General features: G+C 37.5%; 1 protein-coding gene across 1 annotated transcript; it reads left to right on the forward strand.

Moving 5' to 3' along the window:
• Positions 1–44,615: 44,615 nt before the first annotated feature.
• Positions 44,616–52,223, forward strand: LOC132007697 (melanoma-associated antigen 10-like). The gene is made up of 4 exons (XM_059385960.1): positions 44,616–44,709; positions 47,220–47,300; positions 48,789–48,852; positions 51,182–52,223. Exons 1-4 carry the CDS (start codon positions 44,616–44,618, stop codon positions 52,221–52,223), a joined length of 1,281 nt encoding a protein of 426 aa, XP_059241943.1.
• The last annotated feature ends 19,866 nt before the right edge of the window (positions 52,224–72,089 follow it).

Raw genomic sequence — 72,089 nt, forward strand, 5'->3', positions numbered from 1 at the left:
CAAACCATTCTGAACACCTACAAACCCAACAGGAGATCGAAGAGAAGAAGAGCAGCAATTCTAGAAACAGAAAGTCGACCACTTCCTAAAAGGTAGGACCTGTGGAGAAGTGAATATGATGTGACGGGAAGATAGACTGTGGGGGGAGAGGCTGGCTCCTGCCAAGCGGTGGAGCAGCAGAGCACAAAATCAGAACTTTTAGAAGTCTTCTCCACTGAGAGACGTCGCTCCAGAGACTAAGCCAGGGTGAAGCCCACACGGAGACAGCGTGATCTCAGGTCCCACGGGTCACAGAAGGATTGGGGGTGTCTGAGTGTAGCAGAGCTTGTGGGTATTAGAGCAGGGAAGCTGGCTACAGAGACAGAGCCGAGGAGTATGCTCTCAGCTTGGGGTTAACTTAAACTGTGATCCATGGCACAGTCAGGCCACAGCTCTTTGAGCAAGGACCCCAAAGTGGCAGATCCTGGGAGAACCCCCTGGAAGAGTGGCAGGGATCTTCTGGGTTTGGCAACTCCAAATGGGACTGTGTGCCAGAGACAGAGACGCTTGGTCACAGGCCTGGTGAGCTCAGAGCATGGCCAGAGACCAGGGAGATGGGAATGATTGAGCACTTTTCTCCAAGGGCACACTGAAGAGAGGGGCCCCAAGCTCTCAGCTCCTCTGGGCTGGAGATCAGGAGGCTACCATTTTCATTCCCATCCTCCAGAGCTCTATGGAAAGCGTTGAGGGAACAAAAGCTCCAGAGAGTGAACCTGAGCAGATTACTTAGCCCAGCCCCTGTCAAGGGTGGTGCAATTCCACCTTGGGCAAAGACAGTTGAGAATCATGGTAATAGGCCCCTCCCCCAGAAGATCAGCAAGAACATCCAGCCAAGGCCAAGCTCATTGACCAAGGACAACAGTGGACCTCCAGAGCTAGGGGAAATCAAGGCGTGGAATTCATGGCTTTCTCCCCATGATTCCTTAGTCTTGCAAAGTTAATTTTTTTTATTTTATTTTTTCTAATTCTAAGCTTTTTTTAACGTTTACTTTTTCCTCTTCTAACATTTTTAAACTAGTTTATCTTAATAATACCTTTCTTTAAAAATCTTTTTGAAACTTCATTATTATAGTCATATTTTATCCTTCATTGTATCTTAACTTTATCTTACATATATACATAGGGTTCTTTCTTCTAAAAAATTTTTGGGATACAACTTCTTCCAATAGATCAAAATATACCCTAAACCCAGCACAGGGTTTGTTCTAGTCTCCAGCCTGGGCAAATTCTCTCCACTTTCTTTTTCTTTCTTTTCTCAACCAACTTATCAACTCCTTTTTAAGAAATTTTTTAAAATTTTATTTACAGTCATATTCCACCCCTTCATCATGTTTACCCTTATTTTGTGTGTGTGTGTGTGTGTGTGTGTGTGTGTGTGTGTGTGTATTTCATTCTATAAAATTTTGGGAGGTAGTTTCTTCTAAGAGATCAAAATACTTCTAAAATCAAGTGGGTGGTTCTGTTTTATTCAATGGTCTAATATATATATTTTATATTTTCTTTTCTTTTTTTTTAAAATTTTTTGAACTTCTTTTTACCCCCTTACTTCTCCCCATGATTTGGGGTCTCTTCTGATTTGGTTAATGCACATTTTTTCTGGGGTCTTTGCCACCTTTTAGTATTTTATTCTCTCATTCATATATTCTTATCTGGATAAAATGACTAAGTGGAAAAACTCAGAACACACACACAAAAAATAACAAGAGGCAGTACTGAAGGCTAGGGACCTAATCAATATGGGTGTTGGCAATATGTCAGATCTAGGGTTCAGAATGACGATTCTCAAGGTGCTAGCCGGGCTTGAAAAAGGCATAGAAGATTTTAGAGAAACCCTGTCTGGAGAAATAAAAGCCTTTTCTGGAGAAGTAAAAGAACTAAAATCTAACTAAGCTAAAATTTAAAAAGCTATTAATGAGGTGCAATAAAAAATGGAGGCTCTTACTGCTAGGATAAATGAGACAGAAGAGAGAATTAGTGATATAGAAGACCAAGTGATGGAGAACAAAGAAGCTGAGAAAAAGAGAGACAAACAACTACTTGACCAGGAGGGGAGAATTCGAGAGATAAGTGACACCATAAGATGAAACAATATTAGAACAATTGGGATTCCAGAAGAAGAAGAAAGAGAGTGGGGCAGAAGGTATATTGGTGCAAAATATTGTCGAGAATTTCCCTAATATGGCAAAGGGAACAAGCATCTAAATCCAGGAGGTGCAGAGAACCCCCCTCAAAATCAATAAGAATAGGTCCACACTCTGTCATCTAATAGTAAAATTTACAAGTCTTAGTGACAAAGAGAAAATCCTGAAAGCAGCCTGGGAGAAGAAGTCTGTAACATACAATGGTAAAAAACATTAAATTGGCAGCAGACTTATCCACAGAGACCTGGCAAGCCAGAAAGAACTGGCATGATATATTCAGAGAACTAAATGAGAAAAACATGCAACCAAGAATACTATATCCAGCTAGGCTATCACTGGAAATAGGAGGAGAGATAAAAAGCTTCCAGGAGAAACAAAAACTAAAAGAATTTGTCAACACCAAACCAGCTCTACAGAAAATACCAAAAGCGGTCCTCTAAGCAAAGAGAGAGCCTGAAAGTAACAGACCAGAAAGGAACAGAGACAACATACAGTAACAGTCACCTTTCAGGCAAAACAATGGCACTAAATTCATATCCTTCAATAGTTACCCTGAATGTAAATGGCCTAAATGCCTGAATCAAAAGACACAGGGTATCAGAATGGATAAAAAAAAATCCAAGGGGCACCTGGGTGGCTCAGTGGATTAAAGCCTCTGCCTTCAGTTCAGGTCATGGTCCTAGGGTCCTGGGATTGAGCCCCGCATCAGGCTCTCTGCTTGGCAGGCAGCCTGCTTTCCCCCACTCTCTCTGTCTGCCTCTCTGCCTACTTGTGATCTCTGTCTGTCAAATAAATTTTAAAAAATTTTTAAAAAATCCAAAACCCATCAATATGTGGTCTACAAGAAACTCATTTTAGACCCAAAGACAACCTGCAGATTTAAAGTGAGGGGGTGGAAAACAAATTACCATGCAAATGGACATCAAAAGCTGGGGTGGCAATCCTTATATCAGATCAATTAGATTTTAAGCCAAAGACTATAATATAATAAGAGATGAGGAAGGACACTATATCACACTGAAAGGGTCTTTCCAACAAGAAGATCTAACAATTTTAAATATCTATGCCCCTAACATGGGAACATGGGAGCAGCCAACTACATAAACCAATTTATAACAAAGTAAAAAAAAAAAAAAAAAAAAAAAAACACATCAGCAATAATAGAATAATAGTAGGGAACTTTAATACCCCCCTCACTGAAATGGACAGATCATCCAAGCAAAAGATCAACAAGGAAATAAAGGCCTTAAATGACAAAGTGGACCAGAAGGACATCACAGATATATTTATTCAGAACATTCCATCCCAAAGCAACAGAATACCCATTCTTCTCTAGTGCACATGGAACATTCTCCAGAATAGATCGCATCCTGGGTCACAAATCAGGTTTCAACTGGTATTAAAAGATTGGGATCATTCCCTGCATATTTCAGACCACAGTGCTCTGAAGCTAGAACTCAATCACAAGAGGAAGTTTGGAAAGAACCCAAATACATGGAGGCTAAAGAGCATCCTACTAAAGAATGAATGGGTCAGCCAGGAAATTAAAGAAGAATTGAAAAAATTCATGGAAACAAATAATAATGAAAACACAATTGTTCAAAATCTGTGGGACACAGCAAAGGCAGTCCTGAGAGGAAAATATATAGTGATACAGGCCTTTCTCAAGAAATAAGAAAGGTTTTAATACACGACCTAACCCTACACCTAAAGGAGCTGGAGAAAGAACAACAAAGAAGGCCTAAACCCAGGTGGAGAAGAGAAATAATAAAGGTCAGAGCAGAAATCAATGAAATAGAAACAAAAATAAATAAATAAATAAATAATAGAACAAATCAATGAAACTAGGACATGGTTCTTTGAAAGAATTAATAAGATTGATAAACCCCTAGCCAGACTTATCCAAAAAGAAAAGAGAAAGGACCCAAATTAATGAAATCATGAATGAAAGAGGAGAGATCACAACCCCAACACCAAAGAAATACAAACAATTATAAGAACATATTATGAGCAACTATACGCCAGCAATTTGACAATCTGGAAGACATGGATTCATTCCTAGAGACATATAAACTACCACAACTGAACCAGGATGAAATAGAAAACCTGAACAGACGCATAACCAGTAAGAGGATTGAAGCAGTTATCAAAAATCTCCAAACAAACAAGAGCCCAGAGCCAGACAGCATCCCAGGGAAATTCTACCAAGAATTTAAAGAAGAATTAATTCCTATTCTCCTGAAACTGTTCCAAAAAATAGAAGTGGAAGGAAAACTTCCAAACTCATTTTATGAGGCCGGCATTACCTTGATCCCAAAACCAGACAAAGACCCCACCAAAAAAGAGAATAACAGGCCAATATCCTTGATGAACACAGATGCAAAAATATCACCAAAATACTAGCCAATAGGATCCAACAGTAAATTAAAGGGATTATTCACCATGACCAGGTGGGATTTACTCCAGGGCTTCAAGGTTGGTTTAACATGTGAAAATCAATCAATGTGATATAATACATTAATAAAAGAAAGAACAAGAATCCATATGATACCCTCAATAGATGCTGATAAAGCATTTGACAAAGTATAGCATCCTTTCTTGATCAAAACTCTTCAAAGTGTAGGGATAGAGGGTACATACCACAGTATCATCAAAGCCATCTATGAAAATCCTACCGTGAATATCATTCTCAATGGACAAAAACAGAGCTTTTCCACTAAGGTCAGGAACACGGCAGGGATGTTCATTCTCAGCACTGCTATTCACCATAGTACTAGAAGTCCTAACCTCAGGATTCAGACAACAGAAAGAAATTAAAGGCATCCAAATCAGCAAAGAAGTCAAACTATCACTCTATGCAGATGATATGATACTTTATCTGGAAAACCCAAAAGACTTCCCTCCAAAACTGCTAGAACTCATACAGTAAAGTGTCAGGATATAAAGTCAATGCACAGTTGCATTTCTCTACACCAACCACAAGACCCACAAGACAGAAGAAAGAGAAATTAAGGAGTCAATCCCATTTACAATTGCACCCAAAACCATAAGATACCTAGGAATAAACCTAACCAAAGAGGCAATGAATCTGTACTCAGGAAACTGAGTAAAGTACTCATGAAAGAAATTGCGGAAGACACAAAGAAATAGAAAAATGTTCCATGCTCCTGGATTGGAAGAATAAATATTGTGAAAATGTCTATGCTACCTAAAGCAATCTACACATTTAATGCAATTCCTATCAAAATGCCATCCATTTTTTTTCAAAGAAATGGAACAAATAATCCTAAAATTTATATGGAACTAGAAAAGACCTCGAATAGCCAAAGGAATATTGAAAAAGAAAGCCAAAGTAGGTGGCATCACAATTCCGGACTTCAAGCTCTAATACAAAGCTGTCATCCTCAAGACAGCATGGTACTGGCACAAAAACAGACACATAGATCAATGGAACAGAATAGAGAGCCCAGAAATAGACCCTCAACTCTATGGTCAACTAATCTTCGACAAAGCAGGAAAGAATGTCCAATGGACAAAAGACAGTCTCTTCAATAAATGTTGTTGGGAAAATTGGACAGCCACATGCAGAAAAATGAAATTGGACCATTTCCTTACACCACACACGAAAATAGACTCAAAATGGATGAAGGACCTCAATGTGAGCAAGGAATCCATCAAAATCCTTGAGGAGAACACAGGCAGCAACTTCTTCGACCTCAGCCACAGCAACATCTTCCTAGGAACATTGCCAAAGGCAAGGGAAGCAAGGGAAAAAATGAACTATTGGGATTTCATCAAGATCAAAAGCTTTTGCACAGCAAAGGAAACAGTTAACAAAACCAAAAGACAACTGACAGAATGGGAGAAGATATTTGCAAACGACATATCAGATAAAGGGCTAGTGTCCAAAATCTATAAAGAACTTATCAAACTCAACACCCAAAGAACAAACAATCCAATCAAGAAATGGGCAGAGGACATGAACAGACATTTCTGCAAAGAAGACATCCAGATGGCCAACAGACACATCAAAAAAATCCTCCACATCACTTGACATCAGGGAAATACAAATCAAAACCACAATGAGGTATCACCTCACACCAGTCAGAATGGCTAGAATTAACAAGTCAGCAACAACAGATGCTGGCGAGGATGTGGAGAAAGGGGAACCCTCATGCACTGTTGGTGGGAATGCAAGCTGGTGCAACCACTCTGGGAAACATTGAAAATAGAGCTATCCTATGACCCAGGAATTGCGCTACTGGGTATTTACCCTAAAGATACAAATGTAGTGATCTGAAGGGGCACATGCACCCGAATGTTTATAGCAGCAATGTCCACAATAGCCAAACTATGGAAGGAACCTAGATGTCCATCACAGATGAATGGATAAAGAAGAGGTGGTATACATACACACACACACACACACACACACACACACACACACACACACTAGAATACTATGCAGCCATCAAAAGAAATGAAATCTTGCCATTTGCGACGGCATGGATGGAACTAGAGGGTATTATGCTGAGCAAAATAAGTCAATAGAGAAAGACAGCTATCATATGATCTCCCTGATATGAGGAAGTTGAGAGGCAACATGGGGGGATTTGGGGGGTGGGGAAGGAAAAATGAGACAAGATGAGATCAGGAGGTAGACAAACGATAAGAAACTCTTAATCTCACAAAACAAACTGAGGGTTGCTGGGGGGAGGGGGGTTGGGAGAAGAGGGGTGGGGTTATGGACATTGGGGAGGGTACGTGCTATGGTGAGTGCTGTGAAGTGTGTAAACCTGGCAATTCACAGACCTGTACCCCTGGGGCTAATAATACATTGTATGTTAATAAAAAAATTTTTAAAAAATTAAAAAAAAATTAACAAAACCCCACCAAACCAATATATATATATATGTGTGTATATACATATATATATATGTACATACACACACACACACACACACACACACATCCATTCAATTTCTATTCTAACCCCAGCAGATAACTCTTCCAATGCCAACACTCAGGGTCACTCAAACTCTGGCTCTCTACTCATTCAACTCTCAAGTGAGGATATAAAATTGATGTAGAACATAGAAAAGTGACCATGGCAATATATAATTAAGTTACTGTCTATATAGGATGCTTTTAATAAGGATGTATTTTGGAAATGTTCTGAGAGTGCTGATTAAAACTGATTGAAAACCACCTTAAAAACACATACCTTTGCATCCTGCCTTTGATACGCTAATATGTGGGCCTCAGTTTAAAAAAAAAAAGTTTTTTTCTCTGGATTACACAAAATACTAATTTGAATTCTGACAATGCAGGCTGGGAAATGAGGTTTCTCTCAGGGCAAGTATGTTTCCTTAGAGCCCAGCAATCTCTAGAGAATGACACCCAATCCTTTGCCAATAACCATGTTCTTAGTATTGTGGTGAAGGTTCATTAGCTCAAACTTTCAATTTTATAGAGTAATATTTTGTATGATATACAATATTTACATAAGCATAATTGCATTGAGGAAATCTACCACTTAAGGGAAAAAAAGAAACACCAAAGGAAACAAGGACCTACACAATAAAAACAAAAATTAGCTGTCTGACAAACTTCCGGGTATAAAATACACAAGTCATGAGCTTTAACATACAGCATGGTAACTACAGTTAATAATATTGTCTTGTATATCTGAAAGCTGCAAAGAGAATTTATCTGAAAAGTTCTCATCACAAGAAAAACAATGTCACTACGTATGGTGATGGATGTTAACCAGACTAACTGTGGTGATCTTTTCACAGAGTATATAAATATCAAATTATGCTGTAACCTGAAACTAGTAAAATGTTATTTGCTAACTATATCTCAACTTAAAAACTGGCAAAACATTATTTAAAAAATTAGCTGTCTGTCCATGATGCAGATACATACAAGGGTCAAATGGGCACCATAAAATAATGTAATTCTTTCTTTGGGATGATTAACACAGCTTATTTATTTACAATCCATTGCCCTGTGATCTCTATTTCCAGTTTCTTCTTCTACAAGAGACTGACTTTCTGTCCTCAGCTTAGTTCACTCCTGGCATGATCCCAAACTCTGATTCTGGGACCTGAAATCCAGTTAGCTGTTAGCAATCAGCAAATCAAAAATATGAAATCTTGGTGAGCTCCAGTCAATTAAGCATCTCAGGACAATTCATTCCTATGAGAAGGGCCCATTTACTTCCATTTGTCCTTCACTCTAGCAGCAGGAGAGCCAGTTGCTAACTTGACGCTGTGGTCACATTCAGCTTCATTTCTGAGCTGGCAAGCACGGCTGAAGTTTAACTATTCAAGAGTATTTGGAAGTGGACACTGCAATAAAGCAGCCATTAGGCTTGGGGCTAGGAAAAAAACCGTGCTGTGAAGAGTGGAACCTGCTGAGGCAGGCAGTCTTATCAAAAGAGCTTACGATGTTAATGAAAGATATTTGTATTTAGGAGAGTCTGTAGGTCACAATTTCATCTGTTGATAAAACCAAGTATAAGTACTGCCTTAGTATTCAAATTCAACAGCGTCATTTGTGGTATTTTCTGAGCTTTATTTACAAAATGCTCACGTTCTCTGTAGCAACATGGGATTTTGCTTATGTGAACATAAAATGTAACGAGTTTCTAACATGCGTTTCAGAACATGGGCCAATACGTGTACACGCACGCATGCCCGCGTACGCATGCACATACACAGATCTGGAGACTGAGAGACAGAAAAGCCCAACAAACTAATTTTTTTGGTGGAAAGATAAAACTGAAATCCAGCAAGGATAATTTCTCATCTCTTGGCATAGGGGAATAAACATCCCATTTCATTTCTGAATTTTGTGTGTGGATAAGCATTATTTCAGTCATGTAAGGAAACTGCCTGGGAAAGTTTTGTAATCCAGCTTTATAAGATGCCAATATATTTCCTATAGGAGATATAGGGGAAAAATAAAAAAGAAGAAAGAAAAATCAGACAGCATTATATATGCTATATTTGATGCCAGGAAATTTTAATGTTATATTTAAGAGAAATAGCATTAATAATATTTAATAGGCAGTGGATAATGTCCTTAGAAAATCTGAATGCCATCAAGTTTCATGGAAACTTAAATAATCTACCACGACAGAGAGCAGAAGCTTATTACGGTAGGAACTTGGCAAAGGTTATGGAAAAGAATTCCCAATTTTCATTATTATCACCCTTCATTTTAATTATTAGGATGATTTGCTTTCAAAAGAAAATACCTTCCTGGTGACTGGAATGCATTCTTGTGCAACTAATAACACATTGTGACTCTTTCACATTTCCTCCTCTATAAGTGTTCAACGACCACCTCCTTGTCCAAAAGAAAAGTGTTACATTTGTTTCATGGTCATTCTTCTAAAATAAAAAGAAACCATCCTTACTTGGAAAGGTTTCAAAGTTGAATAGCAGTGCAAAAATTACAACCTTCTCATCTGGGTTCTGTCTAGAATAAGGTCTCCTAGGCAACTGAGTTAAGTCTAATAATGTTCAAATCATAAAAGCAGGAACCCAATTTTGATCTTCTGATTCCTTTTACTTGGGTAAAAGTTAACTGGAAATGGTTATAATAATGGTGGTAATTTATTTAATGTGGAGAAAAGTATAGCTCTGTACCTAAATTTGCCATGTATCTGCTTCTAAATCATCTGGTTGGAAAGTGTGACCAGTCTAATTTTCCATATACTTCATGTAGATTTACTGCTGTGAAAACAGGGGAAGCTTGTCCATATTTGAGTGTCCCAGATGTAGAAAGGATCATTTTTCATCTCTATGTTTCCATACTGAGAAGGCCAAATTGCTTAAGGTTCTTCTGAAACCCAGCAATGTACAAATGTCATGCACCAAGTGGTTTTATTTTTTAATGTCTTCTCTGTAATGGAAATGAAACAAATTTGCATCATTGAAAATATGGTTATTTGTCACAAACTTCTCATTAGAGACTACTATAGGACTCTAGAATGTGACAATATTGTTATCATAAATGTCCTCAACATGTGATCAAATGTTACATTGAAGTACATTATGAAAAGCAGTCTACTTTATCGAGCCTTGAGGGTTTCCTTAAAAGATTGTTTTAGAGGATAGACATCAAATTAAACTGCTTTAGTTGGAAATTAATGGCTCAGAATTGACCCCATTGCAAAATTAGTTACAAGTCATGGGAACATAAAATTTTCTACATGTTAAGTTAATGTCTCTAGACATTAATTCTACTTGAATTTGGAAGTTTCCAAGATCCTAAGACTGGCCCCACATATTTTGTTCGGTCTGTCATATTTCAAGAGAGAAAGATTAAACTCAAGTAATAAGCCATATTAATGTATTTTGCATATTTATTACTTTGTACCATCCCTAAAACCTGATTTTAGTGAACAAACCAAAGACAATAATTTGTGAGGAGGGATTTTTAGAAGAATGTATGAGCACATGATTTGGAGCAAAAGATTCTGGATTCAAAACATAATTCTGGCTCCAGTATTTACAGACTGTGAAACTGTAACTGATTAACTTCTGAGTTCTCCCAAACAGTATTGACTGAGATAAAACTAATTATTTTGTAAGGATACTTTTTATATCAAAATAATACTATAAATACATTATAATGTATTATAAATACTATAATACATTATCATTTTCATGATACTTTCACGTTTATGACTTTCTTTTGAGCCAGGTAATAACATGCAAGTCCTGTGGAGAACTAGAATTACAACCATTTATAGAAGATGATACTGAGGCTCAGAATGTTTAAGTGATTTATAGATACATCTAATGAATGCTGCTGGGACTTGAAATTCTTGCACTGAACCCAGTCTTTCTTTCGCTATATCAGATCAATGATTTAATGCAATGTCCGTGGGATTTCAGGTATTCTTGATCCCATTACATGGCATCATTATTTTAATAAGACATTGAAACTAGTATGAGCCAAATGGTATATTTGAGTTTAATTCAGCCATACCTATAAGGACACCTCCACAGATCTAAAAGACTAGCCTGAGTCTTTGGTAGCAGCTTTCTCCAAACTTCGGTCAAACATCTCTATCTTCCATGTCTACCAAGAGTCATCTATCTTTTGTTTTGTTTTGTTTTACTGTAACCCTTTCCAAAACTGAAAAGTTCTTTGCAACATTTACCCTAAGTCTCATTCACTGCAACTGAATCCTATTTGTTGTTGCTCAGAAAAAACTGGAAAAAAATTTACTCTAGTATTTTTGCTGAAGAAAAGATATTTGAAAAGACCGGAAGTTTACAGAAGAGGAGTCACTTGGGGAGGAAGGTGCTCATTGATGAGGAAAGAGAAAATTCAGGAGAAGTTGCGTTCCTTCAGGTTCTTGGTCAGAAACTTAAATTTAGATATGTTGATTTATTTTTTGAATCACATTTTGCCCAACTAATAATTCTTATATTACATTTGGACATATGGAATCTTAGACAAATAGCAATAGAATCCTGACCTTACTGACGTAAAGAAGTAATCAATAATAAAAGCACGTTCATATGGCTATTATTAAAGTTTTTCTACCATCTGAATATTTAACTTTTATTTCCAGAGATTTATAAAATATTTTTCTGAGCTGCATACCAAAATCTCAAGACAGCTTTACGTCAGAGTGCTTCATTGGCAAAAACCAAACCAAACCAAAACAAAACAAAGACACTCTACTCTTTTCAGTCTATACTCCTTTCCTCTTCCTTATTGACTTATGATTTATAGCTAATTGGTTTCCTTCTTGAAAGACTTCCAGTTTTCACAACAAATTTTGGAGATCAGTTTGCTAGCAGTGTTTTGATCAGTTAAGGATAAAATCCATTCAACAATTATTTCGAACTGGAGCACAGCTACAGTTATTACCTAGGTCTGTCCATGGTCATAGGATCTACAAGTGTGTATGTATGTATTGGTTTCATTTTGGGGCTGTAATAAGTCACTGCAGTGGTTTATAAGAGTACAAATGTTTTATCTTACTATTCTGAAGGTCAGCATGGGTCTCACTGGACTAAAAATGTTGGCAAAATATCCACATTCCTTAGCTCAAGGAGTCGTTTGTCTATCATCAAAACCAGCAACACTGCACTGCGCTGAGCATGCTTCTGTAGTCACATCACCCTCTGGCTACAGACGCAAAGGTTCTCTAATTTTAAGGATTCCTGTAACTAGACTAGGCCCACTGGAAAAGCCAGGATACTCTCTCCAACTCAAGTTCCTTAATGTAGTCCCATATGCAAAGTCTTTTGTTCCCCATGTTAGGCAATATATTCACATGTTCTTTGGGTCAGGATGTACGCAAATTTGGGAATTTTTTTTTATTATAACTACCACAGTGAAAAAGATGAAATTTGCAGTTAGAACAGTTGCTGTTAATCAGAGTGCTTGTGTCATTGGAGATATTCAATAAATAAGAGATAAATAAATGCAATCAGTGAATTCAAGAACAGTAGTCCTGGAGTCCAAGTGGCATGATAGGGTTAGGGTGGGTGTAGCACAGTGATTGGCTTCAAGGTGGGCATGACTTTAATGATTTAATGATTTGTGATTTTCAGCTATTTATGATGTTCACTTGATTTTCTTTCCTTGAGATCAAATAAGAATATTCAATGTGTGACCTAAGCGTAGGCGATTAACAGAAATTTAAGCCCAAAGCAATGTGTATTTCAACTTGAATAACAAACCACTTTATTGCCATGGAATTATTTCTTCTTCCCAAGGAAGCAAGGTCAGAGAGGCAAACACAACAGCAGTGATTAATTTTTAAAAATCTGATCAACAAAATTAAGGAAAATTTAGAGGAAGACTTTTTAAAAAGTTCTGGGTGATTTGCTACATTTTCTTAAGTTTTTGTTTATTTTTCTTCACCAACATGCTGATTAGAATGGTATTTCAAAAAGTTCCTGAGAATCATTCTGTGTAAGAGGTGCTAATTACCTTCCTTGTTGACTTTTTATAACAGCCTTATTGAAAATTCATTGACATACAATAAAATGAACATACTTGAAATGTGCAATTCGGTAAGTTTTGCTATATGCACACACCTGTGAAACCATCGCCACAATCTAGATAGTGAACATATCCATCATGACTAAAATTTCCTCATGCCTCTTTCTAACCCCTCCCTCCCATCCTGCCCAAACCTCTGCTTTAGGCAACCACTGAGCTATTTTTAGACACATATATTAGTTTGCACTTTCTCAAATTTCATATAAATGGAGACATTTAGTATTCACTCTTTATTATCTGACCTCTTTCTAGCCACATAATTATTTTGAGAGGCATCCATGTTGCTTCTATCAATAGGAACAGAAAACTAAGGGGAGATAAACAGACCTTGGGTAAAGGAGGTAGGATGAGAAAGTTACCAGGCAGTATTCATGAAGCGAGAGTTGCATAAGGAAATTTGTTGAAGGGAAGTGGATGATTCATATCTTTAGTGAAATTTAAATATGATCATATTGGCTTGAAAGATGTGAATATTAGATAATGGTTAACAGTAAGAGATAACAGAATGAACTACTGAATGGGATGGCCACAGGGAACAGCATGGAGGAAACACCCTCTCCCTGCTGTGTATACAACTAGAATTGAATCTGGGGAAATGAGGAGGTGGCCAGTCAGGGGGGAAAGCTCTTTAGCTGATGCTAAATAAAAGCCCCCTTCTCCAACCAGAGAATCTTGGCCTCCAAGCACCAGCCCCTCCCCTGATGTTGTCAGAAATAGTGTTTTCTCATGTCTGAGCCCCCTGAGGACTATCATTGGCTGGGAAAGAACCAGTGGGAAAGAACCACGCTGACCAAACAAAGCTGAGCAGTGCTCCATATATACATATATATATATATATATGTACATATGGAGGAGGGCAGGAGGCCTGTGGTAAACGACTGTTGACTTCAACAAAACTAAGCTTAACAGGAAACCATCAGTGCCCACAATGATTAAGGAACAGCCAATGCCAGATACCACCTGTGAACTCCTTTTCTAGAGTTGGTGGCAATGTGAAATGACTCCGGCCAAGTTCTTCCTCTTTGTGTGTGTGTGTGTGTGTGTGTGTGTGTGTGTGTGTGTACAGAACCCATGCTCAACTCCTACCAGTCCTTCCCTGGCACAAATCTCCTCAGCTAGCACTCCTCATGGAACCACTCCCCCTTCCCGCTCAGTCCCCATCCTCTTTCCTCAAACCAATGCCCTTCTGGGCTTTCCTTATCAGGTACGGAAGAAGATAATGATAACTAATGATGCTATGAAGGCCCCTACAAGGGACTTTAAGAAAAAATTATACTCAAACAACAACCTTTCAAGAAAACCTAATGAGTAATAAGGCCAGTCATATTTTTCTGTTGGATGGCTGAATAAGACATGGAAGTGAAGACATGGAAAAAAGAAATTGGCAGACCAGGTACAAGGGACACTGGAGAATTAATTCCACCATTCCAAGTAATGCCCTGTGCATAGCAAGGCCCAGAGGCCTAGAGCTATCTGCTGTGTCTCCAGAGGCTGTGGAGAAATGGTCAAGTGCATAGGGAACAAATCTTGCCGCAACAGGGTACATCTGTGTTGATGATTAAAATAAAAATCAATGAAAGGTGAAGAGGAGAGGTGTGTGTTTGTGAGCATAAAGACCTGTGAGTCCTCCGGTGGTGGGGAGGGAGAGAAGGAAGGAAAAAGGCAGGTATGTGAGAAGGGGGGATGTGGGGCAGGAGAGGATGCAGAGTTAGAGGCAAGACTTGCAGCTTTACGGATGAGCAGACATCAGGGATGAAGGGGTGGGTGAGGGCTGAGAACTGAAGACGTCTAACCTACAGGAAAGAAGGGAAAGGGCTTAATATCTCTATACATGTGGAGGAGTGGACCCAGACACTGAGAAGTGTGATAGTAACAGGCTGACAGTGTCATCTACAAAAATTCAGAAAAATAAATGGCCCCCAGGCCCCATACCTCATAGTGGTGTTTGTTGCACGCCATCCTTGTTAGCAAATGAAGCCTTCGGAATGTCCCCGAATCTCTCCTGCTACTGAGGTCACTGACAGTATGCCTGAATACCGAAATGATATTGCTTGGAGACCACAATCCCAACACTCATTCGTTCACCTTCTTCTTAGCTTGTAATCACTAGATTAGGCTGGAGCAGTGGGCGTGGCCGACTTCAGGTGCAGGCCCTAAAGGGGAGCACTGTTTACAGAGAATTTTAATAAAAGAATAAACCTGAATGATTGCTGCTCTTATTTTTACTATCATCTCCCTACTCCAGCATTTCTTAATAATGCCAGAGATAAAATGTTCTCTTCTACCTCAAAAAAGGATCTTTAATTTTTTCCTTAGTTGTTTTTGTCTTGTCTGCATAAAATATCTTTTTAAAAAATCACTTTAAAAATATTGAGGTAACATTGACATACCATAAACTGCTCAGTGTAAAGTGTTTAGTTTGGACATATGTGTACACCCCTAAAGCCATCACTACAATCAAAAAGTGAAAATACTCATTACCCACAGAAGTTTCTTCCTGCCCCTTTATAATCTCATTTCCATGCTCCTTCAAGCAGCCTGATTGCCAAGCAACTACCAATCTTCTTTTGGTCATTGTGTATCAATTTACATTTCTGAAACTCTTATAATAAGTGGAATCATTGTGTGCTCTTTTTAGCGTAATTTTTTATTTTAGTCAGTGTAATGATTTTATGACTAATCCATGTACTGTATGTATCAAAAGTTCATTATTTTTTCCATTGCATGGATAAAATCATTTATTCGTCCATACACCTTTTGATGGAAATTTGAGTTGTTTCCAGTTTTTGGTGTTTATATACAATTCTTTGTGTGATTTATTTCCTTTTGGAAAAATACCTGGCTATAGGATGGTTGATTCATAACAAAGTTGTATGTTTAACTTATTAAAAAGAAACTGCCAAATTGTTTTCCAAAACTGTTGTGAGATTTCACATTCTCGCCAGCAATGTGTGAAACTTCCAGTTCCACATCCTTGACACACTTGGTATGATCAGTCATCACTTTTAGGCATTTCAGTAGGTGTATGGTGGTATTTCATTGTGGCTTTGATTTGCATTTCCCTAATGACTAATAATGTTGAGAATTTGTGTGATTATTTTCCAACTGAGTGTCTTTTGTGGGGAAATGTCTGTTCAAATCTTTTGCCCAGTTTTATTTGGTAGCTTGATTACTTATTATTTGAAAGTTATTTTTGTACAAAGAATTTTACACATAAAGTTCCAAATGCTTTATCACATATGAAATTTGAAAATATTTTATCCCCGTCTATAGCTTGTCTTTTCTCTCAAGTGCCTTTCAAAGAGAAGATCTCAATTGAAAGAAGTGCAATTTAGCGTTTTCATTAATGAATTGTGCTTTTTCTTGTATCTAAGAATATGTTGACCAATCCCAGGTAGCAAAAATTTTCTCCTATATTATTTTTCTAGAAAATTTACAGTTTCAAGGTTTTCATTGAGGCCAATAATCCACTTTTAATTATTTCTTTATGTATGGTATGAACTATGTATCAAATTTTCCCACTTGATTTCTTCTTTGGCCCCTGCATTAATTAGAAATGCGCTACTATTTTATTTTGGAAGGAGGGGAGGGACAGAGGGAGAGGGAGTCCCAAGCAGACTCTCTGCTGAGCAGAGAGCCTGATGCACGGCTCAGTCTCACGACCTTGAGATCATGACCTGAGCTGAAACCAAGAGTTGGACACTCAACTGACTGTGCCCCCCAGCTGCCCTTAAGTTTGTTCTTCTGTATGTAACATGTGTTTCCTTTTCTCTGCCAGCTTTTAAAATCTTGGCTTTATGCCCAGATTGAAGCAATTTTATTGTCATTTGCCATGGTATAGTTTTCTTCTTTTTGGCGTGCTAGGTGTTAAGTTTCTTGGATCTGTGGGTTTAATGTTTTCTTTAACTTTGGAAAATTTTCAGCTGTTATTTCTTCAGATACTTCTTCTTCTGCCACGCCCCTTCCCAGTCCTTCAGGGACTTCAATTATATGTAGGTTAGGCTGCTTAAAGGTGCTCCACAGTTCACTGCTTCTCTGGTTAGTGTCTGCATCTTTTTATGTCTTTTGTCATTTTGAATAGTTTCCCTCACTATGAGTCCATTAATCTTTTCTTCTGGGATATCTAAACTGATATTAATCCTATCCAGTATATTTTTTATCTCATTCATTATAATTTTTATCTGTGGAAGTTTGATTTAAGTATATTTTTAATCACCCATATCTCTATTTAATTTTTGGAACATACAGAATCCAGATATAATAAACGTCTTATTGTCCTGATCTGTGAATTCTAACATCTGTATCCATCCTAGGTTGATCTTAAGTGATAAACACTTCCCTCATAATTGTTCATACTATCCTGCCCTTTTGCATGTATGGTAGTTTTATACTGGATGCCAGATATTGTGAATTTTATCCTGTTGGGTGATGATATTTTTATATTCCAGTAAATATAATTAAACTTTGCTGTGGGATGCAGTCAAGTTCCTTGGAAACAACCTAATCCTTTCATGTCTTGCTTTTAGGATTTGCTAGGTGGGACTCACAGTGTTTAGTCAACGACTGATTATTCCCTACTACCAAGCAAAGTCCTTTTGTGTCACCAACAAAAAGTGCCATGAATTTTGAGGTTGTTTAGCTTGCCTGATTGGAATGGGCACAATTTCTGGCCTTCGGTTAACATCAGATAATGATTCCTCTTAGTTTTTCTCATGGTTGTGTTTGTTCCCCTGAGCCTGGGTTAGTTTCCTCACATGCACACTCTGATTAATAATCTCCTGAGTACTCGAGGGAGGTTGTCTGCAGCTCTCTTGAGTGCTTTCCCTGTATGGCTCTCTCCTTTCTGGTATTTCGTTCTGTGAGAACTAGCTGCCTTGTTTCTGCCAGACTTTCAGTTCAATCTACTTAGCTTTGCAGTTAAAGTCTGCTTCTACCTGAGATTTCCCTCCTGGCACTACAGGCTGGGAATTTTTACAAAGCAGGAGTGTGAGATAACTGTAGGCCTCTCCTTGTTTATTTCTCATCTCTGAGGAATCTTTGTCTTTCATTAAACCAAGGTCTATGGTCTTGAAAAACATTGTTTCAAAAATGTTTCCAGCTTTTCAATTGTGTCAAGAAAGGGGGAAAATTCAGTCCCTGATAACTCATTCTTATCTATAAGCAGAAATCTCCAGTAACAATAATTGCATTTCTTTGTGTGGTTAATGGTAATTTTTGTCTACAAATAATATAAATGATACAGGTTATGCTATATCAGGCACTCCACATACATGATCTCACTGAATTCTCATACCAAGTCCATATAGTGTGCGACATTGTTATTCCCGTCGTTCAGAAAAGGTTAATGTAGTTCACTGAGGTCAAGTAGCTTCGTCAAAGGCACACACCAGTAAGCAAAGGAAGTTGACCTAAGACTTAATTCAGACCTGTTTGAAACCAAGTTATTAGTGCAAAAACAATCATGATCATTTTTAAGGCATTTAGAAGTACTGTTAATTTTTCTCTAGTGCAGACTTTAAAAGTGCTTATTAAGCCAAGAATAATTATCCTACCAGAGATATTGTAGGCACTGGGTTTAGATAAATAAATCTAAATGTCATCTTGACAAGCCCAAATACCAAGAGTTATGTGTGCAGCTTCCAACAAATCAACCTTTGAAAACTTGTTCTTCTTTAATTGCAAAAGATACAAGATCCGTGGGAGTAAGAGAATGCTTAACGTTGAGTGGTGCCAAATGCAGGTAAAACAGCTCGGGCAAAACATGTACCATTTGAAAGCTGTACCTAGGGCTTAACAGGAGTGCCATTTTCTTCACAAGCTACCCAGAGTCACTATACAACTTGATTGCCCCAAGAAATGTGCTTTGGATGGAGCTTAGGACTGTCACTAAACAGACTGACTCTGAAATTCCCGTGGTGTGAATGGAATGGCAGGTGCGGCCAGGGATTTGGGAAAGCAGGTTGCCTGAGGGCTCCGCTTAGACTGGAGAGTTGGCATGTGTAAAGCAAGATCTAGCAGACAGGTCGGAGAGGTTTGGGCCCAACGCCCTGATGTGGCTATCTTTTGTGTCTGAACAACCGGCTGACCATAGGAATGAAAACAAACCTTTCAGGCGCACCTAGTTTCATCATTTTGTGGCTGAAAGTAAGAACTTTCATGCTGCCAGCATGATCTTTCTAAAACATGAGTCTGACCATGTAGTTTCCTTGGCTAAAAACCATCACCGCTCCTGTAACGTGTCACGCAAGGGCTTCCACCATCTGGCCTCTGTTCCTGTTTCATCTCTTATCATAAACCCATGTCTCAGACATACGGGACTTCTGCGCTTCTCCAAATGTGCCATGCAATTGGATCTGAACACACTCCACTTCTCTGCTCTATTCTGCTTGGAATGGCCCGTCCTGAATGACCTACTAGAAAATTCTTCTTTATCCTTCAAATGACAGTTTGAAAGTCTCCTCACTGGTACAAATATCTTTGACTTTCTCGGGTAGATGCCATAATGCTCCCCTTATTTCAACACTACACTTAGTTCTTACCTCATGCTCATCTCATCTACTGTACTGTTGGCTCCTGGTGATAAAGCATACATCCCTGCCATATTGGGCAGAACTACTGAGAGAAAATTAGGTAAGCTGCTAAGAAGGAAAAATGGCAGGCATATAGGAAGAATGGACACACAGGAAAAGGGTATTATTAAAAAATTTAAAGTCAAGCTTTGATAGATATTATAACAATATATGTTTAAAAAAATGCCGAGGGGTACTAAGTTAAACATCAAGGAAAAATTGTTAGAATTTATCCAGAGAATTAAGAAGACACACCTGTACTATTGGAGTGGTGGGGAGACTGCAAAATTTTTTTAACTTACTCTTTGAATCTGATCATTTTTTTTAAAAACAGGAGAAAATCAAATTTAATAGCTTATATGGGGGAATCCACACAGACATGGAAATTCCAAAGTCAGGCAACATGAGCTAGGGAGACTCTGATCATTTCAATTCACCTTTTCTTTGATGGTAAACCACAATTTTCCCTGTTTTGGCAGTATGAAAAAATTAACCAAGTAATAGCATATTACTCTCAAATAAGGCTCAAATATGTTTGTATTCTAATGTAATATAGTCAATAAGAAATTTCTGCATTGATGTATCATTTGGTAAAGTTTTTATGAAGTTGAGATCACTGTTGTCTTGACTTCCAAGAAGACACAATAAATTATTATTGTGAGTGCCAGTGAGTGTGTGTTTACTAACATTCAATACTAAGAAAAACATGGTAGTACAAGTGTTGTGATTCTAGGACAGCTATAAAGTCAAGAAATAAAAACAGGTATGTGGAAGGGCCCTTAAAAAGCAACTGGTTACCAGCCAGAATTTTCACTTAATAGATGGGAAAAGTATATCCCAGGGAAGTTAACGAAACTGCCCCAAATCATACAGTGAATTGGCAGGGAAATTGAAATAAGAATTCAAGCCTCCTGATTGCTAGTCAAGGTCATCTTTACTATACGCAGGATGGTATCCTTGGTACACATCAAAATACTTTTTACATCACACTGCTGCTATAGTCAAATACATACAAGTACCTTGCAGTTAATGTAAATGAATGAATTGAGCCAGATGCAAGGAGAAATGAGGAGTGGTTGGCATGGAGTCAAGTGGAGAGTAAATGCCCCATATTAAAGGGGCAGCCATCAACTGATGGTTTCCATATGGGAATACGGGCCCAGAGATCCCTGATCCTCTAATTATTCACAAAGAGCCAGAAATCCAGGTACTTATGGGATATCCCTTGATGACAACTAATCATTTTTTCTTCATTTAAATAATGAGCAGACCATTTTTTGCTCATGGGAAACCTACACCATCAGTGAGCCTGTGCATAAATATAATACCAGAGGAACACAGGTGACAAGGAGTAATGGTAACATATACAAATTTTCATCCTTTAGAAACCCCAAAAGTGCAAGTTACTAAAGTGACCACTGTATTTTTATGATATGTTACTATGTCATATATATAATATCATGATATAAATTATTTCCCTATACAAAATAGTTTACTTTGATTTGCCTTATGAGCTCCTCTAGTACATTCCAACTAGGATTCTATTTTACGAAACTATTGATAGGCCCACCGCTTTTAAAGTAGCACATCTATCATCTAAATAGACACATATCGGCACTTTTGAATAACAATTTAGATTTGTCATTCGATTTACACAGCAAATCCTAGATTTGGTTTCCTTCTCTTCTTATCAATATTAAAGGACCTGTTTTTCAGCTTTTGTGTTTAACTATGAAACATCCGATTTCCTTGATATTTATATTATCCTAATATACCTCTCTTCAGATGTTAGCTGGAAGTGCAAACTGTATTAAAATACGTGGAAATTTAATTTTAGTGTAAACATAATGGAACTATGGAGATCAGTGGTTCTCCAACTGGGGGTTTCCATGATCCTTTGCAGGATCCCATGAGGTCAAAGCTATTTTCATAATTATATAAAGGCATTATTTTCCATTTTCACTGTGTTGACATTTTTTAACAGAATTTTTAAAAAAGATTGTATTTATTTATTTGAGAGAGTGTGCAGAAGCAGGGGGGAGGATTAGAGGGAGAAGCAGACTCCCTGCTAAGGGCAGAGCCCAGGACTTGATCCCAGGACCCTGGGACCATGACCTGAGCTAAAGGCAGACACTTAACCAACTGAGCCACCCAGGCTCCTGACAATTTTTTATACTGATTCAAAAGCAAAGGTGGGGAAAACTTCTGGATCTTTAACATGAACCAAAGCAGGGACATCAAACTCTATCTGCATTCTTTGCATTCTTCACAGCCACATTCATGAAAGAAAAAGAAAACAGCCAATTTCACTTAAGAATGTCCTGGTAAAGTACTAAAGATGGTTTCTTCTACTAAATCTTAACCCTTGAGTGCACTCTTTTTAACATTCTGTATCACAAATTGGGAAGTATGAATAAAGCACTTCTGCTGAATAATGAAGTATGATTGTTGGCTCAGGAAAAACACTTGTCTGACTATCTGCATTTTTGTATGGAATACCATTTTTACTGGATGACTGGGTAACAAACTATCATTATTTAGACATTTTTTCAAAACTGAAAAACTAAGCTTATCACTTCAAGCAAACAATTGGTAGTGTTTGTTACTAATGATAAAATATGAGCTTTTGGGCAATAAGTAGAATTTTGGATGACTTGTAACTGCCCCTCTAAGCTTGACAGCTTCCTAATTCTTTTTAATTTTTTATTTTTTATAAACATGTAATGTATGTTTATCCCCACGGTTACAGGTCTGTGAATCGCCAGTTACACACTTCATAGCACTCACCATAGCACATAGCACACCCCCCTCTCCCTCGCTCCCTCCCCCCAACAACCCTCAGTTTGTTTTGTGAGATTAAGAGTCACTAATGGTTTGTCTCCCTCCGGATCCCATCTTGTTTCATTTATTCTTCTCCTACCCCCCAACCACCCCCCATGTTGCATCTCCACTTCCTCATATCAGGGAGATCATATGATAGTTGTCTTTCTCCGATTGACCAATTTCGCTAAGCATGATACCCTCTAGTTCCATCCACATCGTCGCAAATGGCAAGATTTCATTTCTTTTGATGGCTGCATAGTATTCCATTGTGTATATATACCACATCTTTTTTATCTATTCATCCTTTGATGGACATCTAGGTTCTTTCCATAGTTTGGCTATTGTGGACACTGCTGCTATAAACATTTGGGTGTACGTGTCCCTTCCGATTACTACGTTTGTATCTTTAGGGTAAATACCCAATAGTGCAATTGCTGGGTCATAGGGTAGTTCTATTTTCAACATTTTGAGGAACCTCCATGTTGTTTTCCAGAGTGGTTGTACTAACAGCTTCCTAATTCTTAAAGACACTCTAATGAGTTCGGTAGTGGTATTAACAAATGTGATTTTTTGATATTGTATAATGAAATCTTATAACATACAAGTCTGTGTAAACATGGTAAACCAGATTCCCCAAATGATCAACTAATGGTGTTATAAAATTATATGTGATTAAAAGATCCAGCTAAATCGCAAGGTAAAGCAATAGATTTTAATATAACAGAATATAAAAAGTTTATTGATAGGGTTTCAGACTTCACATTCACTAATCAATAGGAAACTACTCCTTGTTGAGTTTGTATATTTCAATATCCAAGAAGAATGTCCACAATTATATTAAAAAGCTATTAAAATACTCTTCACTTTCCCAACTTCATGTCTGTATCATGCCAGATTATCTTCATATACTTCAATCAAAACAGCATATTGGAAATAATTGAATGCACTTGCTTCAGAGAGAATTTCACTTTTCTCAATAAATTCTTTTTGTTTTGCAAAATATTTTTTGTAAAATACGTTTTTATGTTAACAAGGAGTAGACTTATTACTTTAAAAAGAGCTATTAAATAAATATTTATAAAGCCTCAGTTTTAACATCAAATATGATACATTTTGATAGGGATAACCCACATAACCAAAAGCTCCGTGGAGTCTCAATAATTTTTAAAAATATAAAAGGGTCCTGAGACCAAAAAATTTGAGAAACACTGCTATACATTAATTTGTTCAGAAGTCACCAAAAGTCTAATACTGCAGTCAGAGTGAGGAGATAATGTGGATATGGGGCTCGATCCCAGGACCCTGAGATCATGACCTGAGCCAAAGGCAGACATTTAACCGATTGAGCCATCCAGGTGACCTAATCACATTCTATTTAAAAATATCATATTATAACATACACAGAAAAAAATATCAGAAATAATAGACACTAAATTGATAAAAGGTGGTTATTTCAATGAAGTGGGATATTTATTTTCTTTCACCCATTTGTATTTTTTTCATTACTCAAAACATTACTCAAAATATTTTCCCAGGCTATTGTTGCAGTAATGCCATTCATTTCAGCTTGTAGTAAAAAGAACGTTTGCTTTAAGGCCCTACTAAAACCTAGTTTACATTTTGTTTCCAGTATTTTCTAGTCATGTGCTCTTGTACTGTCTCCAAGCCTTAGGTTTTGCATCTATAAAATTGGAATGAGTCATGAAACCACTACATGGATTACAGTAAATAATGTATGTGAAGCAGATAGCATAGTGTCTGGCATATTAGAAAGTAGTGAAACATGGTAGTTATTGTTATTAATGATCCACAGTACACAAATAATATTGCACAATGCCCTGGGAGAACACAATACTCTGAAAGATAATGCATCTCACAGAAAGGACATGGCAACATAGCATAGAAGTCTCATGTCGGAATTAGGTATGATAGACTGTCTTAAATCATGTTTCCAACAGAAGGTGAAGTAGAATGACAGTTCTTTTTTTTTTTTTCTTAAGATTTTATTTATTTATTTGTCAGAGAGAGAGAGAGAGCGAGCGAGCACAGAAGCAAGCTGAGTGGCAGGCAGAGGCAGAGAGAGAACCAGGTTGCCCGCTGAGCAAGGAGCCCGATGCGGGACTTGATTCCAGGACCCCAGGACCATGACCTGAGCCGAAGCCAGCTGCTTAACCAACTGAGCCGCTCAGGCATTCCAGAATGACAGTTCTATCAGAAATTTTCTTCTTGGGAGTCTGCCCCCACAACACAACATGTGTTGTGCAAATGTACATACCTGTGTGTGTGTGTGTGGGTGTGTGCACATGTATGTGCTTGTATTCAATTTGGCTTGCTGTTTTGTTGCTCCATAATAAAATAACAGTTCTCAATACATTTTGATTTAAAGAGAATGGTGACAATTTATGGTACTGAATCACTGTGAAGTCAAATAACTTTGGGCTAGGTTTCAGGAAATAGGACACTAAAAAGGTCATGTTTTACAGCTAAAATTTACTCTGCTATAATTTTGAATAATAAATCATCATGGAACTTACCAAAAGTTCAAAGCCAGATTTTCCCATGGTTACCATAGTGAATAGCAAAGAACTTGAAGATTAATTGTAATCCATTTTAAAATAAAGCTATGTTGTAAATTGTATAATTATTACTATACACGACATTTTGAATTTTTATCAATATCCAGGGAATGTAGTATGTTAATGCATATACATATGTACATAAATAAAAGATGACAACCAAATTCCCCTTGTGTGAGTATTAATATAAAAAGCCTTGCAAAGTTATTTAAAAAAAAGGCAACCAGAAAAAGAATTTACCTGGCTGTGAATTATATTCAGGAAGCAATGAGAAAAATCTATGCCTTTCAAAGCACTGAAAGCATTTATTTAACAAGAAGTTGTGTTTCAACTCTAAAGAAATGGAACTAGCACTGCTCTTGTCTATGGAAGACCTCAGTAGAATCCACATTCTGTGGTTTACAATTACTCAACATCCTCAACTTCTTGTTTAGACATCCTCTCTTTACTAATACTGTAAATTTACTAATATTAAACTAATACTTTAACACTTCTCTTCAGCCCTTTCAAAATAGATGCACGTGTTTTTCATTCTCCAACTACTTCAAGATCAAGAAGTGGTATCTTCATCCTACTTCTAGGATGTAAACTCAAATGTAGGATGTAAATGTAATCTAGAATGTAAATGTAAATTTTGTTGCTTTTTGGAGGCTTATGGCATTCAACTCTACCACCTTCTGAATTCCCTCGTTATTCTACCTATTAACTTATTTGCTAATCCCTTAATTCAGGGGTCAGCAAACTCTAGCTCATGGGCCAAATTTATTCTGCTTTAGTTTGGAAATAAAGTTTTGTTGGAACACGACTATGGTTAAGTTAATGTAGTGTCTACAACTGCTTTTATACTACAGTAGAGTTTAAGAATTGCTTTGCCGGGAAGGGAGGCGAAGTGCAAATTAGAGAAAAAATATGTAAGTTTTGGAAATGCCAGGTAAACCTGAGTTTGGCTTCATTTGTACGCCTGTTTTAAGGATAATTTGTTCCCAATGTTTAATATAAGCCGAGAATTATTTATGAAAATAATAAGAAAAGGAAGTATTCTTAAGACCATTGAATTATGAAATATTCAGACACTTGTGAATAATCAAACTTCACCTCTGAATGTCTTGGTCTTTCAAAAATCGAAGGGTAGAGAGAATTGCAGGGAGTGACTCAAAGAGGTTAGACTTATATAAACCGAAAGCAAAATATCATAAATTCATCTCAGATCTGTTCCTAACTTAATGTCCCCCTAGCGGGTGGACAAAGAACTACTGTTATGAGATGGACCGTAAGTAAATGGCTGTGCTTTGGCAGAGAGACAAGCACCTTTGCAAGATCTGAAAATAAAGATCTTGCTTTCAATAAAGGATCAGATAAAGGAAATCTAGAAACAGGCAGGGCCAAGAAGGGGTCAGGGGAAGGTGTTGATAAGTTAGAACATTTTTTTCAACTCTTTATCTACACAAACAATACAATAAAGCTGGGCTTAAGGAAGATCTGGCTAGAAAAAATAAATGTTCGTGTGAGGACTGTGGGCGCCTGTACAAAGCAGAGACAAGCAGTTGTCATTAGTGCCCAACTCCCTAAAGGTATATAATCTATCTGAGTCTTCTCAAGAGCATGTTGAGGACTCAAATAAGCTGCAACATACAGATTGCTCAAGGGCTCAGCCATCATTTGACTGATACTCGGTTTGGCAGAATGGACCAAAGAGTTGACTATTTCATACACCTAGCACGGAGGTAAGACTGATTTCAGTTAATTATAGGTTTCTTTTGTCTCTTGTTAATTGACTTTCCTTTTTCAACGTTTTATTGAAATATGATTTATGTACAGAAAAGCTCACCTACAATAAGTGGATATTTTACTTATTTTTCACAAAATAAATCTACCCATATGACCAAAAACAGATCAGAAGACAGAATATTACCAACTCTCAGAAGCCCTCCCATTGCCTGTCCCAAGTGTATAATTAAACTGTTTTACTGTGTTTGACTACCTGTCTTCTATTTCAGAAGTTCACCAGAACTCTGAGAAGGAAAGAAGAACATGTCGACACACCAGTACTGCAGGAGCAGAATCACCTGGGAGGAACCTCTGCGTCGTTCATTTCCAAATGCTAAAATAGAAATCAAATATACCGGGAGGGCTTACAGTAAAGTGGGCTCAGGTCCTTGCGTTGCAGATGACAAACGGTAGACTAGAAAATATTCCTGTCTAAGCCTATGTCACGAGCACTCTGTGAAGGCACACACATGAGTTGTATCTTTCCACAATGTCAGCTTTATTAAATCATAAAGCAGGTTTAAACATAATTGTAAAACAGGCTTAGGATTCCGAGCTCAATGACATTTCAGTGTGCATTTAACTTGTATTCATATGTGTCACACAAAGCAAAGCATAACACAAAGTCACACAACAAACAAATACAGCAAGGAGTAAGAAGTTAATGAACCAAATGCTAAGTCAGTCCGTGAATGTGCAGTGGCAGTGAGGCCTCAGGCTTATCCAGGTCAGCTCTCAGCATGTGTTGTTTACGATGTTCAAGCAGTGAAGGGTCTTTGTTCTATTCAGAGATCAGCTGGGCAGAAGAGCCTTTGGCTACAGTTGCTTTTCTGATATGGTCAGATGTGAAAGGGTAGCATCTGGGGAGTATGACTTATTACAAAAGTACTCTCTTTTTAAAGAAGTTTAAGCAGTCTTGGGCCTTTGGAAGCCTCTGCTGGTTCTTCTAGCTCTAAATTCTGGATGTCATCAGCCAATGCTTGTTTCGGTGATATCTGGTCTTAGCTGTAACGCCCTTGGCTGCTTCATATGAGTCATTCCTTCTTTTCTTTCCTTTTCCTTTTCTTTTTTTTTAAGATTTTATATATTTATTTGAAAGAGAGAGAGCACAGAGGGAGAATCAGACTCCCCACTGAGCAGAGAGCCCAACATGGGGCTCCATCCTAGGACCCTGGAATCATGGCCTGAGTCCAGGCCCAGGTGACTGAGCCATCCTGGGGCCCCATGAGTCACTCCATCTTCCTCTAACCCTACTCAGAATTTCTATGGAAACCTATGAGGGGGTGAAAGGGCAATTTCCAACCTTGGCTTGTTAGAAAAAATGACTCCAAAGAGAAAAAAAAAAATGTTTAGAGCCCTCAGAATGATGAACCTTGACAGAAAGACATAAAATGTTGCATACCCCTAAGCACAATGCCCTCTCTTTCATAAAGGTTTTTCTATGTCCCTGTGGGAATGTTGAGTTCTTTTCTGTTTGGACCACACATTGTCCCCTATACTTTAATCCTGACATATACCACATTCTGCCACTTGTAGTATATCATTTCTCTGTTTGTCTCACTTTCTGCACAAAAGGGTAAGGGCTTTGAAGGCAGACCCAGTATCTCACTTACATTTGTTTCAGCTCCCTTTGGTGCCTAGCCTAGTGGCCCTGCTCCACTAAACCACAGATATGTACAAAACTGTGCACACATGGGTACATACTACAAGTAGCTTGGATCTCAGTGGTAATTATTAGCTTCATTAAACTCATACCATTTTAGTTTGGCAAATGCATTTCATGATACCTATTCTGTTAACATCCACACTTATCATTCGTTTCCCCTTCCCCAACCAATTTATTAGAATTTAAAAGCTTTTATATAAATTTCAGTTGGGATACCACTTCCAGAGCCCAAAGTTGGGAAATTTTTTTTTTTTTTTACATAACTAAAGGAACGTTTTTTGTGGATTTATCTTTTTGCCCTTCTTTTTTTAAATTAAATTTATTTATTTATTTTAATAAACATATAATGTATTTTTATCCCCAGAGGTACAGGTCTGTGAATCACCAGGTTTACACATTTCACAGCACTCATCATAGCACATACCCTCCCCAATGTCCATATCCCCATCACCCTCTCCCGTCTCCCCTCCCCCCAGCAACCCTCAGTCTGTTTTTTGAGATTGAGTCTTTTATGGTTTGTCTCCCTCCCAATCCCACCTTCTTTCATTTTTTCTTTTCCCACCCCCAATCCCCCCATATTGCATCTCCACTTCCTCATATCAGGGAGATGATAGTTGTCTTTCTCCGATTGACTTATTTCTCCCATATCAGGGAGATATGATAGATGTCTTTCTCCGATTGACTTATTTCTCCAAGCATAACACCCTCTAGTTCCAGCCACGTCATCGCAAATGGCAAGATCTCATTTCTTTTGATGGATGCATAGTATTCCATTGTATATATATACCACATCTTCTTGATCCATTCATCTGTTGATGGACATCTAGATTCTTTCCACAGTTTGGCTATTGTGGACATTGCTGCTATAAACATTCGGGTGCACATGCCCCTTCGGAGCACCAGGTTTGTATCCTCAGGATATATACCCAGTGGTGCAATCACTGGGTCATAGGGTAGCTCTATTTTCAATTTTCTGAGGAACCTCCACATGGTTTTCCAGAGTGGTTGCACCAGCTTGCATTCCCACCAACAGTGTAGGAGGGTTCCCCTCTCAAGGAAGAATTAAAACAAAACAAAACAAAACACAACACCATACTATCTTTAGATCTGTTGTTTTAGAGTCAGAAATTCCCATTTCAAGTTTCAGAATGAATTAAGTATAAAAGACAAGATGTTTTAAAACTGTACACTATTCAGTGTGACACAGCTAAGAGAGATCGAATATGTTTCCTTTACTCAGGATGTCTTAATATTATCTCCTATTCATCATCTTTTTCAGATTTTTAAGACACTTCATCAATAGGTAAACGATTGAAGTTTTAACTAATTCTGACATTTAAGATTTAACTGTTAATAAAGAAAGTGAAAGTTATCAACAAATTTAAAATTTTGAATAATTCAATAGCTATTAAAATTAAAGTAAAGGGGTTATAGCTATTTTGGTTTTCCTCTCATTTCCATTACTTCTAAACCTGGAATCTCTTCTCCCCCCACCCCCTGTGATTTATCAACATAAAAACCAGTTCACTTGTGTTTCAAATTAGACTATTGGTTATGGTTTTTTATATATATTTTATATATTTCCATTGGATTTCTAGAGGCCAAGGGCAGGCTGCACCAACATGGGCCACTTTAACATGAAGATTATTTTGAGTTAAAAACAATCCAAACCCAGCAGATGCAGGACAAAGTTTACCTCCTGCTCAACAGTCTGCCAGTGTCAGGAAAAGAGCTATTAACAGAGATTTCTCTTTACCTTAGAAACTTATCTGCATAATAGGGCAACCTTTGTTTTCCAAACATTTCCTCTCTTCTTCCTGCTAATGGTCTTTCTCCCTTTGTATCCTCAGAACTCCATCCCTTTCCATAGGTAGATCAGAGTGTCTCATAAACCTGTTGCCTGACTTTCTTTTCAGGTCTAAAACTAAATTTGGTTTTCTCCTATTAATCTATATCTTATCAATTTGATTCTGAGTCCAACTAAAAGGATCTTGAGGGAGAGAGGAAATTTCTTCCTTCTCAACACTGTGTGTCAAACTTCAACACTTGGAATTCGACAATTTTTAAAATAATGACTAGAAGGAACAGAAATTGCCACTCAGATATATATTTTAATCTTCTTTCAGTTCCAAGAGCCAGATATGGCATATTTTGACAATAGCATATCAAAGTCATAGTCATATCTTTCATAAATCCATTCCTTAAGCTGGTCAATTAATGAAGGTGTAACCAACAATCATTTACTGAGTCATTGGCAACTATGATCAAATACAACACAGCCCTAGTGAACTTTATAACGTTGTAGGAAACTCTGAAAAGGAAACATAATTTAAAAGTGGTAGTAAGAGTTACAGAATATAACCAGGTACAACGCAAGCATGACTTAGAAAGGTGAGTGAGCAAAACCATGGGAGATGAGGAGAGTTTCCCAGAGAAAGTAACTACAACTTGTTCTAACTCTAGGAGCAAGTCTGCTCCCAACCCCACATAAACAAAAGTGTCCCAAAAGCTATAAAAGGAAGTAAGAATATTTTGAATCTGTCATGGGCTTAGTCTTAGATCTCACAGAACAAAGACCTTCAAATTGAGGAGAAAAAGTTCTTAAAGAGCTGTGAAAGGTGGTTAATCTGCTAATTACCATTTCAAAGGACAGTGATCGAGGGGATAGCACACTCAAGATCTGTGAATGCCAGAGCTTCAAATACTGCTTAGCTGGGTCTTTGTCTATTCTTTTTGTGACTGCTCAGAAGTCCAACTTCCTTCCTCTATCTTACTTTCTGTCCATTCTTTAATTTTTGTCCTTGCTGCTTTTCTTTTTGCACAGGCCCTAAGAGATAATTTACATTTATTTTTAGTTATTGGTTGAATTTTCTAACTCTAAGTGTTAGCAATGCCCAAGAATCAATTGAGTTGATGAGACCCTTCCTTGGGAGGAAACTTACCACAAGAGAAGAGACTCTGGAGTAGGGATTGAAATTGAATGTTGTTAAGAATAATAATATTCATGACACTTGTTATGTAAAGTAAACTTTATTCAGGACTATCACAATAAGTGTAGGGACTACTCCAATGGGGTTTTGTAGTAGGGGAGAGAGATTGGACTCAACTCCAAATACAGCAAAGAAAAGTGGGAATTATAGACAAGGAGTAGGTGGGGGGTGAGTAAAGATATCATCAGATGGAAAATTATTAAGAGGAATCATTAGGGGTAAGGGTAGGGGGAATTTCTGGCTAAACCTAACAGGATTCTTGCTGAAGGTGGGTCAGAGTGATCAGTATCACCTGGGGGATGGTGGCTAAACTCATTCAGGCAAGATTCCTGCAAAAATTGAGCTCTCAAAGACATGTGCAAGGATGGAGTCTAGTTGAAAAATAGCTCAGAAGAACCTGACTTGAGTTTGGTCAAGAACAGAATCTTTGTTAGTCTATCCTCTGCTTCAAGGAAAGAAGAGACATTCTTCTTTGAACACTGTACGTCCATTTCTCATTTGAGTGGTTTTTTTTTTTTTTTCACTAAGTACTAGCTGAATGAACCATCTGTTGGGATTTGGTAGTAGAGGCTATCTGCTGGATAGTGTTAGCAGTCAGGCATTTAAAGAGTGGACTCTTTATGAAGTTAAAGAAAAACAAAGATTAATAGTTGGAAACCCAGTTCCTTAGTCCAGAGGGCAGCCAGTCAAGATTTCTAAATGTTGGGTTCAAAGATAGCAGTGGTAATCTGATGAATTTTCTAGTTTGCAATTTGAATTGTCTTGGTGATGATGGCATCTGGTGTCCTAGTGAATTTCCTGAGTGGCTCACACAGCAGGCTTGAAGGCTGATCTGTTGTGGTTATTTCTTTGAAGTTTATATTAAGTTCAGTTCTAGCTTGCAGCGCTTTGGTAAAAGGGCAATATAAATTCTCAGTGATAACCAGACAAGATTGGGAGAAAAATTGGAAATGTCCATTTTGGCAGCTATAGGCAGATATTGGAGGAAACTAGAACTGAGACTTCACAGGATATGCTATGGTTTTTTACTCTAACATAAATTTCTAAAATTACCACCATGTTGATTCTTGTTTACAAAACAAATCTGATCTTATTAGATTTGGTCTTATTATTTACATAAGTGAAGCAGGAATGATAATTGACCATGTAGGCCTTTTTGAGTTTGATTCCCCGGAATCTGACAAAAAGAAATGTCACATTAGACTTTTAAAAGCTTCCTGAGGCTAAGGGGGTACCTTGGTGGCTCAGTCAGTTAAGCATCTGACTCTTGATTTCAGCTTAGGTCATGATCTCTTGTGGGGAGATCCCAGCCCAGATTGAGCTCTATGCTCAGTGGGGAGTCTGCTTGAGATTCTATCTCCCTCCCTCCCCACTCTCTCTCCACCCCCTACCAAAATAAATACATAAATCTTTAAAAAAAGAAAAAAGCCTCCTGAGTCTAGAAAACCAAGTCAAGAACTTGTCATCAGACCTCACTAGTGGCACCTATAGATTTGGTTGAATTTCTTTCTTCTTCAGATACTCAAGGTATCCCAAATGTCTTGGGTCTGCCAGGAAGTGACCTTCCTTACTCACCTATAAGGCAGGGAACTTTATAATCCAGATACCAGGCTGGTTTTCCCAGAAGGGCTTTGTAGGCATTGACTCTATAAAGTCCACCTTGGTTCCTTAAACCAGATTCTATGTACATCATTTTCAAATATGACATATAAATGTGACATTACATAACCAAGTATATGCAGGTTCCAACCAGTATGAGCTCTTACAGGCAGAATAGATTCTTTTTGAACTTGTGCCAATAATTATATTGCCATAAAAATTAGAATATTCAATAAGACTTTCTGAATTTTAGAGGCATCAAGCAGGAAGAAAAATGAAATGTTTCATATCTGTTTACAAAATATAATCTGTTAAATAGTTTTGAGTTATAGATAGCTAAAGAAAAAAGAAAAAGAGTTCCTTAAATTTGGACAATGAAACATGAAAGAACTAACAATGTTCCAAACAAAAACCATAATCATCCTTTATTAGGACATTCAGTCCCATGTAACTAACTCTCATTCTGATTCATCTTGGGTTAGCAGTTTCACGAACCCATAAGCTTTTCCACTAGAATTCTATAAATCCCTAGTCCAGCGATATAAAGTTATTAAAGCAATGCCATCATGAGGCATTCTGGCCTGTAGCTGATTGCAAATGTTTTCAGAGAAAAAACAGAGCAAAACAACAACCATGAATGACAGAAGACTTAACATGGTCATGGGTAAAGATCTGATGAGAATTCATTTAACAAGGGAATTTGGTTATTTCTGTGGCATGCAACATTGAAAATGGTAATTAGAATTATGACTAATAATGTTGAACCAAGACATACCCTGAGCTGTAAGATTATTGACAAATATCTATGAATATATGATTTATGCAATATTTATATCAATAGCATTTACTCATACAAATGTAACCTGGGGAAGGTTACACATCGCTTTTTATTTGGCAACAGCTTTTTATGCAATTCAGCATATCAAGTAAAATGAAATTATTTTCAAACAAAATTCTCACATATTTATTACTGAACCAACCAGCTAGTGCAGAAGCATAGTAACAGAGAAAAACCATTTTCTCAGTAAATTTTGTCTAATTGTTCAGGTAGTAGAGATGTTTACATGGTGATACAAATATGTGTGCCATCTCCTACGTGATTCCTATAGACCCAGCTTGGTTCTTGTCCAATGTCTCCTCTTGGAATTGTATCTGGTTTAATTACCAGTTTTCATCCGAATCCACTGGGGAATGGGATGATTCTGCTTTAGTTTGAATTACAATTGCTTGATCCTGAAATTCTTGTGAGAAGACATGGAGAGGAACAATCAGCTGCACACTTACTTCACAATGGTGGAGAAAAGAGCTAAAATTATTTTTAACATTTTTCTTCACAAGTTGAAAGAACAAATCCTTTGAGGATTTTTAGGACCTTCTGAGAAATCTCAAGGTTAGTTATAGAACAGGAAGATTTCATTTAAGATTTAATTTGGGGGAGATAAAATTGACAAAATCGTAAAAAAAATAGCTCATTTAAAAGTGAGAAGTCTTGGTTCATTTAAATAATCAAGGATATGATAAAGGTTTACATAAAGCACAAGAAATTATTCAGATAAGATATAAAAGCTTTGTTTCCTAGGGAGGTTACTTAAAAGGTAAAGAAAAACCTTTTAGAATGTCTTATTAAGAACAGATCAATAATCTAAGAAAATTTTGTAGTTTTAACAAATAGATAACTAAATTTTAGATTTGTACCAGAGTAGTTTTGATATTGAATTATATTTAAAATCTTTATAAATAAATCCATTCAATCTTACCAGCTTGACCATGCATAAAATTCCTTTTATACAAAATTCTTACAACTTTCTATATCCATTCAGATTTGTCCTACATTTTTCATCTTTCTCAATATGAAATAACCAGACAACTTATTTTGGCTAAAATTGTTCTCTTTTTTTCCCTTAATAATAACACATCCTTCATACCCTGGATGCTTTTCCTGGTCAAAAACACATCCTACTTTCCTTGCATTCTTTCTCTCTTTCTTTCTTTCTTTGTTTTTTTCTTTCTTTCTTTCTTTCTTTTTTTTTTTTAAGATTTTATTTATTTATTTTAGAGAGAGAGAGATGGAGGGAGCACAAGTAGGCAGAATGGCAGACAGAGGCAGAGAGAGAAGCAGATTCCCCACTAAGAAGAGAGCCTGATGGGAGACTCGATCACAGGACCCTGGGATCATGACCTCATGAAGTTGTTTTTCATCATGCTTGTTATTTTTAGCAGTTATAATTACATATATTCATTATGAATTTGACCATTAGTAACCTTTCTTCTATAGAGAAAACTAGAAAGTATACAATTGGGAACTGTCTCACATGCAAGCAATCTGTAGCAAGCTAGCAAATTTTGTGAATATAATATCTCACAATTTTTACAGGTATAGTTGACCCTTGAATAACATGGATTTGAACTCTATGGGTCCACTTATATTTATATGTTTTCCAATAAATACATTCCAGTACTGTAAATGTATTTTCTCTTCCTTTCAGTTTTCTTAACGTCTACTTTTGATGACTTTAGTGTAAGAATGCAGCATGTGATACACATAACATACTAAATAGGTGTTAATTGACTATGTTATCAGTAAGGTTTTCAGTAACAGTAGGCTATTAATAAGGTTTTGGGGGGGTCAAAAATTATATGCAGATTTTTTACTATCTGGGGTTTGGCATCCCCTAACCCCTATGTTGTTCAAGGGTCAATGGTATATTCTTCCTCATGGTACAAATTTTCAGTGTGGAAAAGAGAATATATTTATTAATAATCCCAAATATATTTAGTTTCCATATACCATATAAAAATAAGATACCAGAAATATATAAACTTAAACTCATGCTTAGTGGTTAATGTTTCAGCACTTTGTCTTACTTACAAATAATCTAGATATTTAAAGAATAGCCGTTCCTTGTTTTAGCATAGCTCTAAGGTTTCAAGTTACCGAAAAGATTTTGGGAACAATTTTCAGGCAGACATACTATAGCACCAAACAAGGCTAGCTATCATCTCAAGTTACTTCTCTATTGACTACTTTTAGAGTACATGCATGTTAGGCAAATGGCACAAAAGCAAAAACCTCACTAAAGTTAAAAGTATTTTTTTGTTTTGCTGCTCTTTTTGTTATGCATGAAGTAATGGATATTGAGCAATTCATTTTTTTCAAACAATTGCTTTTTACTGCATTTTACACGGACACTTTTTCCTTGGGTTGAATTTATAATTTCATAATCTTAAACATACAGTAAATGTAATAAGAGCTTATTTGGCTAGTAAGCCAAATAGGATAAAAATGTATGTTCATATGATAATGTTGATGACTCATAAGACATAGCTTTAAAAACATTAAACTAACAATATTAAACAAGTCTTAATTGCCAAAGATTTACCAAGTCATGTGAATTTGAAAAATATTTGGGTTAATATTCCTATTTCGGGGATTTTCAGAAACATGTAACTTATATAAATGCTCATTTATCTTTAAACCAATTTGAGTAGAACTCTTTTAAGGGATTTTATGTATCATTTCCTAATACTGTCCAGAGGTAAGAAAATATCACAGACACATAACACACAGAGAGATACATAATCATATGAACAGACACAGAGGAAGTGTAATTTTTACCCTAAAATTGTAGTACACTTTTGCTTCGTATTTTTAATTTAAGGGAAGATTGAAGGTGGTAAAAGGATAAAAGAAGAGCAGAGGTCATGATGGGAGGAGCCAGATTGGAGAGATTTTCGAAGAGTTCATTGAAGTTTCAAGCATTTCCTTGGTAAAATCATACCAACAAGAAGGAGGTAGAGAAAATTTGTGGGTTGTATAGCCAGTAAGGGTTCAAGAAAGGGGTTTCAGGGACTCCTGGGTGGCTCAGTCAATTAAGTGTCTGCCTTTGGCTCAGGTCATGATCTCAGGGTCCTGGGATCAAGTCCCGCATCGGCCTCCTTGCTCAGCAGGGAGCCTGATTCTCCCTCTGCCTGCCGCTCTCTCTGCTTGTGTGCTCTCTCTGACAAATAAATAAAATCTTTAAAAAAAAAAAAAAAAAGAAAGGGGTTTCAGTCAACTGAAAATTTCTCATGTGATCAAATAGAGAGAATGCTCAGGTCTCACAAAAAGCCAGGAAAACATTTCCAGTCCAGAAATTGATAAGTGAAACCACACGTAAGATAAAGAACCAGGAAAAATCACCAAGTCCAGGAAGTTAAGGGGTAATCCCCACTCAAGACAGAGTCAGGAAGAAAAGAATTCCAACCTAGCAGATACTTTTCACAAAAGAAGCCCGAGCCTCTGACCCAGGTTCTGCTTGTCTGGAATTGTATTCAATAACCTTAACCATAAAGTATTTTTAAAAATTGAAATTCATCCTCAAAGTACACATATTTTATCCTATTAGAAATGTTTTTGTGAATGTGGTACAAAATTTGAAGGGAATCCTAAATGTGGAATTCAAAATAGAACTCTAAATCCTTTATTTGTAATATAAGATCTTTTTATAATATATATCTCTCTAGTTCTCTTCCCCTATCAAGGGTCTCTGGGGTCTTCCTATCACAAGTGTAATATTATACAAACTCCTTCCACATTCTACCAGTGACTGTGCCTGCCTCCTGACTCTTCTTCCACTCTCGCCCTATTACTTGCTCTTTTAGTCATGTAAGAGTTCTTATAGCTCCTTGAACTTGTCAAGCTTGTTCCTGCCTCAGGGTTTTTATCCTGGTTCTTGGAGCCTAAAATGCTCTTCCCCCAGACTTCAGATGGCTCTTTTCCCCATTATTCAAGTCTCTGCTCAATGTTACCCTCAGGCCCCACCCTCACCTTCTATTTACTTACTTTGGTTTTCTTCATAATACTTAAAACTCTGAAATTATCTGGCTCGTGAATTAAGTGTATCACTCTCCATTATAAAGTGTTGGGAGATTTTCACTACTGTGTCCTGTCACTTAGAACAGAATCTGGCACATGGCATAGTTCTTAGCATATATATTTTGAAAAGAGATACATGGTTAACAAATGATTATACACTTAGTGACTACTGCATTAATTTAGAAGAATTAATTCTAGTGACAATAATAATTATTCATTTTGAGTGATAGTGATATTTCATGCATTCAAATACTTAAGCTTTCTCAGGGAAGCATATATACTAGCCTGGATATTTTCTGGTAATATTACTTAATAGAGAAAAGGGAACAATAACATTTAAGTCCATTGTCATCAGGAAATATCAAAATATATGAAGCTTTTTTTTCCTGTAAGATTAAAGAATTCATATTTACAACTGAGATGGATTATTTGATGTTTCTTAAGCCTTCTTAAGGAAGGCTCAAGTTTGTCTAAGGTTGAAAAAGATTAGTTTATATCATTCTAGAGAACAACTGTTTGCTCAAATTCATGCAGGATTATAATTAAAGGTCATAGGAAAGCATATTTTGTTTTACTTCTGATTGAAATGAGGGAAATGTCTCAAATTAGGTACTCTTCTCATATAATTAACAATACCTAAAACCTCATTTCTTACAAGCAATCCATTTTCTATTTTCTTTTTTTATATTTTATATTTTTATTGTATTTTTATTGTATTTATTTATTTTTTTGTATTTATTGTATTTTTTGTATTTTTGGTATTTATTGTATTTTTATATTTTATATTTTTATTGTATTTACATCTATAATGTATTTTTTCATAAATGCATTATCTGAGGTCATAGTCATATGTACTATATTGTCATTTTCTTGTTTATATTGTTTAGCTTCTCTTTCCCCCAACTCAAACAGCTCTTGCTTTGCAATTCATGTTAGCAAATGTGGCTGTGTATGTATTTATGTATTTATGTTACTCATATATACACATGCACACACACTCACACACACATACAACCCTGTGCATAACATTTTCAAATAGCAGAAAAACAAAGACATGGTGAAAAAATAAGCCTAAAGAAAAAAGACCTTACCTATAAATAAATAGGGATAACATTTATAGTGAATTTTTTGTCAGTGACCATGCAAGCAAAAAAACAGTAGAATGAAATATTTAAAGTGTTGAGAAGAAAAAAGCCCCACCATCCTAGAATCCAGCAAAATTCTCCTTCGAAACTAAAGCAGAAATAAAAACTTTCTCAAACAAACAGAATTCCTGGAAGAAATAAGCCAGTATAGCATGGCCCTAGGATACAAGATTAATTTACAAAAAACTCAATTGCTTTCTTACGTATCAGTAATAAACATTTGGATTTAAACTAAAACAAAACAAAACAACTTGGAAACAGCACTAAAATTGAAATAAATCTACAGGATTAGTATGTGTGAGACTACAAACTTCTTTGTAGAAGAATTTTAGAGCAGCTTTAAATAAATAAATGAGACATATTCTGTGATCATGGATTGGATGACCCGATATTGTTAGTGTGTCATTTCTTCCAAATTTATCTATAAATTCAACACAATTCTAATCAAAAACTGGCAAGCTATTTCCTAGATATCAACAAACTGATTCTGGAGTTTACATGGCAAGGGAAACAATTAGAATAGTCAACATAATAATGAAGGAAAAGAACAAAGTTAGAAGGTCATATTATCCAATTTTAAGACTTACTACAAAGCTGCCATAGTAAAGATAGCTAAGTATTGATGAAAGAAAAGACACATAGATTTAGAACAAAATAGAGCCAAGAAATATACCACAAAAATATGACCAACTGATTTTCAACAAAGAAGCAATGGAGGAAGTACAGTCTTTTCAACAAATGGCAGCTGAGCAATTAGACATCCATATCTGAAAAGAGGAACTTAGAATCTTACACCCTTTGCAAAAATTAACTCAAAATAAGTTATAGAACCCAATATAAAATGCAAAACTACGAAATTTCTAGAAGGAAACGTATGAGGAAATCTATATTACCTTGTGTTTGGCATTGAATTTTTAGATGCAACATGAAAAGCACAAGCCATGAGAAAAATATTGATGTTGGACTTCATTAAATATAAAAACGACTTCTTTGTGAAAGAAAACGTTAGGAGAAGGAGAAGACAAGTCACTAACCTGGAGAAAATACTCTTAAAACATGGCCCATCAAGGATTTTTATTTAAATATACATAGACCTCCCAAATTCAACAAAAAGAAAACAACATCATTAAAAATGTTATGGCGCCTGGGTGGCTTAGTTGGTTGAGCGTTTGAGTTTTGCTCAGGTCATGATTCCAGAATTCTGGGATCAAGTCCTGCATCAGGTTCTCTGCTCATCAGGGAGTCTGCTTCTCCCTCTTCCTCTACCCCTTACCACCCTGCCCCCCATTTGTGCCCTCTCTCTCAAATAAATAAACAAAATCTTAAAAAATAAAAGTGTAGAAGACCTGCATGGACACCACAAAGAAGATACACAGAAAACAATTAAGTGTATGAAAAGGTGTCTCAATACCATTATCATTAGGGAATTCAAGTTCATATAATGATGACACACCACTATATACCTATCAGAATGACTAAAATTCAAAACACTGACAAAACCAACTGCTTGCAAGGATTCAGAATAACTAGAACTTTCATTGCTTGGTTGTGGGAATGCAAAATGGTGAGGCCATTTTGAAAGATAGTTTGTGTTTCTTACAAAGCTAAACATAGTCTTATCACACAGTCAAGCCTTCATGTTCCTAGGTATTTTCCTAATTGACTTAAAAATTTATGTTCACAAAAAAAATCTGCACATGAATATTTATAGCAGCTCTACTCATAATCACCAAAAACTAGATGGTACCAAGATGCCCTTCAATTGGTGAATGGTTAAACAAACTGTTGTACATTCATGCAATGGAATACTATTCATCAATAAAAAGGAATGGGATATTAATTTAGGCAAAGACATGCATAAATCCTAAATGCCTATTACAAAGCAGCCAGTCTGATTAGGTTAGATATGATATAATTCCATTTATATAATATTTTTGAAAAAGAGAAAACTATAGATACAGTAAAGTGACAAATGATTGCTAGGTGCTTGGGAAGGAAGGTGGAGTATGTTAAATAAAGGGCATTTATTGAGGTGGTGAAACTATTCTGTATGAAATTATAATGGTGGATACATGACACCTTACTCTGTTGTCAAAAGTCATAGACCTTGACAGCACAAAGAATGAGAAATTAATGCTTACAAATAATGAGATAAATAAATATGAGGTTGGGAGATATCAGGACAGAATGAAAATCCTGAAAACAACAATAACATATGTATTACAAATGTATGAAACAACTTAACTCAAGGGTATGGGGTTGAAAGGTGTTGACCCAAGTATAAGTATATTTGAACAGTTTGTAACACCAAAGCCAAAGGACCTATACAAAAAGCATTGCATTCTAGTTATTGATAAAGTTGTTTCCTACATGCATTTATTAATAATTTCTTTATTACATGTGATTATTAGCAATTCTGAGACAATTATACATGTATACCATAACTGAAAAATTAATTAAATGTATGGTGATTGTTGAGAGCCAGGTTTCTCACCATTTGTTGGATTAAAATGTTATGGACGGATTGCATGGAGCACTGGGTGTGGTGAAAAAATAATGAATACTCTTATGCTGAAAATAAATAAATAAATAAAACAGAAAAAACATGTTATGGACAAAAAAAGGTTGATAGGCTAGAATGATTCTTACAGCCATGGATTCAAGTTGCCGAAATCAAAACTCATGTTTAGCTTAATAGAGACACATAGGGTATGTATATACACAGGTTGACATACACACATAAATTTTTTTGCTCTACCAGCTGAGAGGGCCTAGAAGAAATGGCTCTTTGGTAATGATGAGCATACCTAATGCCCAGATTTAGATTTCTTTTTTTTTTTTTTAAGATTTCTTTTTTTATTTGAAAGAGAAAGTGAATGGAAGAGAAAGAGACAGAAAGAGAGAGAGAGAGAGAGAAAGAGCAGGAGCAAGGGAGGGTCAGAGGTAGAGGGAGAAAAAGACTCCCCTGCTATCAGGGACCCTGACGCAGGGCTCGATCCCAGGATGCTGGGATCATGACCTGAGCTGAAGGCAGATGCTTAATCAACTGAGCCACCCAGGTGCCCCCAGATTTAGGTTTCTGATATCAAACTCCAAAAAAATAAACTTGTGTTCTGTGAGGAAATGGATGACTCAAAGACTGGGTTAAGAAATATACAAGTTGGGGGCGCCTGGATGGCTCAGGTGGTTAAGCAACTGCTTTCGGCTCAGGTAATGATCCCAGGGTCCTGGGATCGAGTCCCACATCGGGCTCCCTGCTCAGTGGGGAGCCTGCTTCTCCCTCTCTCTCTGCCTGCTTCTCTCTGCCTATTTGTGATCTCTCTCTGTCAAATAAATAAATAAAATCTTTAAAAAAAAGAAATATACAAGATGAACTTGGAGTATTTTGTAGTGGCAGAAAGTAAGGGAGTTCTCAATTCTTCATTCTATAATAACCTATTATAATCTAATATCACTTCATTTAATTCAGCTTTGGCTGAAACAATTTGAGGAATTAAATAAAATGAAATTAGATTATAACCCAATGCATAAAATACATATCCATGTGTCCATCCTAGGATAAATAAATAACTGAATAAATACACAATTGGAGGGAATAGACATATCTGTGCAGAAGAATTCCAAATTACATATGTATACATATATATGTATATATATATAATCTCATCAAAGAGTAGAGCATAACTTTCTATTTAATTACGGGCTGTGTATAGAGAGTTCTTTCCAAAGAATAAAGTATTAAAGTGGGAGAAAAAGAGTAACTTTACAATGGTGAAACTGACAAATGCTGTGTTAGTCAGGTCATCATTATCAACATAAAAAGTGATGTTATGTTGACAGAGTTATTTAAAAAAAAACACTTTTATAAAAATAGAAAAAATGTAATCTACAGATTGAGAGAAAATATTGGTAAATCCACATAGTAAAGTATTCATCTCACATAAATGTAACAGTTGAACATATGAAACAGAAAGACAATAATATATGCAAACAGAATAAACACTATATCTAAAAGAACATATATACAGATTACAAAAAATGCATATGAAAGATGCACAACATCAATGACTGTCAGGGAAATGCAAAGGAAAAACACAAAAAAATGCCATTACACACTTTTTAGAATGGCTAATACCCCAAAATATGAAAATACCCAGTGCAGGAAAGGATGTGGGGCAATAGGAACTTTCATTCATTGTTGGTTACAATGAAAAATGGTATAACCACATCAGAAGGCAGTATTGTATGGTTCTATTCTTATGCCATTCTGGAAAAGTTACCACCATAAGCACAGGAAAAAAAGACCGTAGTTACTAGGGGGTTGTGAAGGAGACACACAGGAATATTTTGGGCTTATATAACTGTTTTGTGTGATCCTTGGATAAGAGATTTATGACTGCATTTATTGTTAAAATACGTATAACTTTCTGTGATAGTAATCAATCAGCTGTTGGATTTTTAAAAGGACCACTGGTTGCTGAGAAGAGAAAGGATTTCCCAGGGGCAGGGGGGAGGCCAGGGCAGCAGGGAGGCAACCTTTGCTGAAGTGGAGGGGGGAGATGGTGGGGGCTTCACCCACAACAGTAGCCATGGACACCTGCCGCAGCCCGTGGATTTGCACGGCATTTTAGAGTTTGATGGGACAGAAACTCGTGACGGGTGGCATGGAGGTTAAGGGAAAGAGAGTTCCAACGATTGTGTCAATAAAACTTTCGCAATCTTTGATTCGGACCAAAACGTGTGGAGCCCTGATCTGGTTTGTAGAAATTACGGCCAGATACTGTCCACGTACAGTTTCTAACGTCTCCGACCCCCACACACTTTTCTCCTTGCCATCGGAGAATGCCCCCCACCCCGTGCCCACCACACCCTCAGCCATGGTGACTGTGGCAAACCTGCTCTGGCAGAGCCAGAGTGCTCCCGGAGGGCTGACCCGAAACGCAGGGAGAGGCTCTGAAGGAGGGTCCTTCAGGGGCTGTTTGGAGAGCAGTTGTGTTCACCCCGTGGAGAGCTTCCGGACTGTCCCAAGGAGTCCCCTGTGGGCATTAACGTCAGTCACTCCTGAACAGGAGTCTCCCTTCTGAGACCAGGAAGGAAAGGCACAGTTACCATTTTTCTTTCCTCTTCCAGGGGAAGTGCTCCCTTCCTGACCCCTCAGGGGAAAGACCTTGAGTGTCGTCCCCAAAGGCGTGGAGGCCAGAGCTGGAGCTCAGCCACCGGCTGTCTCCATTGGGAAGCGGAGCTCTCCCGTCTGAGCTTTACCACTGTCACAGGGGCTGAGGTCTCACACGCCATTCTTAGGTGAGGATGGCCTAAATGCTCCTGAGGCGCTGACACCCTACCTGAGGAAGAATGCCAACTCTGGAACCAGCGAGCAGGCCCTGGGGAGAGTGGTTCTGGAGATGACTCCACCTTCAGTGAAATCAACGACCAAGCCAAAGAATACCTGTTCTGGAATCTCAGGGCTCCTGAATTTTGCTGAGGGTCCCATCACCAGTAAGAGCAGCTGAAAAGAAGTATGTGGAGCAGAGTTGGGGACAGTTCTTATATAAGCAATGATCCATGTGTTGGTGACATGACCAAGGTGACACACTTCCTCCTGTAGGGCACCTCAGCTTGACCATATGACCCCATTTATGAATGAGTGACATCCATTCTTATTCAAGAACCAACTGTCAGATTGACACCTTTCCACGTATGAGTCTTCAATGTCATTTTGTGGCTGGAGAGACTTCACTAAGGGAATTCTGGGACAGATATGTGGTTGTTCCTGTGCTGGAAGAGACCTTTCCACTGTAATCACTGGAAGCTCCTTACCTACTGTGGAATTAGCTCAGGATTATGTTCAGCTTTCTGTCCTCTCTCCACTCAGAGCACCCTTGAGCTCAGCAAGATGAAAGTCCTTTCCCTTGCTCCATTCAATGCTCTAAGCCCCAGTACAGGGGGGTCTACAGGAGAGTCTTTCTGATAAATGACAGTATCTTACAGACAACATCACCTGAACAAATAGGAGGAGAGGCCAAGATACCTAAGGTCCTCCCTCCAGCAGAAGCTCACATTCATGTGAGGAGAGAGGGAGGCCTTTGTTCCCTTCACATGTGGACAACATGGCACTGAGGTTAAGTCAATAAAGTCCTCCCTGGTCAATTCATGGTGTCTGTAGTCAACCCAATATCAGTGGGTCATGATTTTCTGAAATAGTTCTGTCCAGATTATATTTCTTAAATATGAGTACTCCAGAACTTACTAGGGAGTCTGACTGCAGTAGAAGGTGCAATGAAGAAATCATCGCCCCCGGGAAAATTCTTCCAAGCTGCCACTAATTTCCAGATCTTGCTCTTTGAAAGTGAGGGCTAATGAAAGTAGCAAGGTCATATATGGCTGACATAAGAGGGCAGAAGGAGCTGCCATTTCCTTTCCTTCTCTCTTTCCTTCTATTACTGACTTTACCTCATCCCTAGTTTCCTTCAGTCCTTGCCCTTCAGCCTTATCTTTGTCCTAATGGACCCACACTGCTGACTCTAAATGAGACTATACAAGGATCAATTTGTTCTCCTGGATCCTCTTAAATATATTTGAAAGTGTTCATGATAGGCTTTAAGGCAGGTCTTTAAATCTTTGGGTCCCTGTTTTTGTGTGTAGTGTGAAGGAGGATGCCAGATGCATTTGGTTTTCTACATGGATGCTCAGTTGTTTCAATGTAATTTATTAAAAATAAAAATTTCTTGGGGCACCTGGGTGGCTCAGAGGGTTAAAGCCTCTGCCTTCAGCTCAGGTCATGATCCCAGGGTCCTGGGATCAAGCCCCGCATCAGGCTCTCTCCTTGGTGGGGAGTCTGCTTCCTCCTCTCTCTCTGCCTGCCTCTCTGCCTCCTTGTGATCTCTCTGTCTGTCAAATAAATGAATAAAATCTTTAAAAAAAATAAATAAAATAAAATTAAAAAAAAATAAAAATAAAAATTTCTTAAAAGACTATCCTCCTGCTCTGTGGTTGCAACTTTTTCATAAATTAGGGGTGTGTGTGTGTGTGCGTGTGTGTGTGTGTGTGTGTGTGCATTGTTGTTTTCCAGGGCTCGTGATTCAGTTTCATTGGTCTCCTTGTTGGTGTCTGCACCCAAACTACAAACTTTGTTCCGGGAGCTTGCTTGTACTTCTTACCGGCTGGCAGAGTAATTGCTCTTGCCTTCTAGTTTTCTCAAGAATATCTTGAGACTCAGTTTAAACATTTATGTGTACACTTTTATACTTAAGAATTGGGGCACCTGGGTGGCTCAGTGGGTTAAGCCTCTGCCTTTGGCTCAGGTCATGATCTCAGGGTCCTGAGATTGAGTCCCGCATTGGGCTCTCTGCTTAGCAGGGAGCCTGCTTCCCTCTCTCTCTCTCTCTCTCTCTGCCTGCCTCTCTGTCTACTTGTGATCCCTCTCTGTCAAATAAATAAATAAATAAAATCTTTAAAAAAAAAAGAATCATCCATGGTATCATGTACACATATGTTCACATATGAAGTGCTTTCTTGTTTTGAAATATGGGGCTGCAGTTAATCTGCATTTTCTTTTATGTGAGAACCAAAATGTTTATAGTATTAAACCCTTAATCTGTAAATGTATTTTATTTAATATATAGGGAGATTTATGAATATGTTTAAACAAGCTTTTTAAATTTTAAATTGTTTTCTGTAAAGTTTTTAATTTCTGTAGTTAAACATTCTAAGATACTTGATGTTTTGGTATTATAGAATGCAAGTTATATTTTGTTTACTTTCATTTTCACACATTTGTTGCTGGCAGAAAGCAAAGTTCATTTTTTGGTATATTGATTTTACACTTAGCAAACATATACATGTTTATGGGTTGAATAGCTTAGCTTTCTTTTTTTTTCATATTGGATTTTCCTCATATACAGTCTAATCATCTGTTTATCATGAAAGGTTTGTTTCTTACTTTCTGGTCCCCTTGCCTTTTGTTACTTCCGCTTGGCATCACTGCACTACTGCTACCTCCTTTACAGTATTGAAAAGAAACCGTGATAGCAGGAACCCTAGTTTAGTTCCCAAGTGCAAAGTAGAAGCTTTCAACTCTCCCTCCAAAGGTATGATGTTTGCTATAGGGTTTTTTTAAGAGTTTATTTATTTATTTGAGAGAGAGAATGAGAGTGAGAGAGGATGAGAGGGGAGAGGGTCAGAACGAGAATCAGACTCCCCAATGAGCAGGGAGCCCGATGCAGGTCCTGATCCTGGGACTCCAGGATCATGTCCTAAGCTGAAGGCAGTTGCTTAACCAACTGAGCCACCCAGGCACCCTCACTACAGGTTTTTCATACACATACTTTATCTAGTTTGCTAACATATTTTTAAGTTTTTAAAGGTTCATCTTAGAATAGTTGTAGATTTGCAGCAGAGTTGCAACAATATTGAGGAAATTTCATATATGTCCTAATCTCAGTTCCTCACATTATTGACATCTTGCATTAGTATAGTACATTTGTTACAACTGATGAACCAATACTGGTAATGTAATTATTTATACAAGTACATACTTTATTCAGATTTTCTTATGTTTCATCATGTTTCTTTTTTTCTGTTCAGCATCCCCTCCAGGACACCCTCTTACTTTCACTGACCATATCTCTTTAGACTCCTCTTAACTGTGCCAGTTTCTGAAAGTTCCTTGTTTTTGATAACCTTGAGAGTTTTTAGGAATACGGGTCAGGTATTTTGTAACTGTCCCTCAATTAGGATTTTTCTGATAGTTTCCCCAACATTAGACATGGATTATGTTTTTGGAAGGAAGATGAGAGAGGTGAGGGGCCATTCTTATCACATTGTATCAATGGTATACACTGTCAACATGATTCATCATTAATGGAATTAGCTAGATAAGGGAGTGTTTGTCAGGTTTTTCTATAGTAAATTAATCCCTTTTTACCTGCATCACACTGTAATCTTTGGAAGAATAGGGGATCCCCAAGACCCCCAGTCATCAAGATTAGGGCTCTGAAGGATGACTGCAGAAAACCTCACCCCGTATAGAGGAGGCTCCACACAATCCAGCTCTCCACACCTTCAGCCATGGTGATGAATGATAGATCTTCTTCTAGTTAGGGGATCAAAGAGGGGTAAGGGACTTGTTTAGAGGGGTCTGGCTTGAGGTTGCAAAAGCAAAGAATCCAGGCCCTGCTAAACGTCACCAAAAAGACTGTGTAAGAACTGAGTGGACCTCCCATCTCAGATAAAGGAGGACCCACAGACTCCTGTTCATGCTGTCAGCCCTGGAAGGCCCTGGGCAGGGATAAGCAGAAGCTCCTGACTCCTTCACTTCCTCTTTGGGAGTCTCAGGAAAGAGGCAACTTTGGCCTGCGGGAGACATCTTCAGGCCAGCAGAGAGAGAAGGTTCAGGCCCTGTCTGGAGTAAATATAAAAGCTTTGAGGATAATTAAGTGTATTTACCAACCTAGAACCCAGAGGGGCCCACAGAATCCACACCTATCTTTACTGTCAACTCTAAGATGCTTAAGTAGAGGTAACTAGCTGTAGTAGTGTATCCTGATTTCCGTCTTGGTTCCTGACCTTTATATCAGGAGTCTCAGAGAAGTACAACTTCATTTTGGGAGTGGAGTCTCAGGCTGAGTCATGTCAGCAAAGGTAAGGATTCTGAGGAAAGGGTGAAGGGGCCTTTCACCACAAAGAAGGTAACACAGACCTTTCTTCCTCCTGTAGTCAGTCTTGGAAGCCCTAGAGAAGGTCCCTGAATACATTTCCTGTCTTCCACTTTGGGAGACTGAGAGATGTGAGGCATTCTCTGAATGATGCTTCATCAGATTAAGCAGGGTAAGGACCTGCAACTTCACATAGATGGCTACGTGAAGACCTAAAGGAAGGACAGGGGAAATCTTTAAAGTCACAGAAACTTGCTCTAGAGTCATCCCTGAGAAGACTTGTGCATGGATTTCAGGCAGAAGACACCTTCATAATTCTGACATCAATTTCTTGTGAAAGCAGGGACAGAGAAGGCCTGAATCCCCTCCTTATGGGATAGCAGTTCCCCTAAAACCTCCCTCACAGCCCTCACCTTGACAAAGGAGATAAGTGCCTTGGCCTGAGGCACACATCCTTACCTTAGCAGAAGGAGGAATGTATTCATTGCAAATAGAGGGGCCCCAAAGAAATCTTGCCCTGCACTTGCTGTCAGCCAGAGGTGTTCTCTCATTTCTATCAGTAGTGAGTAGTATCTTAGCTAATGTCTTTGCTGAGAGGGCAACATGAAAGTCAGCAGAGAGTGGTGTGGCTAAGGCCTTGCCAGGCTTGAATATTAGTATCTGGAGGGTACTTTACTGTAGAACAAAGGACAACCTCACACAATCCAGTCCTGCCTTCCAGTGTTAGCTCCAATAGGCCCTGGGACATGGTAGCCATAGCAGCAGCATCTGATTTCCCCTAGGGCATCCAGGAGAGGTAAGGACCTTGGTATGAGGGGGCAGTAGAGGGAGCAGGCCCAAGTTCAACCAGGAGTCAATGTATGGACTCTGATTAAGGGCTGATAGAATCCACCACCCAGGAGTGATGGGCTTCAGCCCCACCATGCCCATGTTGACAGTTCTCAGAGGCCCTGAGACAAGGTGTAAGCATGTGGTGGATCCTCACTGCTGCCCGAATGTCTCAAGGAAGTGAGTACCTTGGTCTATGGAGGTCTTTCTTGGGTAAGCAGGGAAAGGGGGACCCAGGCAGTGCCAGTATTCAAGGTGAGGACTCTTGAGAGAGTGGAAAACTTTCAACACAGGGGACTGCCAGGCACTGCCATGTCCCTTCTGTTAGCCTGGAGATTCACTAGGCAGGAGTATAAGGCAGATTCACTCCTTACCTCTTCATGCATGGAAGTCTTGGCCTGAGGGACTCATCATTACTTTTGTGAAACTGAGCTCAGGCCCAGATGGGGAAAATACATACACCTTGAAGGGAACTAAATGTACCTGCTGTCTTAGAACACAATGGGCCCCATAAAACCCATAAATCTGACTGGGAGGGGGTTGTCAAAGAAGTAAGGATCTTATTCTGAAGGGGCCCAGCTCAGCACACAAGAGAAAAGAGTCCCAGACCCTACCATGCATTAAGCTGATGACTAAAGAGGGAAGAATTAAGGGACCTCCTACTCCATATAGAGGGAGACTCAGGACTGCTCTGTCCCTTTCAGCTTTGTGAGGCCCCAGATAGCAAACCCGGATGTGGTGTATCTGGACTTCCATCTTGAAATGCTGAGATTGGTGAGGTTCTCTCCGAGGTGATTAGCCTCAGCTTGGCAGAGGGAGGAGTTTCAGGCCCAACCAAACATAAAGAAGAAGACTCTGATGGAGGGGAGAGGCGATCTCCCACCCTAGAGTGTATTCTCAGAAACCCATTCTGACTTTCAGTCCTAGGAAGCCCCAGGCAGGGCCTTTGGGAAGATAATTCCATTTCTTTAAACCCTCTTTGGTGTCTCAGGGAAATGGGGATCTTGGTTTGAGGGCACCTCCCATCCTAGAACACAGGAGACTCTGCTTGCCATCTGTATCCTGAAGCGCCCCCTCAGTTCCTCTTAGAAGAGTGCCAGGAACTGGGTGATAGGGCTTGTTCTAAAGCACGTGTTCTCAGGTCAGCAGAACAGAGGGGGCCTACTCAGTGCCAGGATTTAAGGTGTAGACACTGAATGTCTACTAAGGGATCTACCCATGGCAGAACAGAGGGAAGCCTACAGTGCTTGACACCATGTGCTTACAGTCAACCCAAGAATCCTTGCCTTTCTTGGTTGGTTACAACCTGGGGAGCTTTCTCACATCCTCTGATATGACCTTAAAGGACAAAGTGACCCAAAGTCCAGAAGGCCTTTGGGGTCCTAGAGCAGTCCCTAAAGAGGAAACCTATAAGTCAGTCTTTGTCCAGAGCTACCAAAGTTGCATTTCTCTGCTGAAGTGGCTGACCCTCTCCCTCTCACCTCCAGACCTGTGGTACCCCAACTCCCACCATCCTGCTCACATTTCTACTTGCTGCTGCCAATAAGAGTCGTCATACCTCACTCTCCAGAGTGTCTATGCCTCACATATGAGCCAGACTTTCAGGCCCAAAGTGAGATACAATGCCTGGCAGTTGTACATGTTCTCATAGCTAAAGATGAGGAGGAGACTTGCTCCATTTCCTCTTGCTTTTTCAACTTCTCTTACCCCTCCACCTCTTCCTCCCTGCCTTCCTCTCCTATGATCTCAGTCTCCCCACAGAAGGAGGAGGGAGAGGAGCCTGCTGTAACATTGAGTCCTCCCCAGATTCCTCAGATCTCCTTCTGCTCCTTCTCCGTATCATGGAAAACATCAGAGGAAGTCTCCAACAGCCAAGAAGAAGAGGATACAGGTTCCCCAATGACCTCAAAAGACAGTGAATCTTTGCTCAGAGACCCACGAGATGAGAAGGTGGCTGATTTGGTGCATTTCATGGTTCTCAAGTATCAACTGAGGCGGCCCAACACAAAGGCAGAAATTCTGAAGGTTATCATCAAAAGGTATAAGAAACAATTCCCCGTGATCCTCAAGAAAGATTCTAAGTGTTTGGAGGTCATTTCTAACATTAATATGGGGGGAGTGGACCCCACCACCCATTCCTATGTCCTTTTCAACTCACTGGACCTCACCCACGATGAGATGCTTAGTGACAACCAGAGCATGCCTAAAAATGGTCTCCTGATAATCATCCTGGGTGTGATCTTCATAGAGGGCAATTGTGCCCCTGAGGAAGACATCTGGGATATTCTGAATATGATGAGAGTGTATGCTTGGAGGGAGAATTTCATTTATGGGGAGCCCAGGAAACTCATCACCACAAATTGGGTGCAGGAGAATCCGCAGGTGCTTAACAGCCATCCTCCACACTATGAATTCCTGTGGGGTCCCAGGGCTCATGCTGAAACCAGTAAGAAGAAAGTTCTCGGTTTTTGGCTAAGATCAAAGGGACCGACCCCATTTCTTTCTCATGCTGGTGTGAGGAGGTTTTAAGAGATGAGGAAGGGAGGGTGCAGGCCAGAATCGGCTCCATGGATAATACTACCATGTTCCTTACACAACATTGGTCAACAGCTTTTCCTGTCCCAACTAAAGAGTGAGGCTGAATCATCACTCTGTGTTTGAGGAGGGCAGTCTTGGCTCTGAGTAGAGGAGAGTCAGGGTCAGGCTGGGGAGAACACAGTGTATAACTTTGTGTTCCCATTCTGTATGGGTGACTTGGAAGTTTCTCTTTTTTTTCCTCTTGATATTTTCCAAATGTCCCTTTTAATGGAAAGTTTAATCCCTAAAGACTCTAAGTTTTTAATGACATTAGTAATGCATTTATTGCTGTTTTTCAGGTTTAAGAATAAGAGTTTCAATATTTTGTGAAAATTTGGGAAACCTCCCATCTTTTGGGGGACCTCGTACAAGGTAACATTGGAATAGAAATTTCTTTGGAAATGTGAAAGACCTGATCAGTAAAATATAGGGTTAAATAAACAGAGGTGAAAATGTAAGGGATGGTTTATCCTTGGGTTTGTTTATACCTTCTAGTCCACCATTCTGGAAAATTAAAAAGATATACTTGGATTTGCTTGGCCTATTCAAGAAAGTAGATGAAATCTTAATAGATAAAGTCCCTGCTCACTGACTCTTGCATTCACCAAACATCTCTTCAGTATTTACTCTTTGGAAGGTCCTGTTGTAGTAGTGGGTATCCTAGGATAAACAGGACAGACACCTACCCAAAAAATGGTAGAGGCCAGGAGCAACAATCATATCAAGAAGATGATGAGATGTCCTCCAAGAGCTACAGAACAAGAAAAAGGAGTGAGGAAGTAAGACTCCGGATGGGAGAAGTCAAGTAAAAAGGTCCCAAGCCAAGGCACTTTTGGGCTCTAAGAAACTGTAATTCCTTCTGTCAGAGTTGGTTAGGAATCCGGGCGGTAAGTGGGGAGTGAAAGTTGTACAGGACATCTTTCATGAATAGGTTTAGGAGATGTCAAAATCATCATTCCTGGCTGGAAGTCTCAGTGGGGTCTGAGTGAAGAGGTCAATGGAGGAGTGACTCCACAGCATGCCAGACACCAGCCCCTACCTTAGGGCCACCTTAAGTTTTTCCAGGAAGAGCACAGCTGCTCCCTGCATCATCTGGCTGAGCAACACTCTTGAATACTCTTGAGTACAAGGCACCCTTGCCTATGTCCCAGCACTGAGAGGTATCTTAGTGCCTGCTGGAGTCTAGGGTGTGTCTCCTCTGTGCACAGTGGACCCCTCTGCAGAGGCTGGGGCTGTGTAAGTGAGTAGAGGTGATGACTGATGTCTGAGAGTGGGGACAGACCAGAAACACTAGTGAGCAGGGGAAGGGACTGTGCACCTGCAAGGACAGGGTGGTTGGAGGGGTAATGCCCTGGGACTAATCACCTTGTTGACTTGGCAGGAAAAGGGCTGAGTGTGGACATGCCTTGAAATAGGTCTGGGTATTGTCCCTGGCTCAGGCTGCCTCCCCCAGATTCTGAGCTGTTGACACACTAGAGGGCAGGTGTCCTAGACTATGACTATTGGTCTATCTTGCTACCAGATAGAGGATTGTCCCAAGGTGTTGACATTTGCATGGTGGATGGAAACCCGTGGAGATGGCACTCTTCCTTGTTAAGCTGATGGGTGTATGTAGAGTCCAAAGCAAGAAGTATAATGTATCATGATATTGAGAACACCCCCAAGTCCAAGACAGTGCTTGGGCCTGGGTACAAGAAGTCCATAATGTCAAACTCAGTTAATAGTTTCCTAGGGGAATTCTGAAGCCATCTGTAGCATTTTCAATTTCTTCCATTGAGTTCAAAGGCCTAGGTAAGGCTCACATTCCACATTTTGAATCAAAACATGTGACCCTTCTTTCATTCATTCACCCAGTCATTCACTCAGTCAATCATTCTTTCATTCATCCTTTCAGTCAGGAAAGATTTACTGAACATATGCTGGGGAGAAACACCAAGGAAATAAACCAAAGGAAAATGATAACACACATAATTCAAGCTGTGGATGTGAGAAATAAGCGGGAGACAGATTCTAGAAAATATTAGGAAATTAGCAATTATGAAATGGTAGGATAATATACAATGATTCTGAGGTCTTATCTTTGCTGACTAGGCAGAAATCATTCCTCCCAGATGACATTGATGATAAAGGAGAAAGAATTGGTGGCAATTTGAACTACAGTAAACATGAAGAAGGGTGTGGCAGATGATATCACAGTGGGCCATGTAGATGATGAATTTGAGTGGGACATCCAGGTAAATAGGTCTGGTAAGTGATAAGAACCATGGGTCTCACTCTAGGAAAGGCTACTAGGCTAGAGAGTAGACTAAGCTGCATCAGTAGAGTGTTGTATAGAAATCTACATGTTACAGAATGTCATCCCTTTCCTGTGAACACACTTGGCAACCAAAATAAAAAAAGACATAATACATCTAGGTAATACTTTAAAGGGAAAAGGTACTCCTATAATGGTAAACAAGAAGAAAAAGTTTTCCTGCATTTTCTTAAATTTAGATATATGTATATACCTGTCCATGTACACGCCTGTGTATTTGTGGTTCATATTATATATTACAGTGCTCATGAGATTTCAATCTCACATCTACTATCTTAGATCACTTTTAAGCTCTGCTCCTGGCATCCTTCATTCAGGTCTCAGCTTATTACCTATCAATACCTAGACACTTACTCCTTCCTCTAATCTAGTGTGTCTGTTTTAGGAAGCTGGCTGCTGTGCAGTAACTAAAGTTTTTCATAGCAAACAGAGCAAGACTGAGGCCAATTAGGGCCAGAATACCTGGAGGCCAGTTCTCCATGATGCTTACAATATCTAACTGGTGGACACTGTCAAAATTTTAGAAGTGGGACCTCACTCATTCTAGTGGAAGCCTTCAAAAAGAATCTGACCTATGAGCTTGAAGAAGGCAAAATTGTATGATCAAAATAAGGATTGTTAAGCCCAGAGTCCCTACCAACTCAGCATGCTTTCTTTCCTTGACCCCCAGGGCAGTGGATTCTCACACTCAAACACAGAACTCTAGGCTTTTCCTGACCACAGCAGATGGAAGACCCTTCCTTAGACAGGGATTTCATCATACTCCTACACAGGCGTCTATCTATGTGGACCCTAATATACCTAATGCACTGAATCCCAGTTTTGTTGCCTGGTTTTCTGGCACTGCCAAGAGTTTGATTATGACACGTTTTTGTCATTTTTGTGCTTTCTGAAAGCAATTCCGTGATATGTCCCTTTCTCTGTATATTGTTCCTTATACTTTAAGCTAGGTCCTACACCATTGTTTCTCGACCTCTTTTAATTTTAATTTCTCAGAATAACAGCAGATATTTTAGCTTCTTCAATCTTTTCAAAGAACCGATTTTGTTTCATAGATAGCCATTGTTTTTCTAAATTCAATTTCATTGATTTCTTTCTGCTCTTATCTATATTATTCCTATTCTTCTGGTTTACTTGGGTTGGACTTATTTTTCTTTTTATAGTTAAGGTGAAATATTTGGGTCTTTATTAAGCCACATAAAGGCATTTAATGACATAAATTCACCTTTCAGCATAGCATTAGCTGAATCCCTTAAATTCGGATGTGTCCTCTTTTCATTTTCATTTAGTTGGAAATATTTCCTAATGTCCCTGAATAATTTCTTTCAGGTAGGGTTGGTAAAATGTGCTGTTTAGTTTCCAAAAATTTGGTGACTTTTAAAATATTTCTTTAGTTTTATTCTTTGCTTTAATTTTATTATGGGTAGAGAAATGTGTAATTTCCATTTTTTGAAAAAATTGTCAAGTGTTGTTTTACAATCTGTGTGAATGTTCTGAGTGCACTTGAAAAGCATGTACATTTTGCTGTTGGAGTGTTTTGTAAATGCCAAGTAAATCAATTTGGTTAATATTCTTTTTCAGGTTTCATGTTTTAATTATTTGATTATTTATACAGAGAGGAATGATGATGTCTCCAAATATAATTGTAGCTTCAACTATTTCTTATTTCCCAGTCTCTCAGTTTTCTTTAGTTAATGTGTTTTGAATCTCTGCTTTGAGTCTGTACATATTAAGGACTGCTATGTCATCTTGATAATTTGACTCTTTTAACATTATGTAATATGATATTTATTCCTGGTAACTTCCCTTCTTATGAAGTTAATTTTTTCTGACCTTATTTTAATTATCTAGTTACCTTCTTTTCCATTTTCATTTTATTTTTTAAAATAGCAAAGAATAATACTTATTTGGTTTACAGTGCCAAGATTTTTACCTCTGTCTAGATTTGTCTAACCACCACCATAATCAGGATACTGAATGGTTCCATAACTGCCCCCTACAAAAAAATTAAAAACCCTTCCATGTGCTATTTGCATTTATATACTTTTCTGATGCCTAACACTGAATGACACCTAACCTTGAAAACCACTCATCTGTTTTCCACATCTGTAGTTATATATTTCAAAGAGTGTCACATAATTGAAGTAATAGAGTCTATAATTTATCCATACTGGCTTTGCTTACCTAGTAAACAGTCTTTGAGTGCTTTCTAAATTGTTCTGTGTGTCAGTAGTCTATCCCTTTTGCTGCTTAGTGGTATCCCATTATATGCATACACCTCAGTTTATTAATTCGTTCCCCTTGTGAGGACATTGGATTGTTTTCAGCTTTTGTCATTTATGAATAGAGTCATCACAGACAATCATGTATAGATTTTTGGGTGAGCAAAGTTTTTATTTTTCCCAGGCATGAGCTTGTTGAGTCAAACGGTAAGTGTATATGTATATAAGAAATTACAAAGTCATTCCCCACAGTGACTGTTCAACTTTACATTCACTGGGGCAGTCCATGAGAGTTCAAGTTGTCGTACATCCTTGTTGGTGTTTAGTAATGTCAATGTTATTTTTAAAAATCTATTCTCAAAACTTGTATCTTACTGTATTTTTAATTTGCTTTTCTTTAATGGCTAATAATGTAGAAAATATTTTCATGGGCTTATTTAACATGCATACACTAATTTCAGTGAAGTATATTCTACCCATTTAAAAATTGTTTTCCCTGTGGGTTTTTTTTTTTTCCAATTTTAAGGGCCCTTTATGTATTCTGGATACAGATCCTAAGTTGATTTGCAAATATTGTTTTCCAGTCTGTAGCTTGACTTTGTCTTCTTTTAAGCACTTCTTTCTTAGAGAGATAAAATTTTTAAATATTGATGTCTAATTTATTATTTTTCTTTTTGAATTTTTTTTGGTGTCATTTTTGGGAGCTCTTGGCCTAATTCCAGCTCATTAGATTCTTGTATTTTTTTTGTCTTTGACATTTGCCATTTTTTCTCTGATCCCAGCATGTCATCAAAGGGAGGACATTAAGGAAGGACTGAGGAGACCTCCAACTTTAGATGAAGGAGCCCCAGTCCTGCTTGATCCTGAGACACTCCTGGTGTTACCTGACCTGATCAATGGAGTCTGAGGGAAGCCCAGAATCATCTGAGGGGGCCTGACTCAGGACAGAAGAGGGAGGAGTCCCAGGTCTTCCTGGGTTTCCAGGTGGGGCTTCTAAGGAAGAGCAGAAGGGATCTCCCACCAGATTCGGGGCACCTCAGTCCCACCCTGCACCTCATGTCAGCCTCCAAAAGCTCAAGACGGGGTTTCCAGATGTGTTATTTCCCAACTTCCATCTTAGGAGCTTGAGGGACTGGATGTGAGGCTTCCTCTGCAGCATGGGGCTTCAAATAAGCAGATAAGGGGCCAGGCTTCAAGTTAAGTCCTCTGAGGAAGGGCTGACAGACATTTTGCTGCTAACAGAGGGGGACCCCAGCCTTGCCCTGCTTGCTGTCTGCCTTCAGAAGATGCAAGCTGTTTCCCTGGTATGGTATATCTGGACTTTCATCTTTGGAGGTTGAGTGAGATGAAATTTTTCTGAGGAGTACAATATTGGGTTCAGCAGAAGAAGGAAATCTTAGGCTTTGCCATGAATCAAAGTGAGAACACAAAGGGAGGACAGAGGGGACCTCTCATCACAGATAGACGGATTCTCACAGAAATCTACCCTCACTGTCAATCCCAAGAGTCCTCATGAATGGGCATCAGGTAAAGACAACTCTGCATCTCCTTGACTTCTTATTCTGGCATCTCAGGAGATGGTGGCCTTAACCTGAGGGCCCATTCTCAGGTCAGCAGATGGAGCAGGCATGCAGGCCCTGTCAGGAGTAAATATAATGGTCTTGAGGAGGACTGAGGAGGCCTACTACCCTAGTACACACAGGACCTCACAGAATCCAGCCTTACTCTGTTGTCAGCCCTGGGAAGTATTTTTTAAATATTGAGGGAATCCAACATAACATTTTTTCCCACTTGAATCATGAATTTAATTTGCATTTCTGTAATGGCTAATGATGTAGAGAAATTTTCCATGTGCTTATTTAACATCCATATGTCAACTACACTGAAGTATGGATTGATGCATGTTGCCCATTTAAAAATTAAGTTGTTTGTTTTCTAATTTTTCAATTTTGAGGAGTCTTTTTGTATTCTAGATATAGGTCTTTTGTTGGGTATTTGATTTGCCAATATTTTCTTCCATTATGTGGCTTTGGTACATATTTGTGAACATGCTGAACATGTCATTAGGGAACTGCAAATTAGAACAACATTGTGGTACCACTACTAACTATTCAAATGGCTAAAGTCCAGAACACTGAAAATACCAAATACTGATGAGGATGTAAAGCAAAAAGAATTCTCAGTAACTGCTGGCGGGAAGGCAAATTAGTATAGCTATTTTGGAAGACAATTTAGCAGTTTCTTACAAAACTAAGGATAATCAAAAACAGGTTTGCGATGTTATTAATAATTATAAAAATAGAATACATGTAAGTTTATCGATGAGATAAGAATCTTTAAACTAAACAATAGCTTGAATATATAAATGTCCATTATCTATACATTGTATGTTAATTTGGGTGCAAGAAAAAAAGGAGTGTAAAGCCTATTTCAAAGGTTGTGTGGAAATAAGATTTCACTTAAGTTTTATGGCTCTCCTAAGTCACTCCTCAAAATATTAAGAATGCTGTTGCTTATCTGACTTTCATATGATATAGGAAAAACAGCTGGTGATTTACATGGGTTTTTCTAAACTAATAAAGTCATAACAAAAACCTCAAAGCCCCTGGCAGCCATTCTTACAAGCAGCACCTCTCTGAATAAACAAAACATACATCACACTAGGCCTACAGGTGCATTTTGGGTGAATACAATGTTCAAAAAAGGTAAAGAAATTCCTAATTTCAGCATTGAGGATTCAAGAAAGGCAAGAACTGAGGTTTTCAATAGACTGCAGGTTCAGCAAAAATAAACTTAATAAAAAGATGCATTGCCATTTCTGCAGCAGAAATAACTAATAGGGTTGAGACTGTACAGAAATGCAATGTTCATCTTACATTAAACATTTTTCAAATGAAAATACATGTAAATCAGCTTTGTGCAGTTTAAAACTATGATTAAATGTATAATTTAGATCCTTAATTAAACTTTTTATTGAATTTTTCATAATAATTCTGTCCAATGTATATGTATAATTAACTTATTGAAGCCATCTTTCCAAAATAAATTTATATATTTTATAAAGATTGTTCATGTTGCTAACAGTGTACTGCACATAGTGATAATCAAATGACATTTAGTTAGGCTTTTTAAATGGAAGTTTCACAAGAGTTGAGTCTTCTAGTAGTTTCATTTAAAAACGTGTATTTTTTTCCCGTAATATTGCAGCTGTATTTTTTTTTAAATGTGTATCTTTAGTTCTATTTCTGATAGTGGCAGAATAGTTTGTTTCAGAATAATTGTCTCCACAGGTACTTATAGACTGAGTACAAATTTTTAAAAATATAACTATTTGAAGGCACAGGAGACTGAAATCAGTCAGAAACCAGAGGGGATTCAATCTTTGAATAAAGGAGAGTGCACTGGGTGAGATTCATGATTATAAGACTTTTCCCCTAAGACACTCCTTGGTTTTCATAAAAGAGGAATGCAAGCACTTCAATAGAAAATCACCATCCTATGGGCTTAAAATGTTAAAAAAGAAGAAGAAGAAGAAGAAGCCTATAATTGCCAGAATCATTAGAAATTGAAGAGAGGTATCCTGGAAAGGAGCAATGCAAAGTGAGAGTTGCCCCCAAATATGGGTATGAACTTTCTTCAAATGTTTGGTTAAATCATGAACTGTGTTTGTATAGGGAAGAGTACAAAGAGCAAAGAGTCAATGGAAAACTACAGTAAAAGGCTGAAAAACACAAGCAGAGATTTCAGTGGTTTCTTGGTGCAAGGCCAACTGAGTTTGGAGTTCAAGTTGATAAAGGTAAGAATTACTTGGTAAAAACTTTGCTTTTCACTGACCAACCCTAAAAGTGTAAATATTAAGTTTCAAGGTGAAGGTGATCGGTCAGGAATTTAACTGGTTGAAAGAACAAATTTCAACAATCTCTAAAAGAAAACAATGGAATTCAAGAGTGTCTGGATTGTGTAAACCATAATGCTTAGTGTATAATAACCATTAATATGCATGTAGAGAAGCATAAATATGTGACCCACGGTGATGCTATAGATTGTGTAATTAGTGTACACATTGTTTTGAGGTATAGATAAAATCTTCATACAGATAGACTATATAAGAGTCCATAAAATAAGTATTAAAAATTCCAAGATAGAATTCTTATAGAGTATGATTTCTAATGAAAGTATAATTATATTAGAAAATAAAAAGAAATCATGAAAAAATTAGAGAAAAATATTTCAACTACATGAAAATAAAAAAATCTAGCATGCCAATGGGAGGGGATGGAGTATCTACAGATAAAGTAATTTGTAAAGAAAATGTCTGCATTAAAATTCTTACATTACAATAAAGGAAAGTTCACAGATCAATAATCTACATTCTTATCTCAGGAAACTAGAAAAATAGCAAAATAACCCCAAATTAAGTGGAAGGAAGGAAATAACAAAGATAAGAGCAAAAATCAATGAAATAGAATACAAACAATGGAGAAATTAACAAAAATAAACAGTAGGTTCTTTGAAAATATTAACACACTTGATGTAACTAGGAAGACAAGAAGAGATAGAAGTAGAGATAGAGACAGAGATGATTCAAAGAGAGAGAGAGAATGCATATGAGTGAGCAAACAAATGCCAACATCAGAAATGAAAGCAGGATGTCCTTAAAGATCGTGCAGATGTTAAAAACATAGTAAGGAACATTATAAAAACTATATCAATAAATTTGACACCTTAGATAACATCGAAAATTACTTAGAAAAGATAACTTACAATTGCCTCAAAAAATAGAAAAATAATCTGTATCTATTAAGGAAATGAAGTTTATTTCAAAACCCTTCACCTCATCATCACACAAAAAAACCTGGGGCCAGATAATTTAACTGGTGATTTTTATCAAACATTTAATGAAGAAGAGATAATTTTATGTCACACAATCTTTCAGAAAATTGAAGAGAGAACAATTTCTAATTAATTTTGTAAAGCAAGTATAAACTTATGTCAAAAGTTGAGTATTTTATGAGAAAAAAACTACTGACCAATATTTCTGGTAAATGTAGAGACATAAAACCTTAATGAAATATTAGCAAATCAAAGCTGGCAATATGTAAAAAGGAAAGAACATCATAATCAAGTGCGAATGCAAGAATGTTAGGTTGGTTTAAAATCCAAAATCTTTTAATATAATTCACTACATTAATTGAGAAATGAATACAATAATCTCAATAAATGCATTAAAATATTTGACACATGCCATTATATATTTATAGTTTAAAAAATATTCTCAGTAAATGGACTAAAGGCTCTAATCTAGAGATATAGGGTGTCAGAATGGATAAAAAAACAAGACCCATCTATATGCTGCCTATAAGAGACTCATTTTAGACCTAAAGACATCTGCAGATTGAATGTGAAGGGATGGAAAAACATTTATCTTGCATACGGATGTCAAAAGGAAGCTAGAGTAACAATAGTTATGTTGGTAAAATTAGATTTTAAAACACTGTAACAAGAGATAAAGAAAGACACTATGTCATAATAAAGGGGACAATCCAACAAGAAGATCTAACAATTGTAAATATTTATGCATTCAACATGAGAGCATCCAAATATATAAAATAATTAATAACAAACATAAAGGAACTCATTGATAATAATGCAACGATAGTAGGGAACTTTAACACCCCACTTACAGTGATGGACAGATCATCTAAGCTGAAAATCTACAAAGAAACAATGGTTTTGAATGACACACTGGATCAGATGGACTTAACATATAAATTTAGAATATTTCATCCTAAAGCAACAGAATACACATTTTTTTCAAGTGTACATGGGACACTCTTCAGAACAGATCACATATTAGTTCACAAATCAGGATGGACTGAGTATAAAAAGAGTGAAAACATACCATGCACCTTTTCTGACCATAATGCTATGGAACTAGAATTCAACCACAAGAAAAAAAATACATGGAGGTTAAACAACATGCTACTAAACAATGAATGGATCAACCAGGAAATCAAAGAAGAAATTTAAAAAATTCATGGAAACAAATGAAAATGAAAACACAGCAGTCCAAAACCCCTGGGATGTAGCAAAGTGGTCTTAAGAGGAAAATAAACAGCTATAGAGGTTTACCAAAAGAAGGAAGAAGTATCTCAAATAACCCAACTTTATACCTAAAGGAGCTATGAAAAGAACAACAAATGAAACCTAAATCCAGCAGAAGGAAGGAAATAATAAGATTAGATCAGAAATAAATGATATAGAAACTAAAAAATCCCTATAGAACAGATCAGTGAAACCAGGAGTTAGTTCCTTGAAAAAATTAATAAAATTGATAAACCTCTAGTCAGACTTATCAAAAAGAAAAAAAAAAGGACTCAAATAAATAAAATCACAAAAACGACAGGAGAAATAACAACCAGCACCACAGAAATACAATTATAAGAGAATATAAAAAAAATATGGCAACAAACTGGACAATGTGGAGGAAATGTATAAATTCCTAGAAACAAATAAACTACCAAAACTGAAAAAGGAAGAAATAGAAAACTTGAATAGACCAATAATCAGCAAAGAAATGGATTCAGTAATCAAAAAACTCCCCCAAAAAACAAAAGTCCAGGTCCTGATGAACATGGATGCAAAAATTCTTAATAAAATACTAGCAAACTGAATCCAACAATACATTAAAAGAATCATTCCCCACAACCAAGTAGGATTTATCCCTGGGTTGCAAACGGGGTTCAATATTTGCAAATCAATCAACATGATACACCACATTAATAAAAGAACCATATAATCATTTCAATAGATGCAGAAAGAGTATTTGACAAAGTATAACATCCATTAATGATAAAACCCTCAACAAAGTAGGTTTAGTGGGAACATACCTGAACACAGTAAAGGCCACTTATGAAAAGCACACAGCTAATATCATGATAAATGGGGAACAACTGAGAGTTTTTCCTCTATTGTCAGGAACAAGACAAGGATGCCCACTCTCACCATTTTTATTTAGCACAGTACTGGAAGGCCTAGCCACAGAATTCAGACAAAAGGAAAAAAAAAATGGTATCCGAATCATCAAGAAAGAAGTAAAACTTTCACTATTTGCAGATGATATGATATGATACTGTATACAGAAAACCTGAAAGGCTCTACCAAAAAATTTTTAGAACTGATAAGTGAATTCAGTAAAGTTGCAGAAGACAAAATCATTGTACAGAAATATGGTACATTTCTATACACCATTAATGAAGCAGGAGAAAGAGAAATTAAGGAATCAATCCTGTTTACAATTGCACCAAAAAAATAAGGTATCTAGGAATACACCTAACCGAAGAAGTGAAAGACCTGTAGTCTGAAAACTATAACATACTGATGAAAGAAATTGAAGATGACACAAAGAAATGGAAAGATATTCTATGCTTGTGGATTGGAAGAAGAAATATTGTAAAAACATCTATACTACCCAAAGCAATCTCCGCATTTAAAGCCATACCTATCAGAATACCAACAGCATTTTTCACAGAGATAGAACAAACAATCCTAAAATTTGTATGAAACCACAAAAGATCCTGAATAGCCAAAGCAGCCTTGGGGGGAAAAAAGCAAAGATGGAGGCATCACAATTCTGGACTTTAAGTTGTATTACACAGCTGTAGTGATCAAAACAGTATGGTGCTGACAAAAAATCCAGGCAGTTGGTCAGTTGGTCAATAGAACTGATAGAAAACACAGAAATGAATCACAGCCATATAGTCAATTAATCTTTGACAAAGCAGGAAAGAATATCGAAAGGGAAAAGAATGTTTCTTCAACAAATGGTTTTGGGAAAACTGGACAGCAACATGCAAAAGAATGAAAATCTACCACTTTCTTACACCATATATAAAAATAAATTCAAAATTGATTAAAGACTTAAATGAGACCTGAAACCATAAAAATCCTACAGGAGACCATAGGCAGTAACTGGTTTGACATCAACTGTAGCAACTTCGTTCTAGATATGTATTCTGTGGCAAGGGAAACAAAAGTAAAAATAGGCTATTGGGTCCAGATGTCCATTGACAGACAAATGGATAAAGAAGATATGGTATACATATACAATGGAATATTACTCAGCCATCAAAATGAATGAAATCTTACCATTTGCACTGACATGGATGGAACTAGCAGGTATTATGCTAAGTGAAGTGAGTCAATCAGAGAAAGACAAATACCATACGATTTCACTCATATGTGGAATTTAAGAAACAAAACAGATGAACATAGGAGAAGGGAAGGAAAAATAAAATAAGATGAAGACAGAATTGGAAGGAAACTATAAGAGACTCTTAATTTGAGAAAACAAACTGAGGGTGGCTGGAGGGGAGGCAGATGGGGGTATTGGGTAATTGGGTGATGGGCATTAAAGAGGGTACTTGATATAAAGAGCACTGGGTGTTACACTTAACTGATGAATCACTAAATTCTATACCTGAAAATAATAGTACACTATATGGTAACTAAATTGAATTTAAATTTAAAAAATTAAAAAGTAGGCTACTTAAACTACATCAACATAAAAAACTTCTGCACAGTGAAAGAAAGAATCAACAAAACTAAAAGGCAAGCTATAGAATGGGAGAAGATATTTGTAAATGACATATCTGATAAAAGGTTAGTGTCCAAAGTATATAAATAATTTATATAACTCAACACTCAAAACCTAAATAATAAAATTTACAAATAGGCAGAAGACATGAATAGGAATTTTCCTGAAGAAGACATCCAGATGGCCAACAGACATATGGGAAGATGCTCAACATCACGCATCATCAGGGAAATGTAAATCAAAACTACAGTGAGATATCACCTCACACCCATCAGAATGGCTAAAGTCAACAAGACAAGAAATAATAGCTGTTGGTGAGGATGTGGAGAAAAAGGAACCTTGCTGGCAGGAATGAAAACTGGTGCAGCTGTTGTAGAAAACAGTGTGGAGTTTCCTCAGAAAGTTAAAAATGGAACTACCTTATGATCCAGCAGTTGCACTGTTAGGTATTTACCAAAAGAATACAAAGATATGAATTCAAAGGGATATAAGCACCCCGATGTTTATAGCAGCATTATCTGTAAGAGCTGAATCATGGGAACAGCCCAAGTGTTCATTGATAAATGAATGGATAAAGAAGAGGTGGTATATACATACAATAGAATTTTACTCAACTGGAAAGTATAATAAAATCTTGTCATTTGCAATGACATGGATGGAACTAGAAAGTATTACGCTAAATGAAATAAGTCAGCTAGAGAAAGACAAATACCATATGATTTCACTCATATGTGGAATTTAAGAAACAAAACAAATAAACATAATAGGGAGAAAGGAGGAAAACCAGGAAACAGAGTTTAAATATAGAGAACAAACCAATGTAAAGTTACCTGAGGGGAGGAGGGTGGTGGGGCATGGGTTAAGTAAGTGATGGGGATTAAGGAGTGCATGTGTGATGAGCACAGGGTGTTGTACAGAAGTGCTGAATGACTATACTGTACTCCTGAACCTAAAATTACACTGTATGTTAACTAACCAGGATTTGAATAAAAACTTAAAAAAATAATCTTAGATAGGAATAAAAGCATATTTCCTAAGTTTGAAAAATGGGTACCTATTTAAAAACCTGTATCTAACAGTATCAACTATGTCAACTTTGCCCCTCAGTTCAGAAACAAGGAAATGTGCCTCCTTTTTTATTCAATAAGAAACAGATCAAAGGAAAAATCACAAGAACAACTAGAAAATAATTTGAGATGAAAAAACAAAACCCACAACATACCAAAATGTATCAGATACAGCAAAAACTATGAGCAAAGAAAAATTTATGGCTGCAAATACCTATATTAAAAAATGAAAAAAGATCTGGTTCCTACCTAGATGGCAGAAGAGTGAGGGACTCCTTTTCAACCAGTCCCCTGAATTCAGCTATAAATCTACCAAGCCACTCTGAAAACCCATGAAATCAGCCTGAGATGTAAGATTATACACGTCTGGATCTCTATAGGGCAGAGGATCATCAGCCAAGAGGGTGCACTGGATTGTGGTTGAAATTTTTGGCTGTATATCCCCTCAGCCACAATGCAACAGAATGACTAGGAGGAGGAACTCCCAGCAAAGAAAAGACCCAGAGATAATAGCCTCTCCCATAGATCTAATAAATATGGATCTAAGCAAGATGTCAGAAATAGACTTCAGGGTAGCAGTTATGAAGATGATAGTCAGGCTGGAGAAAACTATTAATGGCAACATAGATTCACTAAGGGCAGAAATGAGAGCAGATCTGGCAGAACTTAAAAATGCTATCAATGAGATACAGCCTAATCTAGATACCCTAACAGTTAGGGTGAATAAATTAGTGATTTTGAAGACAAGCTGATAGAAAAGAAAGAGCAGGAGGAGACCTGGAACAAGCCTCCTTTCCATTGAGATTAGGAACACAACAAGGATGTCCACTCTCACTACTATTGCTCAACATAGAACTAGAATTCCTAGCAACAGCAATTGGACAACAACAACAACAAAAGATATTCAAATTGGCAAGGAAGAAGTCAAACTGTCTCTCTTTGCAGATGACATGATACTTTATGTGGAAAACCCAAGACACCATCCTCAAATTACTAGAACTCATACAATTCAGTAATGCAGCAGGATACAAAGTCAATGCACAGAAATCACTTGATTTTTTATTACACTAATAATGTAACTGTAGAAAGAGAAATTAGAGGATTCCATTTACAATAGCACCAAAAATCAGAAGATACCTTGTAATAAACCTAACCAAAGAGATAAAGGATCTGTACTTGAAGAACTACAGAAGACTCATGAAAGAAACTGAAGACACAAAAGATGGAAAAACATCCTATGCTCATGGATCAGAAGAATAAACATTTTTAAAATGTCTATGCTGTCCATAGCAATCTATACCTTCAACACCATCCCAATCAAAATACCAATAGCATTTTTCAAAGTGGTGGAACAAATAATCCTAAAATTTGTATGGAACCAGAAAAGACCCCAAATTGCCAAGGAAATGTTGAAAAAGAAAAACAAAGCTGGGGGCATCATGTTGCCTGATTCAAACTATATTACAAAGCTGTTATCACCAAGACAGCATGGTACTAGTACAGAAACAGACACATAGATCAATGGGACAGAATAGAGAGCCCAGATATGGATGTTCAACTCTATGGTCAACTAATCTTTGACAAAGCAAGAAAAAATATTCAATGGCAAAAAGCCAGTCTCTTCAATAAGTGGTGCTGGGAAAATTGGACAGCTATATACAGAAGAATGAAATGGACCATTCTCTTACACCATACACAAAGATAAACTCAAAATGGATGAAAGACCTCAATGTGAGACAGCAGTTCATCAAAATCCTAGAAAAGAACATAGGCAGGAACTGCTTTGACAGAGGTCACAGCAAACTCTTTCAAGGCATGTCTCCAAAGGCAAGGGAAACAAAAGCAAAAAATGAACTTTTGGGACTTCATCAAGATAAAAAAACTTCTGCACAGCAAACTCAACAAAACAAAGAGGCAACCCACAGAACAGGAGAAGATATTTGCAAATGACACTACAGACAAAGGGCTGATATCTAAGATCTAAAAAGAACTACCTAAACTCAACACCCAAAACACAATCAAGTCAAAAAATGGGCAGAAGACATGAACAGACACTTCTCCAAAGAAGATAAACAGATGGCTAGCAGACACATGAAAAAATGTTCAACATCATTAGCCATCAGGGAAATTCAAGTCAAAACCACATTGAGATACCACCTACCACAAGTTAGAATGGAAAAATTGATAAGACAAGAAACAACAAATGTTGGAGGGGTTGTGGAGAAAGGGGAACCCTCTTATACTGTTGGTGGTAATGCAAGTTGATATAGCCACTTTGGAAAATATTGTGGTTGTTCCTCAAAAAATTAGAAATAGAGCTACCATATGACCTAGCAATTGCACTACTGGGTGCAACCCCAAAGATACAGATATGGTGAAAAGAAGGGCCACATGCACCCCAATGTTCATAGCAGCAATGTCCCAATAGCCAAACTATGGAAGGAGCTGAGATGCACTTCAAGAGATGAATGGATAAAGTAGACGTGGTCCATATACCAAAGGAATATTACTCACCCATTAGAAAGGATGAATACCCAACTTTTGCATCAACATGGATGGGACTGGAGGAGATTATGCCAAGTGAAATAAGTCAAGCAGAGAAAGTCAATTATCATCTGTTTGCACTTATTTGTGGAACATAAGGAATAGCATAGAGGACATTAGGTGAAGGAAGGGAAAAATGAAGGGGAGAAATTGGAGGAGGAGATGAACCATGAGAGACTATGGACTCTTGGAAACAAACTAAGGGTTTTAGAAGGAAGACAGGGTGGGAGTATGAGTGAGCCTGGTCATGTGTATTAAGGAGAGCACAGATTGCATGGAGCACCGTGTGTTATATGCAAACAATGAATCATGGAATGCTACATCAGAAACTAATGAGGTACTGTACGGTGAAGAACATAACCTAAAAAAAAAAAAAAAAAAGAATGAAGAAAGATGTAAAAAGTAACCAAGCTGTATCTTTTTAAAAAAGTTTTATTTTTTTTTATTTTGAGATAGAAAGAGAGAGAAAGCACATGAGTGGGGGGAGAGGCAATGGAAGGTGAAAGAGAATCCTGAGCAGACTCCCTGCTGAGTGCAGACCCCCCCCAACACAGGATTCATTCTCATAACTCTGAGCTCATGACCTGAGCTGAACTCAAGAGTTGGATGCTTAACTGACTGAGCCACCAGGTTTCTCTCAAATTGTACATCTTAAGGAACTAACAAAAGAAGATCAAGCTAATCCCAGAAGCAGTAAAAGGAAGGAAATAATAAAGATTAGACTGGACATAAGTGAAATGGAAAATAGAAAGTCACAGAGAATCAGCTAAACCACAAATTGGTTATTTAAAAAGAATGGCAAAATCTATGAAACTTGAACTACACTAAGCAGGAAAAAATAAATAGAGTGGGGTTAAAAGTGAGAAACTCACTATATACCTTACAGAAATAAAAGGAATTGTAAGAAGATACTATGAATAGTTGTACATCAACTTATTTATTTAGATGAAATGAAAAAATTCCCGGAAACACACAACCTACCAAAACTAACCAAAGAACAAAAAGGAAAATGTGAACAACCTTAAAACAGTAAAGAGTTGAAATCAGCAATCTAAATCTCTCAAAAAAGATAAGCCCAGGATCATTTGGTTTCAATGATGATTTCCACCAAATAATTAAGGAAGAATTAACACAGACCTTCAAACTGTTATAAAACACAGAAGAGGACTGAACTATTGCACCAACATTGCTCTGACACCAAGGCCAAATGAAGAGTTTACAATAAAACAAATTTACATACTTATTATTTTGTATGCATATAGATGAAAAAATATTCAACAAAGTCTGAGAAAAAAAATCTGGGAGCATATTAAAAGGATTATACACCATCATCAAATGGGATTTATTCCAGATGTAAAAGTAGTTCAACATAAAAGAATGCATGACTGTAGTACATAGCATTCATAAAATGAACAATCTACATAACCATCTCGATTGCTTTTTGGCTAAAACTAAAATAGGAAAAAATTCAACAATATAAAACTCTCAGAGTGAAAGGAAACTTCTTAAGCATGATAAAAAGTAGTTTTAGTCACTTTGACTGCTATGACAAATAAGGCCACAGACGAGGGGGCTTAAACAACAAACATTTATTTCTCACAGTTCTGGATGATAAGAAGTCCAAGACAAGGTGCTGGCAGTACAGTCTCTGTGAGCATCAGCTTCCTCGTCCATTGACAGACATAGACAGTCTTCTCACTGTGTCTTCAAGTGGTGGAAAGAAGCCTGGAGGCTCTCTAGGGTCTTTTTTATAATGGCACAAATCCTATGCATGAGCGCTCCACCATCATGACTTAGTTCCCTTACAAAGGCCCCACTTTCTAACACTGTAACACTGGAAGTTAGGATTTCAGCATATGAGTCTTGGAGGATGCAAACATTTAGTTCATAACAAGGTATTTATGAAAAAAAAAAGACATAGGTAATATACTCAACTGAGAAAGACTAAAAGTTTTCCTGCTAAAATCAGGAACTAGACAAGGATGCCCACTATTGTCATTTCTATTCAATACTGTACTGGAACTTCTGGCCAGAGCAATTAGGAAAGAAAAATAAATAGGCATCCAACTGGAAAGTAAGAAGTAAAAGTGCAGCTATTCTCAGAAGGCAGTGTCTTTTATACAGAAAATCCACACACAAAAGACTAATAAATCCAGCAAATTTGAAGTATACAATGTCAACACATAAAAATCAATTGTCTATACACTAAACATGATCAATCCCAAAAGGAAATTTAAAAAGTAGTTTCATTTTCAATAACATTAAAAAAGAATAAAATATTTAGAGATAGATTTACTGAGGCATAAAGATCTGAACACTAAAAACTACAAACATTGCTTAAAGAAGTTAAAGAAGACATAAGTGGAAAGATACGCCAAGTTCATTGATTAGAATACTTAGTGTGGTTAGTATTAAAATACTTCCAATTAAGAAGGGCACATGATGTGATGAGCACTGGGTGTTATAGGTAACTGATGAATTATTGAACTCTATATCTGAAACTAATGATGTACTATATATTGGCTAGTTGAATTTAAATAAAAAAGGAAGGAAATTCTCCCTAAAGTGGTCTACAGAATAAATTCAATCTTTATCAAAATCGCAACTGTCAAAGTTCACAGAAATGGAAAAATTAATGTGGAATTGAAAAGAATATCATATAGCCAAAATAGTCTTAAGAAAGAAGAACAAAGGTGGATGACATACAATTTCCTACTTCAAAACTGACTACAATACTACAATAATCAAAACAATGTGATACTGGTATGAGGTTAGGGGTATAAATCATTGGAATAGAGTTAAAAGTCCAAAAAAACCTCATAGAATGTTGGCTGGTTAATTTTTTATCAAGGAGGACATAACAGTCTTTTCAAGAAATGGTGGTGGGACAACTGTATTTATCTAAGTATAATTAGACCCTTACCTCATACCATGTAAAAATTAACTTGAAATGGATCAAAGACATAAATATAAGAGGTAAAACTCTAAGACCCTTAGAAGAGAACAGGAGTATACCTTCATGACTTTGGATTGGCAATGGACTTTTAGGTAAACACCGAAATCACAAGTAACAAC

This window comes from Mustela nigripes, chromosome X, assembly GCF_022355385.1.
Source record: "Mustela nigripes isolate SB6536 chromosome X, MUSNIG.SB6536, whole genome shotgun sequence".
NCBI lineage: Eukaryota > Metazoa > Chordata > Mammalia > Carnivora > Mustelidae > Mustela > Mustela nigripes.

Excerpts from the sequence above, each read along its gene's own strand:
- LOC132007697 (XM_059385960.1), top strand. The coding sequence starts at position 44,616 with ATGACTCCACCTTCAGTGAAATCAACGACCAAGCCAAAGAATACCTGT. Across the intron at positions 44,710-47,219 it reads TGCTGAGGGTCCCATCACCA|TATTGAAAAGAAACCGTGAT; the intron begins GTAAGAGCAGCT and ends CCTCCTTTACAG. Across the intron at positions 47,301-48,788 it reads TTTCAACTCTCCCTCCAAAG|GAGTCTCAGAGAAGTACAAC; the intron begins GTATGATGTTTG and ends CCTTTATATCAG.